This window comes from Ursus arctos, unplaced genomic scaffold (genome assembly GCF_023065955.2).
Source record: "Ursus arctos isolate Adak ecotype North America unplaced genomic scaffold, UrsArc2.0 scaffold_8, whole genome shotgun sequence".
In the NCBI taxonomy this organism is placed as follows: domain Eukaryota; kingdom Metazoa; phylum Chordata; class Mammalia; order Carnivora; family Ursidae; genus Ursus; species Ursus arctos.
The window spans coordinates 57,606,222-57,678,310 of NW_026623100.1; the positions used below are offsets into that span (position 1 = coordinate 57,606,222).

Below are 72,089 nucleotides of genomic sequence, written 5' to 3' on the forward strand. Positions count from 1 at the left end.
GGATAACCTGGATAACCCTCTTCTCACCTCTTCTCACGGATCACACGTAGTCTGCCCTTCTTCCTCTTTCCAAACCCTGACATTGCAGTGTGCCCACACTCAAGGGGTGGGGAGCTAAGTTTTACCTTCTTATGGATAAGAATAAATAGATCAGAATTTGGAATTCTCCTGCATGGGAGAGTTATGTGTTCTCCCCATTTATCTGTTTATTCAATCATTCATTTAAATAATATGGATTTATAGGTGTTCTCCTCTTTGAGTAATAATCCAATCTATTTTTTTTTACAACTAGATCAGATGTTCCTAGGGAATCAGAACTGATTCCTGCTTTGATCAGTCCCTCTGCCTGACAAAGAACAGATGCCCCAAAAACAGACACTTGTTAGTTAATAGAACTAAAATAAGAATTAAGCTCATAATATCTGTAGTGATATCCCAAAGCCCAACTGGTCTTCTGACATGAACTTATTATATTTAACTGCCTTTCTCATAAAGATGTCAGAAATGGAAAGATCAGGGCGCCTGGGTGGCACAGCGGTTAAGCGTCTGCGTTCGGCTCAGGGCGTGATCCCGGCGTTCTGGGATCAAGTCCCACATCAGGCTCCTCCACTATGAGCCTGCTTCTTCCTCTCCCACTCCCCCTGCTGTGTTCCCTCTCTCGCTGGCTGTCTCTATCTCTGTCAAATAAATAAATAAAAAATCTTAAAAAAAAAAAAAGAAATGGAAAGATCCTCTGAAATCATCCAATCCAACCCTCTCATTTACAGATGGTAAAACTTAGGACTGGAGAAGAAGTATATGGACCCATATGTGGGATGAGAACCCACTTTTCCTAACTTCCAGTATGATATCTTTAGACATAATGCATGCAGTGGCACCAACTACAGTGTCTAATGCACTCGACCCAGGTTGGTTGAATTTGTATCTGTAGGCAAAAGAGAGCCATCAAAGAAATTCTGTCTGTTCCGTTTTTGTTTTGTAAAGTGAATTTTAACTTTCCTCTAATCTTTGAGGCAGAAATGAGAGTGGGTGGGTATAAGAATGATGTTAGGGTGATTAAAGCAGACCAAGTGAGAGCCACTAAAAGCCTGAACCAGGTGGCAGTGGAAGGAGAAGAACAGATATATTGAAAGGCATTTTAGAAGGAGAATTAGTGTAATTTGTTACCAGTTAATGTGGAGGGTGAGGAAGTAAGAGATGCTTAAGGTGACTCTGAGGTCCCTGGCTTGGAAAGCTAGATAGAAGGTGACATCACTAATCAAGACATAGCAGGTTTGGAGAGGAAGATGAACTTGTTAGGTGTGAGATAGTTGTTAGACTCTTTGTAGTTCCAGGAGTCAGCATACATGTGGAGCTTAGAAAGAAATTTAAGTCTAAGGTATTGATCTAAGGGTTAATATCAGTTGACTGATGAAGTCTTTGGAGGTGGTGGTATCACCTAAGAAAAGCAGGGTAAAGACAGAGGACTGAACACCCAAGATCATGAGGGACAGAGGACACAGGAGGCAACAGGAAATAAGGAGAAACTATCACAGATCCAAATTGCAGTAGTGTAGGGAAGTGAGGTGAGGAGGGATGGTGAGCTGGTTAAATTCAGCAATGAGGTCAAATCAGATGAGGACTTAAAGAGGCTGTGGGGATGACAGTACTCACTTAGTTCACAGACGACCTTAGCTAGAGTCATTCTGGTGGAAAGGTACAGGGCTTTATATAAAAGAACCAGACACTGCAGAAATGGAGAGCTAGATCAATACACACCTTTGCAATACGACTCTTCCTGGCTCACACTCTCTTCATTTCCAAAGATCATAATTACATAAGAAAGGATTTAAGTTAAATAGGAAGACTGTCTTAATTGTTTTTATGAGACACAGGAATAGATTAATGGGGTTTTGAATCTTTCATTTGGGAGAGTTTCAAGAGTAAAGATGCAGATATTTCAAACTGGAGTTAAGTTAGTCTTATTTGAAGAATGCCTCTGAATTCCCCTTTAAGTCTTTGGCTCTTACTCCATTAAGAGTGAACATATAAGGCTACAAGGAGAGCGTTTTCATTTTTGCAGCGTACTTAGAGGATAAATTTGCCCTGTCTGAAAATATTGAATTTGCTAACTAGTAGATTTATTCAGAGGTCCCTGAATATTTCAGCGTGTAATCAATTGTACTTTTAATAAACCATAAGCCATGTTTACTGCCTTATTTATTGAATCTAATCGAAGTGACTTGATGGCTAACTAGTACAGTGCTTTTGACAGGTTTCAGAGACTGGGTCTGCTTACTGGAGAAAATAATACAGCAAGATGATAGGATGATCCTATTCCTGAAAAATGCAACAAAGCAGAGCAAAGTAAAAGATTTCTTGTTTGTTTTGTTTGGGGGCAGAGTTTTCTGGAAGATAGAAGGCCAACACTGTGAAAACCTTCCTGTGGCTCTTCCCGTCTTTCAAGCAGGTGCAAGCGACACAAGATTCCTATTGAAGAATAGCCTTCACAGCTCCTCACAGCCTCACTGCTGTGTCTGCCCAGAGGTGTAAATAGATTCAAAGGTCATCTGCTTCCTAATATCCCATTTCTCTCCTTTTGGAGTGGTTTCAGTTAGAGTTTGAAGCATTGAGATGAGGCAGCTCCCCAGTCAATCTGCGAGAATCAAAAGAACCCTTACACCCCCTACAGAGTGCCTTTTGCAATCTTCTGGGTCTTAACACTCCAAATGATTTGATTATGTTTGGTTATAATTGCAATATTGATTGAAGTAAGAGGTGGCCAGGAAGGGTCGAACTATGCTTTATGTCTCCTTGTAGTCACATAGATCAGAGTCTGTTACTTTCACATTACCTGCAGGAAGAAATCGCCAGCATCTTTCAAAAAACAAAATGCACTGCAAAAAAATTTCATAGGCCTAAAGAGAGCTTTGAAAAAACTAGTTGGCACAGTAATAATTTTATTTTCATGAAGCAGTTTCCTTTAGTGAATAAATTGCACTGTGTTTACACACAGAATGAAGATCACTGAAAATCTCTTTATTTGGTTTTGACAAGTTCACTGAAAAATTGACAAGAGAAACATTTATTTTAGACAGCACTGGCCAATCCAATAAAGATCCTGCTGAACTAAATTTTTAGGTTTTATTTCAAATACAAATAGACCCACAGACTGGGGAGGGACAGTTGTTTTCAGTACTTTTTTATATTTACACATCAAACATCCATAGAGGAATTGCTTTCTAAAATATATAAGCCTAGGGTTAAAGAAGATTCTAACATAAAGGATTAAGTAGGCCATTTTGAGGGTTCCTCATTTTGCACTTGGAGTCCATCAATAGCAGGGGAAATCTACACCCTAGTGAACACTTAGCACAGTTCTACTCCCATGTTGTACACACTTAATACAATGTTCCAGAAAGAAGTTCAAGGAAAAGAAGCCACATAATATAGAATGTGATGATTAAGTGACCCACGGATTTTCCATTTCTAGGGATTTCACAATATGTAAACACCTCCAAGATCACTCACTATCTCTGGAGAGGAAGCAGAAGACATGCATTGCCCTGAACCTTGAGGTTTCCTGCCAAAGTGTCCATGACTGATTACCTCTGATCCAGTCAGGGCTTCAAAGACTGCTGTTAAGATGTAATTATGCTCTTGAATAGGGAACGGAGAGACAGAAAAATTAAAGAGAGAAAAAAAGAAAAGAAAAGAGTACTTTGCTGGGAAATCCATACTTCCTGGGGGAAATAGGAAAATAAAATGAGTTTTATGTCATTTTATTTTGAAAATGCATTTTATTTATATTTACTAACTTCCATAATAATACAATAATTTTGACAGGACAGTTACATTGTATAGAAGCAAATGTGATTTGACTGAAACAGCATTGTATTCGCTTTGAACAAAGCAAACAATTGACGAAAGATGGAAGAAAGAGAAAACCCTTTTTTTTTGTTACCTCACATAAATCATAGCACATTGGAAATAGAAAATGCCTGTAGTGAGAGAGTAATGAATTAATAAATGAATAAAATATCCCCATTGAACTGCAAGATCTTTTATGAATACAAGTATTTCAAGGACGGGAATTTTGTCTAAGCTCTTACTTTCTACAGTGCCTAGCTTTGGTGTGTAGTCAGTCAATACTTTTTGAAAGAATGAACTGCATTCCACAGTCTTAATGACAGTTTACTTGTTTAGAGGGAATTTTTCAAAACAAATTCCTTTCACAGGCCCAAAAGGAGATTGGGAAGCAGATTACAGTGTGCAATGGAACTGAGGTCAAACAAGGAGAGAAGGGCAAGATCAGGGCATGCCCACGAGGCTACATGTTCTTGAAGCCTTATTTATTTGGTGAGCTGGCTCAGGTCTAAGAACCTCCTGTCTGTGAAACCAGATAACTCTCAGGGATGTGATGCCAGGACACCAGTAATTCCAGTACATAAATGGTCCTTTGGCCCCATTTCATCCTGAAAAACCCTCTCCAAGCCCTGAGCTTTCTGATGATAAAGACCCATTTTGGGATCCCGCCTAATCCAACAACCTGGAAAACAACCGAACTTCAGCACCGGCTTGGGAAAAATACGATTTCAGGGTGAAGGGAAATTTTTCCAGTATTGTCCCCAAACCCATATGCAATTAAAAAACAAAAAACAAAAACCGCCCTTCTCTGGAATTTAAATTTTCTTCTACAGGACTTGGTGGAATTGAGATCTCTGGTGAAAACAAACTTGGACGGCTGGAGTGAAGGCTGTGTTGTTTCCTTGCAGCCACATGCACACATGTTGCTTATGAGATCGTTTGCAGGTTTTGTAAGGGGGCTGTAGAGGAACGTGGTGAGCTTTGCATTACTAGAAAAGTGATAGAAGCACGTGGAGGGCTCAGAAAATCTGAAGCCCTCAAAGTTTTGCCCAGATTTCACCATAAGCACTGAGGGTGATAACAAGACAAATGATGAGGTGGCATTTATGCCTAGGAGAGGCAGCTAACTTCCATGCTACACCATACTAATGTGTTCTAGATTTCTTAAAATCTTGACTGATCTAATTAAGAAACACAAGTTTGCTTTAGTCTCCAGGTAGGTGCTTATAAAAGAGAGAAAAGGCTCTCCATGTCTGTCTTCTAGCTACAACCTTCCTTTCCCCTTTCCTTCCCTCCTTCTCTCCCTGACTCATTTCCTGCTTTCATCCATCCATTCCTAAATATTTTCCAAGAAACTACGGTGAAGATGTCACATAATATGAGGTTTATAGGACATCATTCCACTTTCATGAAAATAAAGATACAAATAAATATTCAAGATATGTCTGAATATGTTATATGTGAAAGATATGTTATATCTTTCATTCCCAGTATGCTTGTTAGAAGGGGCGGTGGAGGGGCGCCCAGGTGGCTCAGTTCAGGTCATGATCCCAGGGTCCTGGGACTGAGCCCTGCATCGGGCTCCCTGCTCAGTGGGGAGTCTGCTTCTTCCTGCTTCTCTCCGTGCTCTCTCTCTCAAATAAATAAATAAAAATCTTAAAAAAAAAAAAATAGAAGGGATGGTGGAGGGTGTGTCAGCAGCTGGCAACAGGGCTCTAACCTAAGGGATAGGTACATAGACAGTATGAACAACGGAATAGCTAGACATTTGTGTGCAAGAGCAGATTCAGATATAACCAGATACCCCTACATTGAAAATAGATCATAACCAGTCTAGAAAACACAGTTATGAATCCAATCTAAATCACATTTCATATATGTCCTTTACCAATAAATAAGGTGAACATTTATTGCTTTCCCAAACAGTTAATTGAATATTTTAGAAGAATTTCTAATTGCAAAGTCATTGTCTTGCCATTCCTTAGTGCTTAGCCCTCTAATTTGAGATCTACTGGAGGGCAACATTTGCAAATTAGAAACATAATTGAAATCTACTGCTGAATAAATTGGTGTTTACCGCTACATAAAATTAGTGCAATCGTTTTAAATGGTATGGAATCTATTTTCTTTTCACTTCACCGGCTTCTTGTTTTTCTTTGATGGAATAGTATTTGGAGATGACCCTCAGAAACAAGCAAGCTTCCTCCTTTGATATAGTCCCAAATGAGCAGTAGGAGGGAAAGAATGGTGTCATTGTTGAGGACCCACAGGTTGCTGTGATCTTCTACGTGGTGGGTTCTCCCTAGTTTCCTGACTTTTTGAACCAATCTGAGTTAAGGATATTGTTGGGAAACTAACTCCATCTGAACAGACTTTTAAAACTTGAATAATTGAAAGATGTCAACAAGTGTAAAATTACATGTAGTCCTGTACAAAAACAAGGCTGAATTTTGTCAGTGTTGAATTACTAATTAAATCAAAGTTTTAAAAACAAGTGAACTCTGCTGAATACACTGTTAAGAGCATGAATAGACAAGCCATAGACTGGGAGAAAATATTTGCAAATCACATATCTAATAAATACCCAGAATATGCAGAAGTACACATTGAAAACTTTAAAGAAACATAAAACCCTCTTAAAACTAAACAACCCCCCCCCAAACAACCCAATGAAAAATGGGCAAGGATTTGAATAGGCACCTCACCAAAGATATGTAGGTGAAAAATAAACATATGAGAAGATGCCCAATATCAACTGTTATTAAGGAACTGCAAATTAAAACAACCATGAGATACCACTGTGTACCTATTAGAATAGCTAAAATCCCCAAACCTGACAATACTAGTTGCTGATGAGAATGTGGATCAGTAGGAAATCTCATTCATTGCTGGTGGAAATGCAAAATGGTACAGCCACTTTGGAAGACAGAATGGCAGTTTCTGACAAAGCTAAACATGGTCTCACCATATGTGTTCCTAGATATTTGCCCAACTGACTTGAAAAGTTATGTTCGCACAAAAACCTGTGCAATAATGTTTATAGCAGTATTATTCATAATCACCAAAAACTGGAAGCAGCTAAAATGTTCTTTAGTAGGTGAATGGATAAATTGTGGTAAATCCATACAATGGGATATTGCTTAGTGATAAAATAAATGAGCTATCAAGCAACAAAAAGACGTGGAGGTACCTTAAATGTATATTTTTAAGTGAAAAATATCCTCCAGTTTGAAAAGGCTGCATGCTCTATGATTGTGTTTTTTTTTTTTAATAATATTCTGGAAAAGGCAAAAGTATAGAGACATTAAATCACTTAGTGGTTATCAGGGGTTTGGGGGAGGGAATAGGATTGAACAGATGAAGCCCAGGGGATTCTTTTTAAAGGTAATGCAACTATCTCTATGATATTGTAATGGCAGATACATGACACTGTGCGTTTATCAAAACCCATAGAACTTTACAGCACAAAGAGTGAACCTTATTGTATGCAAATAAAAAAAATCAATTAGTAGGTTAAGGGATCCCAGTCTGGAAAGCAGATTGTTACAAAGGAATCTAACCATATCACTGGAAATGTGTGATATAAGCTCACTGAAGTGGGGAAAGGTGGAGAAATTATTGTTTAATGGGTACAGAGTCTTTGTTGGAGATGATGAAAAGGTTTTGAGTACAGAGTGGTGATGGTTATACAACGTTGTAAATGTATTTAATGTCAGTGAATTATATAATTACAAATGCTTAAAATTACAAATGCTTAAAATATTATGTATATTTTACTACAATTAAAGATGCATGAGAAGAAATTGTATACTTAAGTGATTAAAATGGTAAATTTCATTATGTATATTTTACCACAATTTAAAAAAGTTATATGAAAAAGTAAAACAATAAACAAACTAGGGACAATAAAAAGATCATTGGTTGTCAAGAGCACAGGGGATATTTTTAGGGGCAGTAGAACTATTCTGTATGATACTGTAATGGTGGACACATGACATACATTTGTCAAAGCCTATAAAACTGTACAATATACACAGCTAACTCTAATGTAAACTATGGACTCTAGTCAATAATAATATATCAATATTTGTTCATCAATTGTATCACACTAATGGAAAATGTTAACAATCGAGAAATAATAGGGAAACTGTGTGTGGGAATGTAGGGAAGAGATACATGGGAGTGTTCCACCTCTTGCTCACTTTTTCTGTAAGGCTAAAAAACAATTTATTAATTTTAAAATATGATGGTGACCTAAGTAACTATGGGAATGAGTGGAGATTTTAAGACTAAAGTAAAAGGAACTATACATAAGCACTGCAGTCTTGTTAACAAACTTGTTTCTCATACGAGAAGAGTTTAACAATTCTGAAATTACTATGCATGTATACTAGGTTTGAAAAATATGTAAATAAATGTCTGGATGGTGGGAGCTACTGATGGAGTAGAAGGTTACAGATACATAAAGGAGGAAGACTAGAAAAAATCATTTAGTACTGGATTATGAAGGGGTACGTTGATAATGAACTCACGTTAGTTTTATACAGATACATATGGCTAAATATAGAACAATTACAGATATGTGTTTATACATGGGTTAGTATAAAGACATATATTTCCAAGTTCTGTTTGCTGAGAAGGCTTGGAAGCAATGACACTCAGTAGCAATGAGCACACCCAGAGTCCATATCTGAGTCCATATCTTGGTTTTTAATACCTTTCTCCAATAATAGGAACCAGGGCTATTTGGAGAAATGGCTAACTCAAAAGCAGGAGCAGGGAATACACAAGATGAGCCTGGACCATGTTGTAGTACTAAAAAATAAGAAAGTGCCCAAGAAAAAATACGCAATGGGGTTTTTCAAATGGATGCAAGAACCAACTGAAAGAACTCCCAATGGCTGAAGTTGGAACAATTGAACAACAAAATAAATAACATAGTATTGGGTTATAATCCAAAGTACAAAACAAATATTCATGAGTCTATTCTGACATAAATATTTGATTGAATAAGTTAATTAATGAGGGGGAATATGCAAATCTCTGTGTAGAATTTCAAATAATTTATATAGATACTTCCCATCACTCTCAAGAAAGTGGACCATAACTCTGACTCTTCCCCTATCCCTTATGTGTGGGCTAAATGTAAGGATTTCCTTTCAAACATTCAGTATGGAAAAGGGGGGAAGATGAATATTTTATAGTATGGAAACCTGAGAAACACTACCTCAGCCATGTGATCAAGCTTAACATCAGCAATTGTAAGTGCCCTTTGATATGATGTGATAAAAATGGCACTTAACTTCTGTAGTCTTACTCCTTAAAATTCATAAACTCTGTCTAACCATTAGAAAAATACCAGACAGACTTAAATCAAGGGATAGTCTACAAAATAGATGATAACTACTACTCAAGGTCATCAAGAACAAGAAAAGTCTGAGAAACTGTCACAGGGTAGGGGAGACATGACAACCAAATACAATGTGGCACTCTGGATGAGACTCTGGAACAGAAAAATAATAGTAGGTAAAAACTAAATAAATCTGAAAAAAGCATGGACTTTAATTAGTAATAATGTATCAGTATTGGTTGTGACACTCATTGTGACAAATGTACCATGCTAATATAATTTTTTTTTTTTTTTAGAGAAAAGAGAGAGAGAGAGTGTGTGTGCATGGGGTTCAGGGCAGCAGGAGAAGGAGAGAGAAAACCTTAAGCAGTCTCCAAGTTCAGCACAGAGCCCGACATGGGGCTCAATCTCACAACACTGAGATCATGACCTGAGCTGAAATCAAGAGTCAGATGCTTAACTGACTGAACCACCCAGCTGCCCCAATAGTAATACAAAATCTTAACAACAGAGGAAATTAGGTGCTGGGTATATGGGAACTTTTGTACTATCTTTGCAACTTTTCTGTAAAATCAAAAACTATCCTAAAATAAAAAGCTTATTTTAAAAACAAACAAAAAAGAAGGGTGTGAGTATGAGTATAACCTGAATTTAGCCCATAAATAATGTTTCAGAAGTGACTGTGATGTTAACACCACAAAGGCAAATGAAGACAGAAAAATATCAAGAAAGAAGCATCTGCAGAACTGTGGAATGACTGTGAACACTTTGGTTTTATATCTGTGGGGACATACTACAAGTTCAGGAATTACCTTTCATATATGTGAAAATAAAGCTCCCTTTCATTTGATTTTTACCACCATTGCCCTATTTCTAGACTTTTTTACCCTATATACTCCAAAATTACCTTTCCATTCTCATCTCCCACTCATTTAAATAAACCTGTCTTCCAGGCAAACTTGTCTACTCACCACCTGCTAAATATCACAAGGTTCTTAAACTCAGAGTTGTTCCCCTCACTTGAATGCACTTTCCTCTTGAAGATCTAACCATTAATCCTCAAGTTCTAGCCATTGCAACAAGAGTTCTTTGGCTTTCCTTGATTCTCAGCTGAAAGAGATCCCATCCTCTCCTAATCCATAAAGTTGCTCTGTACTTCTCATGTCAATCATATACTACTTTGTATTATAGTATTTTTTATATAGCTTCCCTATTGGTTATTAAATACTTTGAGAGTGGGGCCCGGCTTTGTGCATCTTTGCATTTCCCATGGTTCCCTTCATATATTTATAGAAGGTTGAACTAAGGAATTTTATCAATGTTGTACATTTTCAATTAAGGGAAAAACTTGAAACCAAGATCAGTTGGATTAAATTGAAAATAAAATTTTAATTATTCATAACAGAAGTCACTTGATGGAAAGGGACTGCTACATTTTCCCTACATCTGTTATTATTGTGGTCTCTCCATTTGTGGTTGATAAAGGACTGAGTCAATGCATGTCGGGTAATGCCTCTTGTGTGTGAGCCATTATTACAATAATTAATAACAATGGCAGCTCAGTTGATAGGAACTTGGCAATGTGTATATCCTTATCTTCAGAGTTCCAAATGGTTTGGAATTTGGCTTTTTGTGAAACCATTTAATAGGAAAGTGTGTGTTTTTAGAATCTGTTCTTAGCTCAAAGACTGACCCTTATCTCTAAAATCCTTAATGAGAAAGCACCTGACAAATTGACTGGCACACTCCACTCCTCCAAGTAATTTCCCTTCCTGCCAAATGAGTCTCTTGCAGTCTCCACTTCTAACTTAGAAAGTGTTGAATGATGAACAGTCTAAAGCCAATGTCTGAAGCTTCAGAAAGCTCTCTTCAAAAGGTTATTTCACAAAGTAAAATTAACTTATTGAAAAGGTGGAAAATCAATCAATCTTTTTCTTCTTATTGTGCCAATTAACTACTTGATGAATTTTACTTGGCTAAAGTGACTGATGGGTTTAGTACTTCATAGCTGCCCCAAAAGGAACTTTCATAATGATTGTCATGGAGTTCTTTTATTTAATGAACAGTCCCATAGAGCTGCACTGCAAATAAAAATCAATCTTCACAATGTATTATCAATCTTCACAAGTATTGAGTCTATTTATAAAATTTTCTAACTAGGGTTTATTACTAATTTATTTGTTTAATAAATATTCAATAACTACCTTAAGTGGGTAGGATTTACATTGTGACCAAAATGCAAAAGAAAGTATCTGGTCTTATTTCATTGAAAATAAAATGCAAAACCTTTAAGTGAAAAGAATGAATCAAAACGGGGCTGGAAAGACTATAATCACTGACTCCACTATCCTTATCAAGAGAAATAATTACTAGTTCATTACACCAAAAAAGTATTTCTATTGTGTGAGATTGTAATATCAAAACAATGTGGAAATTTGGAAGATATTACACGACCTTTAAATCATGTGTTCAAGAATAGTAGTTATGGAAAATGCCACAAATATAAGTTTAAAGAGTTAAGAATTTAGTGGGAAATCAAGAATGGATAATGTAAGATGGCACTACTCTTTCCAAAAGCATGGCTGAAAAGAATGTGAGATCATGAGGTTAGTATCTAAATGAGATCACAGAGTAAAGGGGCCTTAAAAAAAATATGTGTAGGATCAGTCTGATTATTTAATAAGCTGAGGAATAGTGCCAGGAGGGAAGAAGAGACCAAGGATGAGGAGGAAGGAGTAACTGATCAGAGTTCAAGGTATCAAGAGCAACATACAAGTTGTCCTAGAATAAAATGATGATTCTTCAGCCTTGAGACTGGAAGGAAGAGGAAAATATGGGTGGATACATAGATACTCTTAGAAGTTAAGTGCTTGATGAGAAGGTCAAGATTCCAAAAGGGGTTGGCAAAATGAGAGGGGCAGATAACTAAGGATCAAAAAATACATTGCTGAGTAGGACTGGAGGGTCCACACATTGTAGGGGCACTAATATGGATGGTGGTTTTATGATATTCTTTTGCTGTGCTCAACAGTTTGGGTACAATAATGGTAATAGTAACTTACTGTGATAAGCACTTTACTTAGATTGGCTCATTTAGGTAGCCTCTGAAAGAAGTACAATTATTATTTCAATGGGAAAAGGAAGGCTTTTGAAACTAAGGAATTTGCCTGTATCTACATACTGCTATTTACTTGAACCTGGGCAATCTGACTTAGAGACTGAGCTTCTGCAGGGCTGTTTAGGTTTGGAAGTACATTGTTTTAAATCAGAGACTTGGAATATTAAAGACCAAACACAACAGGGAGTTTCAATAATGCAAGGGGACTAAACTGTTCACGGCCATAATCATGCAATCCAGGCTGAATAAGGAGGTAAGGCCAGGAAGGAAGACCACTGGAAGTGGAGGACCAAGGAACTTATGGTCTCTGAGTCTGGGGAGAAGCTGCAAAGGAGATGGAAGCATGACAGCTCTAGAGGAAGAAAAGATTATGGACAGAGAACAGGATGCTGGAGGTTTCTGAGGTAGTACATTTCTGAGTGATGATACCGTTCAAGTTTTGGCCATCAGTATGAGTGGCTGGAAGGGCAGGTGTAGAGAGAAAAATGAAGGACTCAGGAGGATATGAAGGGTTAAAGAAATTATGGTGGATTCCAATTTATACAGAACTGTGTTAAGAGATATTTATTTCTAAATGATAGTTTTCACTGAGCAGACCTTTACGTCCCTGCTGTAAGACAGAGTTCCAGGATTTCAGGATGTAGCAGTGGGCAAAATAGAAGTTGTTTCCCTCATGAAGTTTACATTCAGACATCCATATATCAGGTAGTAATAAGTGCCTGAGAAAAAAATTACGCAGGTAAGGAGAATAGATTCTGTCAGGGCAAGGGGTATAACTCCTATACAGGGTGATTAGAAACCAGTGAGGGGCCACTATGGCCAAAAGGATTGAGTAATCATTTTTAGAGACGGGGAAGATTGTGTGGGAAGTGTACAGTTTTCTTAGGTCTGAGAATTAGGAGCTATATTTTTGACCAACTACTTTTGAGATGTTCATTGGACAGCCAAGAGAACTATTGAATATTAAATAAAGATTGGATATCAGATTCTGGATCTCATAGAGACATTCAGAAATCTGCATTAGAGATATAAATTTGGGAGTTGTACAGATGGTACATAAAGCCATGAAAATGAAGGTGATCATTAAGGAAGAGAGGGTAGATAGAGACATGAAATACTGAGATGACTACATGCAGGAACATTACTAAAAGATTGGGATATGCAAAGAATCCAGCAGAGACCGAGAAAAAAGAGACCAGAAGGAAAAGGAGGAAAACCAAAATTATGGTATCATGGAAACCATGTGAAAAATGTGTTTCAAGATGGAAGGATGATCACTTGAATCAAATATTGTTCAGGAGGAAGAAGAAGGAGAAGGAGAAGGAGAAGGAGAAGGAGAAGGAGAAGGTGAAGAAGAAGAAGAAGAAGAAGAAGAAGAAGAAGAAGAAGAAGAAGAAGAAGAAGAAGAGGAAGAAGAAGGAGAAGAAGAAGAAGGAGAAGAAGAAGAAGACGACGACGACGACGACTGGGAATTGACCACTAGATGGGGAGGCAATTAGTGGCTGTGACAGAGCTGCCTGGTTGGTGACGGTTTAATAGAGGAGGGAGGGAAGGAATAGAATGAAAAGCAACAGAATTCCCTAGCTTTTCTATAGAGTGGAGCAGAGAAATATAGTGACGGTTGGAGAAAGATGTAGGATCAAAGAATTTTTTTAATGTTTTAGGTGGAAAAAGCTGCAGCGTTTGTAGGTTGCTGAAAGCTGCAGCATTGCTGAGGCAGAAGTGTGAGGCTTTGAGACCTCGGCACAGGTGGAGGGTTGCTCCTGGGAGCACAAACAATCCATCCGTGGCTGCAACTCTAAGGCTGTTAAGAGGCTGGGATGCTAGCTAGCTGACTGGTGGCAGAGATACTATTTATTCGGGATCTGTGTACACGGAATACTGCTAAACATAGTGTAAATTCCAGTGAGTAATGGTTAATGACATCGAACATGGAGGCTATCCAGGGAATTACCTTTTTGCTACCAAGGAGAACATGACTGAATAGCTGAATGAGCAATGTTAATAAACTGTGACAATTAAAAATCTGCATGATAACCTATGAAATGGATATTTAGTGTGACTTTCCCTTTCAGAAGTGAGATTCTTTATTGAAAACTACAGTCTGTGTAATGGGAGTTATTACATACTCCCAATCCCATCTAACTGAAGGAAAAAAACCCCTGCTTTTCACCCCATATTGGTGTTCTAATAATATTTCACGGCTGTTTAAAACTTCTCCCTTATAGTTTACCTCTGTAAATAGGACCTATTTTTGCAAACGGAGGGAAACTATATTCTTTCACCTTTTTATTTTCGGAAAATAAGGTATGTTAGAGTGGAAAGAAATCTGAAATGGGAATCAAGACACTATGTTTCTCGCCCTGGTTCTGCCACTAACTCACTGGGAATTGGTTTCTTTTCTGGAAAATAAAGTAGTTGATCTGGAGGATCCATAAAGTCCCCTTTTGAATCCAAGTAATGAAATCATAATAACAATCTAAATAATTCAGAAATTCACAGCTAATGCCCTTTATTTTTATATGCCCATAATATTCTATGTCAAGATAAGTCACATTTATATTGTTGAGAGGTTAACAATCAACCATGCGTTAATATCTTACAGGGTTATTGTGAAGATTAAAAGTGAAAATGTGAAAGAAATTCACAAACTGTAAAGTGAAATACTGTCAGTCATTAATAACGTGTAGACTCTGAAATGTTACATCCAGCTACAGCTTTTACTATGTGGCTTTTGGGACATCGAATAAAGTCAGTACGCAAGGAATGTAAATGGGGAAGAAGGAGGTTTTACTTGAAGAAGGTGTACAATTGCTTTTTTAAGTTTTTGTTGTTGAAAAATGGCCTTTCACTATTACAGGAATAAAAAGACTTTAAACCTAGGGAAAGGCATTGAGATAAGCACAAGGGATGGATGTATTTGCATTAATTTACCATCAAACAATATGTCTGCATCAGAATAGCATGGAAAGAAATATTGTCAGGTTTTATAAAATGCAGGGCTTTATTTTAAAAACAAAGCAAAACTAAGTAAATTGAAAATTTTAATTAATTAATGTGATAATTTTAATTTTCAAGGTTAAATCAACAATCTAAAAATTCTAATCTACTGTCATAATTATATACTTACTGCCTTCCAAAGTTATTCCTTTTTGCATAATTATCATTTTTTCTGCTTGTACACATTCCTTTTCTCATTCATAGGAAGAAATTTATTAATAAGCATATATCTGGCACTCCGCATTTTTGTTATAACAAGAATTGCACCTTCCTGCTGGATAAAGTGTTGGAATGGATATGCTATAACACCAATAATAACAATGACAATCCATTTTCGGTTTGCATAGCATTTAATGTTTTTTCAGGGCAGCTTCACAATGATCTCACTTTATTCCAGCAGTGCCCCTTATTAGCCATATGAGCAGGCAAGTCACTCAACCTCCCTGCGCCACGTCTCCTTATCTGTAAGATGGAGATCATAGTAATACTTTTCTCAATGAGTTGTGTAAAGATTCAATGAGTTAATTTACGTAAAACATTTAGTAATTATGTTGTCATAGTAAACATATTTCCATTTGTTATAATTACTGTTCTTCTTATTACTCCTCTCAGTGGTTTGGAGATTATAAATATATCAGGTCCTAGTGCCATTTTGCAACAGTCCCAGTGATTCATCAGGTGTCATAAACTCAAATGTCTAAAGGTATCTGACAGTAACATAAAGGTGTCTGACATAAATTAATACATCATGCTAGGGGCAATTATGGCACACTGAATAGCTTACACCCCTAAAACCAGCAGATCCTACTCAGTCCCAGGCAATGTTGCCACGCAGGGATACAGCCCTAGTATTGTTATACTGCCTAACTTCTTAAGAAGTAGAAATTAGATTTTTATTTAATTCCCTGACTTAAAAAAAGATTGGTGAATTATTTAATTTTTGGTAAAACACAGATGGATCAAATATGCACAGGTTTGTGGATGGGCTTGGACCATGGTCAGCAGCTCCCTTATGGGCTCTCATTTCCACAGTGTGCATTGATATAATCTTGATATAGTCCTAATGGACTATAAAAATTAGGGAATCGTGGTTAATTGGAGGATCAAAGCACCATTAAAAACAGATATGTGAGCTTCTCAATGGGTGTTAAAAATGAATGGACTGGAAAATCTAACATAATAGATGAAGGTCAAAGAGGGACTGTGTATACCACGGATATGATCCCTACAGGGTACCTGGATCTACAAGGATGCAGACTGTACATTACCTGGTCTTTGGGGAGAAAGGGTGAAGAGCAGGATAGTAAGCAGGAAGATAGGAAGTGCAGCAGGGCTGGTGGGTGAGGGTGGAGAAAACTCCTAACAAAATGAAAAAAAACACACAGGTCTTCTAGACACCAATGTCCATGTTTTTCCATGGTGTCAAGCTGCTTCTAAATTAAATAAACAATTGTACAGCTCTTTCCAATCTACAGAACATTAGCTGAGCCCTGCTTGGGGATTCCAATATAGTATTTATTGGCACTTGAAATTCAGGTGATGATAACATGCTCTGCCTGTGTTTAGGGCAGTAGATGTTGGAAGGTACCATTTTAGAGCGAGATAAACGTGGTTCTCTGACCCTACTGACAGGAAAAAAGCTTGTTAGTAATGCAGACAAGTAACTTACTTTTGATGTGATTCAATTTTATAGAACCTACCATTCTTTATGACTTCTTAAAAAACATTTTAAATCACTTAAGTCCCAGTTCTTTGATGATTCCTTTATCACAGAGGGAGACTCTTAGATAATTGAAAAGGGATGAGTCATAATGAGTTTTCACTGATGCATGTTGCCTCTCATCACTAATTTCACTGATACCCTATAGGGAACATAAAGAGCCTCTCATCTCACTGATTGGTGGCATGAAAAGGCCTACGTCTGACACATAGAGCTTGACTCTGTCCTTTCTGAACTGGATGAGCTTGCCTAGGGACAGAAAGGAGAAGGCCTTTGTTCTTTGACCCTCCTTCCCACAAAAGCTCTAATCCAGTCAATTTTATTCCTGGTGGACTGGAGAGTACCCAGATGCCATGCTCCATTATTATCCTTCCAGACATTTGTTCCACATTTGCACCTGCTCTCAGTTGCTATTCCCATGGGACAGTTAGAAGACTTAGATAAACATGGTGTAATTTCACATTTACTGCAAAAAGCAGTCTCTTTGTTCTTGAAATATTAGCTATTCCATCATCGGTTCACCTGATATTTAATCATAAGACAGTGTTACATTTCAGTCCCATAGGCAATTGAAAACTGAGTGTTTAAAAATATTGCAAACAACAAAGAGATCTTTTTTCCCCTCAGTTTTGCATCCTCAAAGTCCACAGCTCCTGATGACTATAAAGTACTCAATAAATGTTTACTGAACCAAATCAAAATCTTAAGGAATTGTCATTCCAGGAATGTTTGTATAGATGAATTTGGGGTCTGATTAGGGCACTACTGAATTAATATAATACTCTATTGATATAGAATAGAGCTGGTGACTATAACCATCTGGAAACACAACCAGAATTCTACAAATAATTGAACTAAGGCTTCTAAACAACAAGAAGGGAAAGAAACTGTCACAAAGCCTATGTACATTACAGGAAATGTACAGGAGAGCTTGGTCTTTAGTTTCTTTCTTCATCTTCAATTCTCTGTCAAGAGAAGAGATTTGTTCTATTATGAAATAAGTGGTACTAGTGAGAGAGTAGCGACAGTAGCACTATGCTGAGCCATGTTGGAACCCGAGATGAAAGGAAAAATCGGTATATTGATCTTGACTTTCTAAATACTTTGATAACTTTTGCTCGTCATGAATTCTATTCATTAATTTCAAGTTTTAAAAAGATTTTTTAATTAAAATATTTATCTGGGGGTGCCCAGGTGGCTCAGTCATTTAAATGCCTGACTCTTGATTTTGCTTAGGTCATGATTTTGGGGTCATGGGATTGAGCCCCAGCTTGGGCTCTATGCTGGGTGTGGAGCCTGCTTGGGATTCTCTCTATCCCTCTCTATCTGTCCCCCAACCCCTCCCCAACCTCCTTCTCTCTTTAAAAAAAAATCTGGATTACTGAGCTTTTTGAATCCCTCTCAAATTTTGCACTCTAGGTGAGTGCCTCACTTGCCTTACCCTAGTTCCAGTCCAGGATGTAACAACAGAAATGGTATTTTCTGGCTAGTATTAAAAAAACACAAAAAAACCCCAAAACTAAAAAAAAACAAACAACTTCACATCTTAATACGATGCTGAGTCATTAAGGAACAAATATAAAAAAATCCAATCTCTTATTTTTAGTAAGGGAGGAAAATGTGATATTTTAGAAAGATTTCTATCAAATAGAAACAAAATAATAAAAAGCCTATTAGTTAGAAATGCTTTCAGCAGTAAGTAATGGCATATTCAACTTACAGAAGTTTAACATTATAAATCTTTTTTTTTTTTTTTTTCCACATAACAAGTGGTTTGGAGGCGGGCAAATGGGGAATTCCTTTTCTTAGTTTTCCAATGCTTGTTGCCTTGTGGTTGTATAATATCACCAATTCTAGCAATCTCATGCTTTTCAATGAATGCACTAAGAAGGGGAAAAAACATCACTACAACTATAAATCCCCTTTTATCGGGGTGTTCATGCCTTCCCAGAGGCCACACCAACATATCCTGGTTCTTGCTCCCTTTCAGAATGATGAGTCACCCTATCTCCTTCCTGTGGACACTGGGAAAGCTGGACTATCACATGGATCTACTCACATTCCTGCCCTCAACAAAAGGATCTTAAGCCAGAAGGAAACAGATACTGATTTCCCAGCTAAGAATGCCTATGATAGCTTCTATAGAATTTGCGTAAATGATGCTTTAATTACCTGGTGGTAAACATGAGCTGTTGTATTTATAAACTCATCTTCAAGAATGACGTTCTTGAAATTGTTTTCTTAAGAGACGTTGTGGTTTTTATTACTTTTTACTTAGAAGTAAGCTCCCAAGGTCAACTCCCTAACATTCCTATTGATAAATCTTAAAATGTAAATAACAACAAATATGTCTGTGTACAGATCTGCCAGGAAAAATAGGTGGATTGGATGTGTTAGAAACTGTGTTTAAATATTGATTTCTATGAGTTTGATTTTATTTTCTTAGATCTAGTTGTGCCTTAGGCAATAAGCTCTCATTATCCATCAGCATTTGGGGTTAAAATACCATTGACCTTCCTTTTCAACTAAACTGAAACATATATTAGGCTGGCCTCTTTGGACCATTATATGATAGTGTTTTTAAGGAAACTATTTGCAACCAGAAAACAACAGAGGTACAGTATATTTAGCTACTCATTGTAAGTTGTACTTTTACAATTTGTTACTTAATTCATATAAGTTTTTTACCTTTTAAATTGTAAATACCTCCAAATGCTTTTTAAACAATTATATGGTGTTCAGCCGCTTAATTATGTGGATGAACTTCCCAAAGTTCATCAAATAGTATAGTATTTCTTTTTACTTTTCTAGTATAGTATTTCTTTTCACTTTTCTAGTATGAGTTACAGAGGTGTGATCACCAAAAGTTCAGCACTGGCTAGCTGGGCTTTGGGAAGGTCTGACAGGTTTAGGGAGTGAAGGGTTCAAGTTCAGGGAGCAAACGCAATTGCTATAGACTTGACGAGGTGAAGTTCAGAGATCTTCCTGACAAAAAGTATGACATACTAAAATAGTCACAAGTCATGGTAAATAACAAAATGGATTTTTGTTTCCTTTGTTGGTTTCTTTATTTTATTTTAGAATCACTTTCGTACCCTGTGAGAACATTATGATTGAGTGATCTGTGTTGTAAAAAGCTTGTGCTGGGGTCTCAAAAGACCTGGGTTAGCCAAATGATTCTGCTAGTATTTGCGTATAATGACCTTGGGTTAGTCACTCCATCCTTGGGGACTTGGTTTACTTATTCACAAAACTGATGCTTTTTTTTTTTTTTTAAGAATAATTCCTTTCTTCTGGGGCGCCTGGGTGGCACAGCGGTTAAAGCGTCTGCCTTCGGCTCAGGGCGTGATCCTGGAGTTCCGGGATCGAGCCCCACATCAGGCTCCTCTGCTATGAGCCTGCTTCTTCCTCTCCCACTCCCCCTGCTTGTGTTCCCTCTCTCACTGGCTGTCTCTATCTCTGTCGAATAAATAAATAAAATCTTTAAAAAAAAAAAAAAGAAAAAGAATAATTCCTTTCTTCAAATCTAGACTTTTAGAGAAACCTCATATATTTGGACAGATGAAAGCAGAGTTACTCTGCTTGAAGTTAGGTGATGGATCATCCTTGAACCCTGCCCACTGAGTCTTTCTCTTAGATCCTGTCTTAGTCTTTAAGATTTGGCCACAAAATCGTTAGGCTTCAGGGAGTGCCCTTAAACACTCCTGAGGGAGAGGAAAGAAAGAAAGCTGTGAATAAGATCTTAAGGGATAAATCCGAACTCATTTTTGTTTTTACTTTCCTGCCTTTGCTTCTTTTTAATTTTGGGGTTTCCCTTAGAAGTCCTAGGAAACTGCTTTCATGCCCTACCTTATAATTGCTTTAATTAATCTGTGAATATATAATTATCTTTATTCTAATTATTTTGTACCTGCATGTGACATCCACTTACTTTCACTGACATGTGTTACAACATCCGCATCAGCAATTTTCTTATTTTAATGTTTAACCTTCTTATTGTGCAGAGAACAAACACATACAGTCAGTGATTCTGTCACAAAGCAGCCATCCATGGAAGCACCAGAGTCCAGGAAATGGAACATGACCAAAATTCCAGAAATGAAACTTCCCTCACTGAATGCCCCCATCATTATCCACTCCCTTTGCTCTTCTGTCCCAGTGATGGTGATGGGGCCACACTCTTCCCATTTCTGACATTTTGCCCGTCCTTGTTGGTGCCCCTCTTACTGCGAGCACCTCTTTTCAATTAAGCTGCTTGCGTGTGTTCTGTTTCCTGTCAGGAATCTGAATGACACAAAACCCCTGTAGAATTTTAATAGAAGTGGTATTAGCAGTCTCAGTGGAAAGCTTCTCAACATGTCATGATTAAATACGATGCTTGCTGAAGGTGGTTTTTAGTAGACATGATTAATCAGATTTAGGATGTTCCTTTCTATACCTAATTTGCTATATACAAATGGATAGTGAATTTTGTCAAACTGTTTTTTCTGAAACTATTGAGACAATCATGTGATTTCTCATCTTGATTCTGCTGATGTTTGAATTACATTAATTGCATTTTTAATGTTGAGTTCCTAAAATAAAGCAGTTTGTTCTGGTATGTTATTTCCTTTTCAAAATATTACTAAATTTGGTTTATATAGATCTTGTTTAGGATTTTTCCTATTTTGAGTGAGATTTATCTGTAAGTTTCACTTCACTTCATGTATGTAGCTGAAGCTCTAAATTATTACTCTATGGAAACTTACTTGTATTACACAGGTTTTGATGGATAGTATATTTGGGAATATCATTCAGTTCAAAATATTTTATTATTATTTTAATGGTGATAGTTTTTATTGACCCATGGGTTATTTGGAACTGTATTTATTAATTTCAAAATATAATAATTTTCTAGTTATCTTTTTGTTATTAATTTCTAGCTAAATGTCATTGTTGTTAGAGGCCATAGATTAGATTATTTTAATTTTTTGATATTTGTTGATAATTCTTTATTACCCAGAATGATTAATTTTTGTAAATGTTCTGTGTATTTTTAAAAAAATGTTTGTTCTGTAGCTGTTGGGTAAATCGTTCTCCATATATTGAATAGGTAAAATTGATCAACTGTGTTATGCAAATATTCTACATCCTTACTGAATTTTTGTCTGCTCCATTCTATGAATTACTGAGAGAGATGTTTTAAAAATCTTCCCAATATGATTGTGGAATTGTGCATTTCTTCTTTTACCCCTGTGAAGATTTTGCTTTACAGATTTAAAGCTACTTTATTCGGTGCCAAAAAATTTAGTGTTTTTGTATGTTCCTGGTAAATTAAATGTTTTATCTGTATCATGTGTACTTCCTTCCCCCTAGTAATGCTTTTTTACTTAAAACTGATTTTGATATTAATGTAATGACCCCAGGCTATTGTTGGCTAGTGTTTTCATGACCTTTTTCCCTTTTTTTTTTTGCTTCGTAAATTTACTATATCCTTGCTGCTTTGTGAACAATATATAAGGTTACTTTAAAATGCGACCTGAAAACCTATGTCTTTGAATTGAAACATTTAGTTCATTTGCTTTAATGTAATTACTGATGTATTTTGGTTGAATTTGCAATCTCAGTACTCTATGTTCCTTTTCTCTCCTTTATTATTATTTTTTCTTCTTTGTGCTCAAAGGATGTACATTATTTTACCATCTTCTCAGTGGTTACCTGGAGATTAGAGCATTCATTCTTAATTAGTCAATGGCTAATATTAATTGGCACTTTTACCTAGACAATGCAGCGCTCTTCCAATCTATATGCTATTGTTGTTCTGTATTTTATTTCATTGTATATTTTAATTCCAAGGCATTATAAGTATTGATTTATTCAGTCAATATTAATTTATATTTTCCTGGAAACTTGTTATTTCAATGCTTCTTTTTCCTTTCTCCATCTCTCATCTTCCATCTGGGATCATTATCTTTCTGCCTATAAAATACCTTTAGTATATATTTTAGTGTGGATCTGATGGCAATAAATTCTCTGATCTCTCATTCTTGTCTGAAAGTCTATTTATGGTTACCTTATTATTTGAACAGTGTTTTCACTTGGAACAGACTTTTCATTACCTGAGGTATTTCCTTAGCATTTTGAAGGTGTTCTCTGTCTTCTGAATTGTATAGTTCTTGTTGACGGGTCAGTCAGTGGTTACTTTAATTGTTGCTCCTTAAAAATAGTCTCTCTTACTCTCTCTCTCTCTCTCAAGCTGTTTTAACAGTTTGTTTTCTTGATGTTCAGTAATTTTCAAGTATGGGTACTTTTATTTTGTTTTGTTATTTTATTCTATTTATCTTCCTTGAAGCTCTCCAAGTTTTCTTGATTCTTTGGCTTGATGGTTTTCATTTGTTTTGGAAAAAATTCAGCTACTATCTCTTCACTATTTCTTCTGTCCCATTCTGTCTTTTCTGTCTCTCCAAATATATGTCTATTAGACCCGAAGACCATATAGTACGGTCTATTTATTTCTCTTATTTTTTAAGCACTCTGTTTTCTGGTTTTCCTTGGAAGAATTTTTTTCCCCCGATTTATCTTCTAGTTTACCAACGATCTCTTCAGCTATGTCTAATCTGCCATAAAACCTATCTATCCATTTCTTATTTTTGGTTATTTTTCAGTTCTAGAACTTATATTTGGTGCTCTTTCAATAGTTGTTAATGTTATGTCAACATTTTTAAATCTAGTCTTTTATTTCTTGAACACAGTAGGTGTAGTTTTTTTAAAGTGTGTATGATGATTTGAGGATACTGAACCCTTCCTTTCGAGTCGTCTTCTGTTGTCTATCGTTTCTGTTGTTTTTGTTTGTGTTGTCTTGTCTCCTCACCCTCATATGCTCTGTTGTTTATGATTCTATGCCAGACATTGTATTTCCAAAATTGTTTGTAGAAAAAAATGTGTGACCTAAGATGATGTTACCTCCTTCTAGAGAAGGATGTATGGTTTGCTTCTGCCAGCGACCTGAGGGTACCACCGATTTAGAAACACTGTAATCCAACTTTATAGATTAAAATGATTTCAAACTGAGCTATAATCCCTGTGAAGATCTAAGTACTTCCTCCTTCCAGTTCACTCTTAGTTGTTACCCTTTTGTGATTCCAACCCAAAGGGAGGAGGAGTACGGGGGCCTCCATTAGTGGGTTATAGCTTCTGATCTCCATCCCTTTAGCCACAGAAGGTGGCCCAAAGCACTTCTTGTCTTCTTAGCCATCTTTTCTGAAACCAGTAAATGTTTCTAAAGAAAAGAAGTTTAAAAAGCTGGGCTCCCCTTCTTGAAATCAGCTCACCATGTCAAGCCCTCATAGTTCACTATCTCATTAGCTCTCTGATGTCTATGTTTTTCAATTATTCCAAGAGGGAATGTTGGTTTAAATTACCTAGTCTGCTATTACCAGATGTTGCTGTCTCAATGAATATGTATATATACTTTTTCCCCCAGATAATTTGTTTTATGGGTTATTCCTGGAGTGTCATAGTCCTCTTATTATTACTCCTAGGAAGATGTGAAATACTAGGCATACACTGTTACCAAGAATTATATTGAAAAGTTTTATTCACATAGAAAAACTAAGCTGTGGGACATAAATTCTACAGGCTACCTTAGATACTTGAGAGATCCTGGAAATCTGAGATTTTATGTAAACTCTACTTACCTTACCTTGAAATGATCATGAAAGCCCTCCTAAACTGGTATGTCAAACTGTGAGGTGCAACTTGTTTCTGTTTCTGGGCTGCCCATCTTCCTAAATTTCCAAATATCCCTTTATGCACCAACTTCTGCTCCCTTTGGAAGTCAAACTGAATACATTTTCAGACCACAACTATTTTAGGGCTAGTTCCTATATAGCATAAGTCTCAGCATAGGACTATCCACTGAAATCTATCCCAGCTAACTTTCTTGCTTCTCTTTCTACTATCACTGGCTCTAATCCCCCACTGGCTTGTAGAATTTTCAATCCATCTTTTTTTCCCCCATTCCAAAAATCCATAGGTAACACAGTAGTCAGTGCTTGCTCACCCTAGTTTTGACTGAATCACCAATATTCTATTTAATCTTTTTTTTAAGATTTTATTTATTTATTTGAGAGAGATATATAGAGAGAGCAAGAGTTGGGGTCGAGGGGCAGAGGGAGAGGGACAAGCAGACTTCCTACTGTGCAGGGAGCCCATTGTGGGGCTCGATCCCAGGACCCCAGGGTCATGACCTGAGCTGAAGGCAGAGGCTTAACTGACTGAGCTACCCAGGCACCCCCTTATTCTATTTAATCTTACCAAGATTGTTCCTTGTTCCTCTTTCCTCTGTGAATTTTACTTTACTCGAGAAAGATGTTTCTGGTTCCCAGTATCATATTTTTCTTTATTTCTTGGCCAGTTTTCTGAGATGCTTACTTCCGAAATTTTTTCAACACCCACTTTTTACAAAATCAAGCAAACCAAAACAAAACAAACAAACAAAACTAATATAAAATGCAACCAATTCTCCTGTATTTCCTTTCTTGTCCATATGGTTTTAGTAATCAATGCCAAAGCATGGCTTGTATAATTTCACTTGGGAGATTCCATTGATGCTTTTAACATAAATTATCACTATTTGCAAATGATTAACATTTATAGTTCCAGCTTAGACCTCTCCTCTGAACTCAAGACCTGTATAGTCAATTACTCCTTGACATATCCTAACATATTTGAAGGTACTTTAAACTCTGTGTATCTGAAACCAAAATAATGATTTTTTCCCAAACCTGACTCTTTTCTAGTCATTCATATTTAAATAAATATCACTACTGTCCATTTCCTTTTTAAAATATGTATTTGAAGTTTTTAAAATTAATAGACTTAATTTCATAGAACAGTTTTTGGTTTAAAGAAAAACTGAGTAGAAAGTATAGAAAGTTCTCATATTCTTCCTCTCTTCCTGCCCTCAGTTTATCCTATTGTTAATTTTTGCATTGATGTGGTGTATTTGTTAAAAGTGATGAACTAATATTGATATTATTAATGAAATTACATTGGTTACATTAAGGTTCACACTTTGTATTGTACAATTCCATGGGTTTTGCCAAATGTAGAAGTCCACAATTACAGTATTATATAGGATACTTTCACTGCTCTGAAAATCCCCTGTGCTCCACCTATTCATTCCCCCCACTATACATCTCCCTCCCCCTCTCCTGCAACCACTGATCTGGTCTTTTTACTGTTTCCATAGTTTGATCTTTTCCAGAATGTCATATATTTGGAATCATACAGCATGCTAGCTTCTTTCACTTAGCAAAACGCAGTTAAGTTTCCTCCATCTCTTTTTTCTAGCTTGAGAGATCATTTATTTTTATTGTTAAATAATATTCCAGTATATGGATGTACCACAATTTGTTTAGTCATTCACTTATTGAAGGACATCTTGATTGCTTCCAATTTTTGGCAATTACGAAAATGTTATTATTAATGTGCAGGTTTTTGTGTGGCCATAGTTTTTCAACTCAGTTGTATAATTACCTATGAGCATAATTACTGGATCATATGTTAGACTATGTTTAGCTTTGTAAGAAACTGACAGACTGAATTCCAAAGTGGCTATATCATTTTGCATTCCCACCAACAATGAATGAAAGATCCTGTTGCTCCATATTCTTTCCAGCATTTGATGTTGTCAGTGTTTTAGATTTTAGCCATTCTAACAGGGATGGAGTGGTATCTCATAGTTGACATCATCTGGTTTTACAAGGCAGAATCCTTAGCCGTCTTTGACACTTTTCTTTTCCTTAGCTTCTATCACCAGTTTTCTGAAGATTTTCTTTTTACATATCTTTCCATTTTATCTACTCTCCATCTTCATAGCTGCTACCCTAGTCCAATCTGTCATTACATCTAAATCACCTCAAGGCTCTTTTGTTTCCTAAATGATGCAACCGTAGCAATCTTTTCAAAAAACAAATCTAATCATGTAACATCATCCCCAAAACTTTCTGGAAACTTCCCAATAGACTTCATTGTGCTTAAGATAAAACCAATTTTTTTGTCATGACCTACAACGTTCTGTATGGCTGTCCTCTACTTACTTCTTCAGTCTCACCTGGAACCATTACCCTACACTCTCTGCACTAGCCCCACTAGTCCTATTGAGAACCTTGAAAGCACTGTCTATGACATTCTATTCTGCTAATTATGATCTTCATCCCTGCCACACTCCATTTTCCCCAACTCCCTTTGCCTAGTTTATTCTTACTCATCCTTCCACTCTCAGGACAATTGTCACATCTTAGGGAAAGTTCCCCTGAGCTTACCAAAGAGGTGAGTTCTCCTTTTATCCTTGCACAGTACCATATATCTTATGTGAAAGTTGGAATACTACACTTGCTTTTATGATTATTCAACTGATGTCTGTCTCTCACACTAGATTCTTAAATTTGAGGCAGGGTTTGCACGTTTGCTTGCTTATTTATTTAGTTATTCATTTATTTTAAATCAGTACATCGGCAGCAGCTAACACTGTGTGGCACCAAGCAGATGCCCATAACAATGTGTTAAATAAATGCTTTGTCCTAGCTGATAATGAGATTTATTAGTCAGATAGTGAAATTTAGGGGCCTGTGAGCTATAGAGTCAGAGAAATCTAACTTGCGATTGGATATAAGGCAAAGGAAGAAGAGGGAAGGAAAAGAAAACTATCATTTTGATGCACAACACTTTCTTTTTCTTCTCACACTTAAGGAACATTTGTAGGGGGGTATTAGGGCAAATTTTGGGTATCTGAAAAATGATGGCAGTGTTTTTTTTTTTTATTTAATATCTTCATTAAAAAAATCAAACTGCTGCTCTTATTTCTGCTATACATCCAGGAGTTCTTCTTTTCAGTTTTTCTATTTGGATGAAATACTCAATCTGTGGTTTTTAATCAGCCTGTCCATGTGCAATGCTCCCTTAATCATGATGCCTCTCTACTTGTATTATCCCCAAGATAAAGAACGCAAGTATATGAATGCTATGGCCCAACAGGTTACAAGGACATAATAGAAAACAGCCTGTTGTCAACCTTTCAAGTCCATTCCCAGATGTCTCTTCCACACAGCAAGGTTATTTGCATGTGCTGAGAATTGGCTAAAACCTCTGACCACATTGTGCCTTTAGAGTATTTCTCACTCTAAATAAAGGATCTGCCACTTCCTCTGAGATCTGCAAAGTAGCCCCCTGCAGTCTCTGCACCTTGAGGAAGTTCGTGAATTATTAATTAAGGCAATGAGAAAGAAGTGTGCTTGGGAGGCTTCTCTTTTTTCTGGAGTCATCATAATGTCTTGGTATGTGCATCCTTAAACTCTGATAGAAGTAGAGTCACAGTGAAGTCTTCTGTTCAGGCTGGCTTACCCTGAGGCTGCACACTCACATTCAAAGCTTATTTCCCCCTAATAGAAATGGGTGGGGATAAGCTAGAGTGCAGAGAACGACAGGCAACTTTGAAGAGACACTGTTTATTTCAGCGGAGGCCGGCATTCATTCATTTAGCTCTCCATTTGTCCATTCGGTTCAAAATTTCTAAAATAATTTTGGGTGCCAGATATGTGCAAAGCATGGAACTAGCCATGTGGACATACAGATGATTTATTTAGCTTACAAATTATAAAGGACCCTCATGTGCAGTGGGCTATAAACTGTAAGAAAGAAGCATCAATGATGAACATGCACTAGGGTCAGGTAACACAGTGCTCCACACTTCGGCCGCCATCCTACTTATTTCTTATTTTCTGTTTTTCACTTGGTTGGTGATTTTCCAAATTTACTGAGAGGAGCTCCAGAGAGGGAAGTCTGGGCCTGTGGGAAGGGGGGTATCACGAGGCAACAACTCAGCGGGCAGGCCTCCCATCTTTCACTCCCCAACCTCTGACTGAGGTGCTTTCATTTCACATATTGTTTGTCTGATCCCACTGGAAGGAGGAAAATTATGATTCTAGGATTAAGCATCTTTTCTAGTTAGACTGCTCACCGGATTGTCTGCATCCCTCAGTAGTACACACGTTGCAACTACTTGCATGCGTTTGCTTGTTTCTCTTTCTTCCAACTTGGAAAGCTCTTTCCATTTTCTCTGTTTACCATATATCTGCCCCTGGGAGATCCCCCTTCCAAGGCTCAGTTCCATGGAAGCTTTCTTAATAACTCTCACCTGAGTCTATAATTGTTTTCTTTTAATCATTAAAACATTGAGCATAATGCTAGGATCCCATTGTGTCCTTAGTGGATATGTGTTGGCTGAATGAGCATGTAAAAGGACAAAATAGAAAAGAAACCACGATGTTATCCGAAGGACAACCTCTGTGAGTTCAGCTAGAGGACGCATACCGACTTTCATTTTTTAATCTGACTTTTGGAAAGTTTGTACAATTTCATTTTTTACTTAGAAGAATAGGAAGAATGGGAGAGGGAGTATAGGAAAAGCTAAATAGGTTTCTTCAATGGAAAGTAATTCTAATATCTAAGAGCTCTGCCATACTCAGGACTCCTGAGTATTCGTTTAGCTTTAAAGAAAGACCTTAATTACCTACCCTGGCCAGTCTGGCAAATGTTATAACTCTTCTTAGAATTTTACAATTTCTAAGGAAATGTTGCCTTTTGTTATAATCTAGTTTCTTCTGTTTCAACAACTCAGTCAATGTTTACTGTGTATGTACTTACTCTGAGGAGTAGGAGGGAAATGAAATTGAATTGGCCACGGTTTTGCATCTGGAAATTCACAATTTAGTGGAGAGACCATGGCAAACAGAAGAAACACTGCAGCCTACCATAAGAATTAGAGTGGAAGTACAAAGTGCAATAATAAATAGAGGAGGGAGAGATTCGTTTTGTCTGAAGGGAATCCATAGCAGACCTTATAGAGGAAGCATTGCCTGAAGACTGCGCAGAAATTCAATAGAGGGAAATGAGGTCAGAGTATTGCAGGCTCCAGGGACATCATGAGAAAGGCAGAGTCAGGAAACTGTAGGAAATGTTTGTGATGCGGTGAATCACATGTGTGACCACAGCACCAGTTATAATGGGAGTGGCATATGAGAGGTAACATGGAAAATCTGCTACAGCCAGTTGGTACAGGATATTTGATTTTGTTTTATGTGCAGTTGAGGGCCATTAAATGTTTTCAGAGGGGGAATGATTGATATGATCAGGCTTGGATTTGGAGCTAACTTTGGTGACAAGATAGGACAGAGCACTCAGGAAACCACTGGAATGCTCTTGACAAGCCTCATGATGACCGGACCCAGGACAATGGCAAGGAGACCAGATTGAAGGACTGAGGGTGAGAGATACCTCAGGAACCAACTGACAGGATTTGATAGCACTCAGATGGGATAGAGAAGAAAATACTTTAATACAAAGATAAAGTTCTTGAAGATGTCTCCAAAGTTCTGAACTTGACATACTGGGAGATGGTGATTCTATTCACTGAGATATAGAATATAACAGAGGAAATGTGGGATAGAGAGGAATAACTAGTGGAAGATGTATTTAGTAGTACAAATACTAAATTTCAAACACCTATAACTTATCTATGAAATGATGCCCCACAAGTGATTAAAGATGCATGGTCTGAATCAGGGATAGGGAGCATATTTGGGAATCATTACTACAGTGGTTATTAAGTTGTGGAGAGGGAAAGGCAAAGAGAGAGTCTAGAACCATTACAGATAACTATAGAGAGTCTGGTTGATGAAAAGAGTCTGGCTGACTAAGCCCAATCATGAAACTAGGAGAATACCCTACCAAGGAGGTCAAGAGAGAGTTATGAATAGCAGAAAGAATGAGTAGATGAAGAATATGGTGGCTTGAATTTGCAAACCAGGCACATATTAATGATCTAGAAAAATAATTTCCTTAGAGAAAATAGAGGGTGGAACTCAGATTGTATAAAGTTGAGGAGTTAATAAAAGGGGAAAAATGGGTTAGGAGCTTGAGGACGAAGAGGAAAGGGGTTGGAATATGTTTTGAACGTGTTTACAGGGGAGAAATGGGTTAGGAGCTTGAGGAGGAAGAGGAAAGGGGCCTGTTCTTGGAATATGTTTTGAATGTGTTTATAGGTGAAGGAGAAGGAATGAAAGAATCATCACAGAGAACAAACTACACATAAAATTAATAATAATCATGCTGTAGAAATAACTAGATATAAGCAAATGAAAGAAGACCTGTGGCAAAAAACAGACCCAAAGATGAGAACGGTGGAAAACAGGTTGATTTAACATCAGTGGGCATCAGAGAGTTCTGCCGGAAAAGGATATCAGGCTCCTAAGTAGTTTTGATCACAGCAGTTTGGGTCACATATGGTGTGCACACACTTGGAGGGAAACCAAACAGCAACAGGGTTATCTTCAAGGCAGGACTGAGGAGAGGCTAAATAAAGGAGCGGGGGGCCCAGCCACTCCCCATACTATGATGACATGATAATGACAGGAAGTGTGGCCTGATATGGCTCCAGCAGGAGCCTGGAGAGAGTAAAGCAAGAAAACAAAGGAGGGAGATGTTTGAAGTTTAGCAAAAGCACATGACTCCAAACTGGTATTCTGAGATTATCCAGGTATTGCAGGCTTGTCATCTCACTCTGATTTTGGTCGAAATCAATATTAAATTAGAAATCATGTCATTGTGAAACCAGGTTGCTCACTGTTTTACTACTCAGTATTACTGCCTGGAGTAAGACTTGGACCACAGCATGGGGACGTGTGCTCTCCCTAGCAGCCTGGAGAGGGGATCTGTCTCACAAAAGCCAAAAAAGCCTACTGCTTAGGTCACGGTCCCTGCTCTGACTCAGAGTCCCGGAGGATTGGGGCTTCTCCATCTGAAGAGCTGGGGAAAGGTAATCAGAAGGGGGGAATGGAAGTTAAGAGAGGCTGAGGCTACTTAGGGTAAGGAAGGAGATTTGGTCACAAACATGAGTAAAGACAAAGTCATTGGATTTGGAATGAGGCAGAACAAATGGAGAGAAGAGGCAGAAAGGGATGACTTAGAAAATGTTTGAGGCTGAAAGGAAGGGAGGTAAGAGATCCACTGGCCTTAAATTTCTCTCGAACTGTTGATGTGGGTAAAAGTTTAAGAACTTGGGAAGAACTAAAAAGGTTTTCAACTGCTCCTGTGGGGCATTCAATTAAGTGTTTATGGATGGATTCCTGGGATTCATGAGCAACAGCTCACGGAAAATGCTAGTAAGGAGCTGAAGAAGTGGATGGCAGCCAGGCAAGGGCCAAGAAATGGAAAAGGTAAAGGTCTGGAGGGTGAAGGATGGGCTCAGTTCTGGTCAGAGTGGGACAGCAATGAAAAGATGGAAGAGCTGCATTCCACAGTTGAAGTCAACATTAGAAATATATGTTGTGTTCCTTCAGCTGGGTTAAGAGCTCCTTCAATTGTCTCAGTGACTCCTGCCATCAAGAGGAAGTGCAGAAAGGTAGAAAGAGAAATTCAAACCCCCAAAACAGTTGTCCAATAAAAACATAATGTGAATCTTATATGCACTTTTAAAAATTTCTAATAGTCACAGTAAAAGAAAAAATTAAAGAAACGGGTTTTAATAATATATTTTATTTAGCCCAATATATATAAAACATTATCAGTTTAGCTCATAATCAGTATAAAAATTATTAATGAGATAATCTGAATTCTTTTTTTTCCTACTAAGTCTTGTATTATTCACTTTTATTACATCTCAACTTGGATGCTAAATTTTTATCAGAAATACTTGACCTGTACTTAGATTTCAATATAATTGACTACTGAGAAAGTAGATTCACATATCCCAGTTGTTTCAAACATAATTACATTTGGTAAAGTTTTAAAGTTTAAATTTATATTAATTAAAATGAAATAAAAAATTCAGTCTTTAAATCACATAGCCGTATTCAAGTGCTCAGTAGCCACATGTGGCTCTTGTATTGGATAGAGCAGTCCCAGCATATTTGGTAACTGCTAATATTATTAAGCAGTTATTGATCATCATTGGGGTTTATGTACTATTTTTATTGAGATTAAGAGGTGAGAACTGGACACTGCCCTTTAGGAAATAAAACCATGAAGGCATGAGAAAGTGGGCATCTGATTTTTGTAATTTGGGGAAGTGCCAGGAGACCTATATAGACTGACACTGTTATAACCAGCCAGGAAGAAAGTTCCTTTGTTTTCTCCCACATACATATGATTTATAAAGCTCACCTGTCTTCTAAAAGTATATTCCTACCTTAAGCATGAAATGCAAATGATGATAACTATATTATCAAATTATTCACTGTTTTCCAAGTCCTTTTGCTAGACTGGGCCTTTGATAAGAGGCTTCTTAAAATTATCTTCCATTTTCATTATTTTAAAAGGTATTTGGCTCTGTTCTTGCACCAATTAGTAAGCTTGGATAAAAGGAACTGGTGGAAAGAAGAGCGATCTGCATCTTGTTGTTAGTGTGATTTATGCTGCCTGCTCTGTATCACCTGTATATAGCTCATAATCAATTTGCACATAAAGTTGATTGAGCTCTATGGGAATATTTAGATGAAAGAAACTCTGTAAATGCCAGGTATTTATTATATTCATTATGGTCATATAATGTGGTAATAACAGAAATGTTACAATTGATTTAATGGAGCTCTGTTATTTGAAGCACGTCTTTAGAATTATTACTGTGAACTTATTTCTTGAATTTTTATATTATTTCATGCATGTTTTCTTATCTATGAGCTTCCTCATATAGTGACCAGATGCCAAGTAGATCTAGTTTTTTTCAGAGTTATATCACGGTGCCCTACACATACAGATTACAAAGAACAACTGCACATGTTGTCTGATGGAAAGACTGGGTAAGGGGTCCTATTTTAGAGACAAAAAAAGTGAGGCCTAAAGATACATAGTTTAAGATTCCACAGTTAGTAAATGGCTGTGGGAAGACCAGTACTCACAAGCCACCCCCCCGAAGTGTTCCTGTTTTACTGTTTTCCCGTTTTATTGAGGAATAGCTGACATACATCACTATGTAAGTTGAAGGTATACAGCATGGTGGTTCCATTTACATGTATTGTGAAATGAGTACCATAATAGGTTGAACCGGCATTCATCTTCTCATATAGATACAATAAAGAGGAAAGAAAAAAAACCTCCTTGTGATGAGAACTCAGGATTTAATCTCTTAACAAGTGTCCTGTGGCCACACTGAGATACCACCTTACGCCAGTTAGAATGGCAAAAATAGACAAGGCAAGAAACAACAATTGTTGGAGAGGATGTGGAGAAAGGGGATCCCTCCTACATTGTTGGTGGGAATGCAAGTTGGTACAGCCACTCTGGAAAACAGTGTGGAGGTCCCTTAAAAAGTTAAAAATTGAGCTACCCTATGACCCAGCCATTGCACTACTGGGTATTTACCCCAAAGATACAGACGTAGTGAAAAGAAGGGCCATATGTACCCCAATGTTCATAGTAGCAATGTCCACAATAGCTAAATTGTGGAAGGAGCCGAGATGCCCTTCAACAGATGACTGGATTAAGAAGTTGTGGTCCATATATACGATGGAATATTACTCAGCTATCAGAAAGAGCGAGTTCTCAACATTTGCTACAATATGGACAGCACTGGAGGAGATAATGCTAAGTGAAATAAGTCAAGCAGAGAAAGACAACTATCATATGATTTCTCTCATCTATGGAGCATAAGAACTAGGATGATCGGTAGGGGAAGAAAGGGATAAAGAAAGGGGGGGTAATCAGAAGGGGGAATGAAACATGAGAGACTATGGACTATGAGAAACAAACTGAGGACTTCAGAGGGGAGGGGGTTGGGGGAATGGGATAGACCGGTGATGGGTAGTAAGGAGGGCACGTATTGCATGGTGCACTGGGTGTTATACACAACTAATGAATCATCGAGCCTTACATCGGAAACCGGGGATGTACTGTATGGTGACTAACATAATATAATAAAAAATCATTAAAAAAAAAAACAAAAACAAGTGTCCTGTGGCACAGGACAGACAGCAGTGCTGGCTGTAGTCCTTGCGTTGTACATCACATCCCTAGTGCTTATTTATCTTACAACTGGAAGTTTAGTACTTACCCCTTTTTATCACAAATTCACAATTTCTAAGTTACATGTTAATGAGTAATGTTCCAGAAAAGTAGTATAAAAGAATGGCTAACACACAGGCGTGGAACTGCAATGGCCCCTAGTTCAAATCCCACTCTGCCATGCACTAGCTAAATACTGGTACTGCCAAAGCCCTGGTTCCCTCACTTATAAAAGGGGGAATCACAAAAATTAAATGAGGTTTTTTTTTAACATTGAAAGTATTGCTCAATCTTGATTGTAGTTGAAGAATATGGATATTTACAATGATGTATTAAATAAATACCTGGAGATATTAACATTAGGTATAAGTACCACTGTGACCTCAATGACTGCACCATATGAGCACTTTTATCTCTACCAACCACATCCCAAGCCCCTCTACCTCTTACCCCCCACCTCCCAACCCCATTAGCCTCTGTTCAAAGCACTACTAAGTGCTTTCCTTTTCACAGAGCATTTCCCAACACTGGTCTTTCTGCCGAGAATGTAGTCTAATTGGCCCTTTGCTGGGTCTGTTTTTCCTTCCCTCCCCCCTTCCTTCTGTCCTTTCCTTCCATCCCATCTAAGGTTAAATGAGGCCGCACAGAGGCCTCTTCTGACTGCCCCAACTAAGGAGATGCCCTTCATCCCCAGTTTCCTTTGATTACTAGTCTCCACTTCTTCATAGTCAATATTGCACTTTTCTTATTTACTGAATTTTCTTATTTACTGAATTTTCTTATTTACTGAACGCTATTTGCTTATCCACATAAGATTTGCCCAGCAATATGCTAAGAACTGTATATAGTGTGCATTTGTGTTGAAAATATGTATATCCAATTTAGGATTTTGCTTTATTTTTTTTTTTAAAGATTTTATTTATTTATTTGACAGAGATAGACAGCCAGCAAGAGAGGGAACACAAGCAGGGTGAGTGGGAGAGGAAGAAGCAGGCTCATAGCGGAGAAGCCTGATGTGGGGCTCGACCCCGGAACGCCGGGATCACGCCCTGAGCCGAAGGCAGACGCTTTAACCGCTGTGCCACCCAGGCGCCCCAGGATTTTGCTTTAATAACCTAGGACTTTACTGTGGGTGTTTTTCTGGTCATTAAAAATATACTTATAACATAACTTTTAATATTTGTATATTATTTGGTCACATGGATCACTTCTTCAACCACTTCTGTTTTACTATGTATCTTCCTTTCACTTTTTGAAAATTGTTTTACGAAACATTACTATGAATATGTTTGTACATACGTCTCCATTCATACCTTTGATTATTTCTTTAGGATACACTATGGGAAGGTTTACAGGATCAAAGAGAATATATCTTTTTAAAGACCAGGTATATAGTGCAAAATTTCTTTCTGCAGAAATTATAACAATTTATATTCTTGTGACAGTGTTTGCAAATACCTCTCTTACATACTATGAAGAACAATGAGCTTTATTCTTTATAAATAATGTAATTTTATAGGTAACAATGTGCATTCCTTATTATACCTTGCCTTTATTTGATTCATCAGGAGTAATCATATTTTTATGTTTATTAGATATTTGTATTTCTTCTAGCAGTGGGCTTTTGTTCACTTTCTCATTTTGGTTTTATGTTTTTTCTTATTAATATGTAAAGTCAATTTTACATTAAGAATATTAACCAGTTGCTTACAACCTTATTGCAAATGTTTTTCCAATTTATTGCTTGATTCTTAAATTTGTTTATATTTTTGTTGGATATGCTTTTAGAATTTTTGCACACTCAAGTCAACCAAACTTTTTATGGTCTTCTCACTTTCTTTGTATTTGGCAGGTTCTTACAAATGAACTAAATCAGTTAAATACCTATCATTTTTCTTGGACATATTTTACTTTCTTTTTCACTTGTGATTCAATTTTTTAGGCCTTCTAGGGATGCCTGGGTGGCTCTGTCAGTTAGGCAGCTGTCTCTGGCTCAAGTGATGATCCCAGCAGGGAGTCTGTTTCTCCCTCTGGCTTCCACTCCTCCTGCTTATGCTCTCTCTTTCTCTCTCTGATAGATAGATAGATAGATAAATAAATAAATAAATAAATAAATAAATAAATAAATAAATAAATAAAATCTTTAAATTTTTTAGGCCTTCTAAAATATATCCTGAGGTATGGTATCACATGATGTATTCTAATTTGCCTTTTTTTTTTTTTTTAAAGAAAATAACTGCATTTTCCAAATAACTGATTTCCTCCTCACTGGTTTATGATGTTTTACCACATATTGTGTTCTCATGTATACAAGATGGCCAGCTAGAAGCCTACACTGGTGCCCTTTTCCCTGTAATTACTGCAGGTTTAAATCATATTTTAATATCTAGTAAGACAATTTTCCCCTCCCTACTGTCCTTTCTCAAAGAATTTTCACCTGTTATTATTTTTTTATACTTTCAGATAAAGAGCTATCTTGTCAACTCTGGTTAGCTGAATAATGGCCCTCAAAGATATCCAGGTCTCAATCCTTGTAATCTGTGAATGTTATCTTATGGGGGGGGTGGGGGGGGAGGGGTGAGAGAAGGTCCTTGCAGATGTAATTAAATTAAGGATCTTGAGATGGGGAAATTTTCCTGGATTATCTAGGTCGGCCTTAGATGTAATCACCAGAGTTTAAATGGGAAGCAGAGGGATATTCGAGTAATATCCATCATGTGATGGTGGAACAGAGAAGAGATTTGAAGATGCTTTGCTGCTGCCTTTGAAGATGAAGCAAGGGGCCCGGAGCCAAGGAATGCAAGGAATGCACCTCTAGAAGCTGGAAAAAGCAATTCTCCCCTAGAGCCTCTCAAGGAGCATGGTCTTGCCAACATCTTGATTTCAGCCCAGTGAAACTGATTTTGACTTCGACCTCTACAACTGTGTAAGAATCAGTGTGTGTTGATTTAAACCATCAAGTTTGGGTAATTTATTACAGCAACCATAGAGAACTGATATATCAATTTAATAAATAATGCTCGAGATGTTTTTGAATTTTTGTTCATGTCATCCATTAATATTTGAAGAGCTGACAAATTTCAATATTCAGAAATTCCCTTCCAAGAAAATATATCTTTTTTTTTTTTTTAAAGTAGGCTCCCAAGTGGGGAGCCCATTTGAACTCATGACCGTGAGATCCAAGACCTGAGCTGAGATCAAGAGTCAGATACTTAACTGACTGAGCCACCCAGGTGTCTTGAAAATATATCTTTTATTTTCAAATAAAATTTTGTAGCCTCTTGAGAAATTTCTTGCCTTAATATTTCCAATGAAAGACATTTTCATTTTTCAGAGAATCAGTAGCATGTTTTTCATAAAGTGATTTTCTTGTAGATAAACACAGAGGGAATATGAGCATCATTATGATTGGCAGGAGTTGGGCATTTAATAGGTCAACTTCTGTAATGTTATATAAGGAGCAACAATTTGGTTTTTTTAAAAGAGGTTAGCTTAAAGAGATAAACTTACAATTTCCTCCAAGTTATCTTATTCTTTTGAAAGGCTGTTCTGTGACCAGATTTTGTTCATTATATGATTACAGATGATGAATAAATGGAAATATAAAGCTGCATTATCTCTCTAAAGTGCAATTTCTACAACACTGCATTAGAGTATACCCAAAATAGTTCTTAAAGACTGAAATCATGTTTTTCACAAAGACATCATAACTCTGAAAATTCTGGCATTTTTTTTTCACACTCTTCTTTGATAAGCTTTTGGTATTTTACTGCCCTTATTTTGATAATCAAATAAATATTTGAATGCAGACATTAAAATTTGTTTTTTCGTGTTTCAGAAATATTTACGGGCAGAAATTCTGACATGTTGGAATTTTATTACTCACAGGTTTTTAATATGATTACTGAAACATTTTGGTCAGTTAACTTTTTCTAGTAGGTGGTTCTCTGGTGCCAGTAGCTGAACATCAGAATCGTACAGGAAATTTTAAAAAATTCAGATGCCTTGGTCTTCCTCAGAATGTCCAGAAGGGAGTAAAAGCATTTGTCTTTTTAAAGAGCTCTAGACATGATTCAGGTATGCCCAAAGTGAATGTCCTCACTTTGGGTTATATAGTAAACCCTTGGGACTTAAGAGATTTTTTCAGAATTCTCAAGCACACCCAAAAGCCAGTTGTTATCTCACTGAGGTCACTGTGTGAATGGGTCCCATTCTCTTTGAGCTAAGAAGAGAATCTCTTCCCCCCTTCCTACACCCAGCCCCAGAGTTTTCTTCTCTATATAGTAAATCTTATTAAGAGTCAGAAAGGGCAACTTAAAATATTTAATCAATTTTATTTTGGGGGAAATTTGTAGGATAGTGCAACATTTGTGAATCAAGGATCAAAAGTCCTCCAGTATATCTTTTTCAAATGCCAAGAGTATACTGGTTCTAGTTTATACTAATATTGTGAATTTAAGTTTGATGGGAAAATGGACACTATTCTACAAACATAGTAAAGGAAGAAAGGATGTCATCCTTTCTTGCCGACTCCCTAATTCTAAATCTTCAAGGAACTGTTTGAACCCAGCTTTCTCTTCACAGACTTCTAAATACTCAATTTTACTCAATGGTAACCTTTCTTGTTTCTAACTGTGAGACATTTACAATCATTTTGGTGCATGAATATTATATTTTCTATTGTGCTTCAATTATTGCATTAATTTTTTTTTTCTCAACAGGTATGAGGGTTGGCATCTTTGGTACCCTCTGCAGTGCTAAGAATATCGTCAAGTATGTTTTAAGTCTATGAAACTCACATATTAAATAAAATGAAATAAAAACATTTTTCTTAACAAAGATACTGATTTTGTAAGTGTCAACTAGCCAAACTCTCACCTATCTTTTTTCTTAATAGGTTGAAAATTTAAGGAGACCTAACAATATGACCACTTTCTTGATATACATAGTCCTCACAATATGATTGCCAGTTGGTTGGTTTGAATAATCATCTTTTTTAAAAGAATGCATTTCAAAAGCTACTATACTTATCTGTCAACAGCAAAACCAAGCTTTTTAGCTATGGTAGTGTGCTTCTGGTGTGTATATTTATACTCTTATGTCTGTGTTTGGTGTACATGCCTGTGGGGAGGTGAGGGGAGAAATTTTCTTTACTGTAATTATCAAAGCAATAATTAACTGGGAAATATGCAACAGGTATGTGATTCAAGATAATTCAGATCCATTATTACCCAAGACAATTAAAATCTCTTAACTTTGCTTAATGCAATAGTAATGCATCACCTGTGTGAATGCTTTCTCGGCAACACTGGCTGAATATTTATCACAAATAATGTGTTTGTTAAAGAAATGGCATTATAAGTGCTTTCTTCCACCTTTATGAAAGTGGAATTAAAATGTCTTTACAGAGTACAGCATCCTTCTCATTAAACTTCACAGAAGGGCTCAGTGAAAATAGGATTTCAACACAAGTTTCTTTCCCCTTATCTTTCTTTCCAGCTGTTCTGATTCTCCTAAAAATCAACTTCTGTTGGTGGTTTCTGTTAATAGGTAATAAGACCAGTGATTTAAATCACTGATTACTCTCTTTTGGCTTTCAAACTGTTCTAGCATGCTTCTAGTTAGAATAATGATTGCAGTGATAAGTCGATGTGAGAGGATGGTAATTTTATACATTAATGCTCACTGAGCTTCTTAGATTTACATTAGCTCTTGCAATAATAAAAAAGTTCTAATAGTAGAAGAAATACTTATGAATATCTGAAATATAGATGTGCCCTCTAGCAAAATTAGAGATCTACACAAGCCTTGTTGAGATTCATTTTGCTGCAACAAAACATGTATTTCCAGTACTGGTAATTGGCGAACTTAAATTACTCTGGTGTTTTTGTATTCAATTCTCAAAATGTCATATTTTGATCAGTTCTACTAGCTGTGTCTTTAGAGACCTTCAAAGGAAATTCACTTATATTTATAAGACAAATTTAAAATAATTGGAAGTTCCTCCTCTTCATCTTTCCTCCGACAGCTGCACAAGTGCACACAGACATGCTTATATTTACTACTTCTGTCCGTAGAGTCTCAGTGACCCTGTGACTTGCTCTGACAAGTCTGGTAACAACTCTGACATAGAAGAAGATGTATATTTTTTAATTGGGAGTAGCTACGATTTTAAATTCTTTAGTGAACCATTACTTAGCATAAAGTCACTTTGGAATCAATTAAATATGAACCTTTGTCACATCAGTATTCATTGAAAAGCACTTAGGTGATTAAAGACCCTTGGCCTCTAAATATTTGACTACTTACCAGCACCAGCCATTTAAAAAGCCTTATTAGCTCTTTATATTTCCAGGGATGGCAGTGTGAAAAAGTAAAACAAAATGAGAGGAAACATAATTCCCTCCAAATGAATGTACCTTCAGCATCGCCATGGCTTGAACTATTCTACGGTGCTACTACTATCTCTCTAGCTCCCTATGCCTCTCTCTAATTTCTGAGGTTTCCTGAGCTCTCTGCTTCTGTAGTGCAGTATTTTTTCCATAATAATGCAAGATAAAAAAAAATGAATGAACTTATAAATTTTCATTATCCAAGTGAGATTGTGTTAAAACATACGTATATCTTACATTTAGTAAATGTAGCAAATTTCAGCATGTTTAATATTTCAAGAAATGCCTTTAATTTTAAACAAACTTTTGGAGCAAATGTAAACAAAGTATATACAAAGGACATCAGTTTAAATAATTATTATGCTAATCATATTAATAACCACTTATTAAAGGAATTCTATGAGAAGTTGTGTGGTTTACATGTGCTCATTTAATCTTCTCAACAGAAATACTATGAAGTGGGTATTCTCATCCCTATGTATGTATGGGAAACCTGAGGCTTGGGGAAGTCATTTAAGTAATCTGGATAATCTACTGAAGGTTATACAGCGCACAAGTGGTCTGGTTGGGATTAGAATCCAGGTCTGCCTAATTTTGAAGCTCTGTTTTTAGCCCAGTAAGCCCAAATGACTTCTAATAAAGGTTCCCTAAGCATCTACAAAAAGATTTCTTTACGAACTATTCAAGGTATGAGAAAATAACTATTTTTTGTTGAGGCAGTCATTGAATAAACTTAAAACTTTTATAAGGAATACCCTTTGCTCAAATTGTTTATAACTCATAATTTTACCTGTTCAAATGGAATACTCCAGTCATTAAATATCTAATACTTCAGTGAAACCCAGTCCTTTACTATGTAAAGATTGTAACATGTAGTTTGTATACTCAAAAATACATATGATCTTGCAATGTCTGATTAAATTTTGCAAAATATTTACCTGTGCTTTATTTGGATAATCAATATTACTTAAAAATATTCTACATCATAAATGTCGTAATTTAAAAGGAAAAATACTCTTTAATAAATTGAAACAAGTGGTTATAAAAAGGAGATACTTTTTTCTCTAACAGCATAATAATAATGACCCCTGAAGGTCATTAGTGAGTGGCTAATGGCACAAAGGGAACATGAAACAATTATTATCAGACCAGAAAACTGATTTATAATAAAAAGGGGTAATATACATTGGCAAAAATAAAGATGTGTTTTCATGTACTTGAAACCTGAAAAGAATGAATGCTATTTGTTTAAGTTTATGATTCCACATTTTCCCTTTATTCAGTGTCTATTTTTTAATCCTATAAAGATTATTTTAATCTCCAAAATTTATATGTTTATTAATCTGACTCAGGCTTGAGAATTAAGAGTTGGGGTTTTTCTGCTCTTTGTGAAGTCCCCCTATTGTTTCCATCTTAAAAATTACTGCTAATATCACACAACATTGCCTGGAATGTTAAGTATCAATAGACATTGTGAGCTATGATTGAATATTTACTCAAAATACTGTTCTGTAACTTTGTCAGTCTGCAACATCATGAAGCTCAGTGTTTTACTTGTTGTATTATTAATGTATTGCACATTACTTCCTCCCCCCTCCCTTTTTTCCTTTCAATGTACACTTTTCTTCTATTTCATACCTTGGAAGTCAGGCACACATGTTAAACTTTCATGTGGTTTAATCCCCTGGGTACCAAATGTATTTTTATTTGGGTACTCACATGACATCTGATCATCTTGTGGAGTCCAGGTGGAGAAAAGAAATATCTTTGTGTGAGATGAGACACTAGGAGAAAGAGAAAGGATGAGAATATTTTAGGTTGGTCAGAGGTTGCTAAGGTAAGGTAAGGAAAATTCTACTCAAATACCTCTATCTTCTCACTGGAGCACATGGAGATATTATGACTTACAGTGAAGAGCTGGGAAAGCAAGCTTAAAAGATCATAACATCTTAGAGCAGCCTATGGGGAATGTGAATGGGGGGGGGGGCGTGATTAGGCACAAGGTAAGCAATAATGAGCAACTGTCAAGTTCCCAGACCCATGTAGCCAGTGCAGATTTGCTATATAGCCAGGATGTAATTTTAGGATGAATATTGATGAAGCCACCTCTGGGCTGCCAATGCTTAAATATACCCAGATATTAACTGAGGAGTGGAGCTAAAAAAGCTCCATTCTCTCACACTACTTCACTAAATTAAATATATACAGTTAGGCTACTTTCCCCCAAGATACAGAAAAAGGTTTGTTAATTTTGAATTTTAAAATAATGACAAATAAACCATGACATATTAATGCAATTAAACAGTGCACATATTAAAAGGAACAAGATAGGACTGTATGTGCTTGCACAAGAGGATTTCGCAGAGATAGTAAATCAAATGTAACACCGTATGCATAATATGATCTCCTTGTTGTAAATAAGCTGTGGTTAAAACATACCCCTGAAATGTTACCAGTTTGTAGGCATCAGATAGAAGTCTGCAGGGTGCAACTTTGGAAACTGAACATGGCTTTATAACAGCATGTTCCTTTGTTTCTGCAGCTGAATGCCTAACTTTTGTTGAAGGATATATAAGGTGGGAGGCTGCTCACCTCAACTATATCCTATGTCTGGATGGAGCCCTTTGACGAAGTATGTGGGTGGAGCCTGGAGATTTAGGTCTGGCTAGAGCAGGTCAGAGCCTTACAGGAAAAATTCGTACTTTGCCAGAAAATGGAGGAGTCCCCAGATTCTCACTATTCGTGAAACATTGTGGGATGGGAGAGAGGGAGGTTTTATTGATTGTTCCGGGCATCAGAACTGTGTTCTGTGCTTGGTCTTTGTTTTTGTTTTGTGCTTTTAAGATTTTATTTATTTATTTGAGAGAGAGAGCGCATGAGCTAGAGAGGCAGAGGAAGAGGGAGAGAGAATCCCAAACAGAGTTTCTATTTTTTTAAAAAGATTTATTTACTTATTTTGGAGAGAGAAAGAGAAAGAGAGAACACACATGTGTGCAAGAGTGTAGGGGAAGGGAAGACTGGAGAGGGAGAGAGAATCTCAAGCAGACTCCATGCTGAGCTTGGAGACTGATGGCATGGGGCTCGATCCCATGACCCTGAGATCATGACCTGAGCCGAAACCAAGAGTTGGACGCTTAGGGGCGCCTGGGTGGCACAGCGGTTAAGCGTCTGCCTTCAGCTCAGGGCGTGATCCCGGCGTTATGGGATTGAGCCCCACATCAGGCTCCTCTGCTATGAGCCCGCTTCTTCCTCTCCCACTCCCCCTGCTTGTGTTCCCTCTCTCGCTGGCTGTCTCTATCTCTGTCGAATAAATAAATAAAAAATCTTAAAAAAAAAAAAAGAGTTGGACGCTTAACCAACTGAGCCACCCAGGCACCCCTTGGTGCTTGGTCTTTGAAACTTCAGTGCTCACTTGAGTTGCTGGAAGTAGTCCAGAGGTGATCCATTCCTTTAACTGTCACATAGACTAGGTCCTAAGAGGTACATCCCCTCAATTAGAAGTGTTCAATAGCCAGCACAGGGTCTTGTGAAAGGAGGCCCACAACCTTACATTGCTTCCAGGATGGTCATTTAGGTCAAAAATAAAACTTCCAATATCATCTGAGTAGCAACTGAACCCTTCAACATCTTGTGGACCACGGTAGATGACAGGTTCAGAAATACACATGCAGACTTCTATTTTCAGATACGGTGGGTAATTCACTCTTTCACTGAACTCAAAGACAACAGATAATATATATTTTAAAAATCTGCTTTAAGGTACTAAAAACAAACATACAAACTAACGATGAATTACCAAACCAGTATCCTAAGGAGGGCAGAGTCATATGAAAGAAAGACTGGCATTCAGAGATGTTTCATGCTATGGGGGAAGGTTCTGATTATTGAGAAGGAGACTGACTAGCCCTTTTGAAAGGGACTGATGTAGAGATGGCGGAAAACATACAGGAAACCCAGCTGAATTTGGATTTAAGATAAACAATGAATATTTTTTTTAGTATAAGTATGTCCCATGCAATGTTTAGTATAAGGTGAGTGAAAAAAAAAAGCTAATATCCACAGGAGGCCAGCACATCTGCGTGTTCAACAATAAAATGTTGATATGCTTTATTGCTATGTAAGGTTTTAATTTGTGGTAGACTAATACTTTGATAACAATAATTTGTTATGACAACTGCTACTTTTGTTCTTTCCTAGTGTGAAAGTAAAGACACATTTGCAAAGGTTGGCTGAATTTGGCAGGAAGAGGAGGAAGAACTGGGATAAAATGGAGTAAGTGGGTTGCTTTTTTCTGCCTTCCAACAGCCCCTTCCCCATGCCATATACACAATGGGAGGAAGGAGAGAAGAAAACAAGATTTTCCCTTGTTGTTTGAGAACTAAAGATCTAAGATTAGGAAAATCTGTATAATTCTTCAGGTGGGAAGTTAGTTAGAGTACTCCAGACCATAAAGTACAAAGAGCAGAAGAAATGGCTTTATGGTACGTAGAGATAGCAGAAGTGGGAGACAGAAAAGCATTTCTTCTGACTTCCAAAAGGAATGGGCAGAGCCAAATTGTCCCAGTGGGATGTAGAAGTAGTCTGCTACTTCTACAGGGGCAGGGCCAGGAGACCTGCAAATATTTGAAGAAGTGTAAGGTGAGGGGAAAGTCACAACCACATAGCAATGGTGAAGAGAGGACATCCTAGGTCATAGATAGCATATGTGGTGGAAATCTCCAAGAAGCCCTACTCCAGGAAATACCAGCTGGGCTGAAAGCTTGAGGAAGCTCTAGGAAGTGTGGGCACAGATGGGAGGGGTGTATCTGTAGAGTCCTAACAATGGCCCAAGTATAAAAATGATCTCTTTTTTCTTATTGAAATGGTTAATTTTCTGCATCAACTTGACTGAGCTACAAGATGCCCAAATAGCTGGTAAAAACATTATTTCTGAGTGTGTCTGTGAAGATGTTTCTGGAAGAGATTACTATTTCAGTTGGTGAACTAAGTAAAGCAGATGGTCCTCCCCAGTGTGGGTGGCCATCATCCAGTCTGTTAAGGGCCCGACTAGAACAAAAAGATGAAGGAAAGGCAAATTTGCTCTCACTGCTTGAGCTGAGACATCCATCTTCTCTTGCCCTCCTGCTTCTCGGATTTTGGACTCAGCCTGGGACGTAGACCTTCAGACTTGGACTGAAAGTTTCTCAGGTTTTCTAGCTTGTAGATGTCAGATCATGGGACTTCTCCACCTCCGTAACTGCCTGAGCCAATTCCTATAATAAATATCCTCTTATATATCTCTCTGTATATTCTATTGGTTCTGTTTCTCTGGAGAACTCTGACTAATACACTTACTAACCCCATTTGGCAGCAGGCCATAAGAATATAGACAAGTGAGAGAACAGGTAGATGTAGAGAAAATCCTGGAAATGAATATGAATCCAGGAGGTACCTGATTCATAAACCTGAAGCCATCAAGAAATCACTGTATTGGATTGCAAGAAATCCTGAAATTGATCTGAATTACTCATTAAGTAAACTGGGATTTCAGAACAAGGTATGAACTCATTGTAAAAATGAAGAGAATTTGCTTAGGATTTTGACTATAAATTTCATACTTATCTTATTAATATCTACACAGAAAGAGAACCTGAAGAAAAATCATACCAAATCATTCATGGTGATTTGGGGCTGGGATGGGGTGGAATAGAATGGGATGTGAGACTATAGCAATTTTCCCATAGTGCATTGTGTATTTCTCAAATGTCTGAATATTTTTTTTAAAGATTTTATTTATTTATTTGACAGAGGTAGAGACAGCCAGCGAGAGAGGGAACACAAGCAGGGGGAGTGGGAGAGGAAGAAGCAGGCTCATAGCAGAGGAGCCTGATGTGGGGCCCGATCCCATAATGCCGGGATCCCGCACTGAGCCGAAGGCAGACGCTTAACCGCTGTGCCACCCAGGCGCCCCTCAAATGTCTGAATATTTTACAAAAAGAATAATTTCTTTTGTAGCAAGACTTACCAAAACAATGAAGGTTAACATGAGCAGGGGGAAATGCCTTGAGCATATATCACTTTGACTTCCCTTCCATTGGAGCACTGAATTACTAAGACCCTAAAACTGGAAAAGATGGAAGAGATACCAAATGTGACATCTGAAGCTTCAGATTCACTGATGACAAGATGCAAGGTCAGAGCACCACTGTTGCCAATGCCAAGATGACTGAAGACCCAGTCATTTCAGTGTGGCTTTGCATCTGTGATAAACCCATAGTGAAAATCTCTGCCTTGTAGCTCAGTTACGTGAAGCACTTGAGCTAACACAGAGAGAAGAACCGACCTATCTTCTTACGCTATGTAGTCCCCAGAAGAAATACTTTGCCTGCTGATACTAGTTGTCTGAGAAAAATGTGTAGGTAGGGTAGATTACTCCTTTTCCATATAGCTGGGAGGTGTGGTTCTCTATACTGGCAGAGCCTCCTGCCTAAGCCCTAGTGGAGAAGACTTGATTTAGCCCTGTCACCTCCCATCTTCTGGTAGAGAAAATCTCGTATCTTTACTGCCTGACCACCTACCACTGCTGAAGAGCTAGGGTGAAAGCTCATGCTGAAGAGACTCTCACTTTCTTACAGGAATATGCAAACAAAGCTCAGGAAGGAGACAAAGCTGAAAAATGGAAACAGGTGGCTCTGGACTGGGGAGACAGCACCATTAAAAGTAAAAAACAGAATCAATACTGCTGAAAACTCAGTTTGTGATCAGAAGGTTAAATGGAGGAACTATATTTCAACATAAAGGAGAAATACTAAGAAATGTAAATCATGACTGAAAATATAAGAGATATGGACAACAGTCCTAGGAGAAGAAATATGCAAATAATCAGCATTTCAAGAGAAAAAGGAGCAGATGGAAGTGGAATCAATAATCAAAGCAATAATCTTCAACTCCCTGATCTGAAGATCAAAAGGTTTACCAAATGTCAGGCAGACATGATGAACACACACACACACACACACACACACACACACACACTTAGACATATCTTTGTGAAATTTCTGGTCTCTGTGGAAAGAGAAAAAAATACACATTTTTCAGACAGATACAACAACTGAATATAATGGAAAAGGAATGTTTGACTTTGACTTCTTATATGCCACACTAGATGCTAGTGGAATAATGTTTATAAACTTTTGAGAGAGAAAGCACTATTGCATAAAAATCCTTCTCTCAGAAAAGTTATTCATATGATGACAAAAGAGGGACATTTTTTGGATATGTAGGAACTCAAAGTATTCTACTCATATTCTTATTCAAAATTACTCAAGGATGTACTCCAGCATAAATGGTAATAAATTTGAATAGAGAGCTAAAGCAAATGGAAAATAAAGAATACAAGAAATAGCAGTGAGCAATGAATCTAGTAAAATATGTGAATGAGAATAAAGTGATTGCAAATTGTAATATCACTTTTGAATAAATATATTGAGAAAAGGCATACTCTAAAGGAAAAAGTGAAAAATACTATGGAATTACATTTCTGAAATAGTTCAGAAAATCTAGGATTTGGAAATGGTATGAATGAATGAGAGGGTAACATATTCTTAAGGTCCCATCATTGTGGGGAATGGTAAAAGTACTATTAATTTCAATACAATCTCAGGGAAATATGGGTTTTAATATGACTGTTTAAAATACATGCTAATTAACTAGCAAATAGAGAAACATTACTATTTCTAAATTATTGTTAGGGGCAACTGGAATGCAAAACAAAATAAACAGAGCACACACAAAGAATAACTTGTTCAAGCTAGTGGAAGAAGAAAAGCATAAGAAAAGGAACGAAAATAATAAAGAAATTAACATAAAATTAGATGGGAATTAGAACAAACATATCACTTTTCACAATAAATGTAAATAGGTTGAATTCTTCAAGTAAAAGCTGAAGTCCAGGTGTCTGCTTTTTATAAGAGATGTAACTGAAATTAAAAAAAACCCCAAACCCACAAAGGTTATAAGGGAGAGCAAAGATATAAATATTAAATGCAAAGAAAAAGGGGTGGTCATTACGATATCAAAAAATGAGGAATACTACAGAAAAATAAAGCATCAAATGTAGCAGAGAAACATCATCCAATAATAAGTTTTTAAAAAGCTGCAAAACTACTTGGTATATGTATCAGAAAGGGTCCAGTCAGGAGATAATAATGATACTGCAATTTGAGCAGGGAAAGTTTAATATAAAGAATTTTTAGCAAGTAACAGGAGATTAACTACTAAGAAGTAAAGTGAGCTCTAAAGAATGTAGGAAGGGCATATGTTGGGGTTAATGTAGAGTATGAAATCAGCCATAATACCTGGCTTAACAAAATGTAACACGGAGGCCGCAGAGGGCAGGGAAGTTTATGGAGAAGGGTGTAGGCCTTTGGAATGCCGAGGCCTGTGTGACCATTCTGCCTTTGGAATGCCGAGGGGAGTCGCCTTCCCCAAACCTTCCTAGCCCAAACAGTTGCCCTGTGATCTAAGAGATGTAGGCACTGTCCCTTAGGCCATCTTTAGCAGAACTCGTAGAACACGCAAATTAGCATATTGTATCTTCCCGGTAAACAGATCCTCCCAGTTTCAGTAAGATCCCTTGTCACACATCCTGTGCTTGAGGAACAGTGATAAAGGATTTGTGATTACCTTGAAGGTCCAATAAAAGCGGGAGCAAAGAAGAGCAAAGGGTCTTCCCCTCTGAGCATTGACCCCCTTGTCTTCTCTTCTCTTCCACGGAAAAGTTTGGAGTAATCCTTCATCCATTGGTACACGGATTGCTGGCCACTGCCGGCAGGCAGATAAAGGGAACAGCCACCACCCCAAGGGCTGAGACTGAGTACCTAAGGAAGGAATGAGCTTGGGAAAGCTACTTCCCTCACTTCACCCTTTACTCCAGCCTAAGATTTAGGTATCATGAGAAAGGATGTGACTAAAGCCCTTGGATGGTGAAGTTTACCATGGTACTGGTATGGCAGATTGCGGCTGCTAAGCAGGAACGCCTGTTGGAATAGCAACAAAAGTTACCAGGAGGCTGCCCATGCAGTGAAGTTGAATTGCTTAGAAGCTATGTAGGGTGATTGTGAAACTTACATGTGCAGTGTTCCTCCACCACCCTCTACTGACAAAGGCTAATATTATGCTAGGTGTCAAAGGAGAAAGGTTTATAGCATCTGGCTCCAGTTTTACAAGTAGGGCAATGAAGGATACATTTGGAATTGAGAGACAAGAACTTGATAACTGGCAGAGTATTCAAGAACAGTGGAACTTTAATACCCCTCTTCCAGAACTAGATAGATCATTGGGGAAAAAAGTAATGCTATTAAAAGGATTTCACACAGAAAATATAAAAATTACAATAAAATTATCATGTACTTGATCACAAAAATAAATCTTAAAAGTTCCAAAATGTGGCTATTTAAAAGATCTCATTATTTGGCTGCAAAACAAAAATATAAACAAAAAGAATAACATCTCAAGAATGAGATAACTAAAAGTTTAATCAAATCTTAAAACAACTGCAACTGAAATTAAGGTTTTAAAAGTAATTTCTGGATCAAGAGAAAAACAAAAGTGAAATTAGAAATAATCTAGAAGTTTATAGGAATAAGAACACTAGTTATTGAAATCTATGAGATATGGCTTAAATTTTTAAAAAATGCATAACCTGGAAGCTTATTAGCAAAAGGGAGAGAACATGCATGTTTAAGTGTTCAACTTAAGAAAAGAGAAGAGTAAAAGAAAGCAAAGTAATAAAATTTATAAAGTTAAATCTAAAAATAAACAATTGAAAACAAAATAAATAAAAAGTAGAGTGGAACACTGAAAGCAAAAGCAAGTGAAGAAATGAATGATTTGTAGCAATCTATAAAATAAAAAATTTACTCATGAAGAAACAAAGTATTTGAACAGACCAATAGCCATATGTATTTTTATGTTGTGTGTGTGTAAAAGACTACTAACAATCTACCACTAAGACATATTAAGTTTGGCTGGTTTTATAGTTAAGTTCTAGTTAGCCTTCAAGAAACAGGCATTTTCTATGTATTCAGACTTTTCCAGAGCATGAAAAAAAGCTTCAAAAATTCATTGTATAAAGTGAACATAACCCTTCAAACAAAAATTTGAAAAGGTAATACAAAATTTAATCTAGGTCACTTGTGAATATAAATGGAAATATCCCAACTGTGATCTTGGCAAATGGAAATCACAGGAGTGTGTTTTTTTTTTTTTTTTTTAAGGATTTTATTTATTTATCTGACAGAGAGAGAGACAGCCAGTGAGAGAGGAAATACAAGCAGGAGGAGTGGGAGAGGAAGAAGCAGGCTCCCAGCAGAGGAGCCTGATGTGGGGCTTGATCCCAGGACTCTGGGATCATGCCCTGAGTGGAAGGCAGATGCTTAACAACTGAGCCACCCAGGCGCCCCTCACGGGAGTGTTTTAAAAGAAAAATAATATACTGTGGCCAAATAGTTCATTACGAGGATGCAAGAATATTTCAAAGCTAAGATCTAGCTATATGACTTGTAATATTAAATTACAGGGGGACAAAAACCTTCTCACTATCAATAGATTCTTGGAAATAATTTAAGTAAAACAACTGATTTAAAGTAAATAAATAAATTGGGAATAAAAGTGGTAAAAATTTTTTTCCAGAAAAAAGAAGAAAAATCCTAATAAATGATAAAATAGTAAAGTCATTGATTTTAAAATCAAATAAAAGAGAGGACTGGCTCTAATAAATCATTCCTTTCAGTTTTACTTTGTATTTCTGGTTCATGCAGCACAACAAGAGAGTAAGTTGTATCAACACTTGAAAACCAGAAATAAAATTATCATGATTTTCATGATTTGTGTGTATACCTAGGTAATTCCACAAGTCAGAAAAAAATCATTGTAAATAGTAAGGGGATATAGTAAGTTACCTGAAAATATGATAAATATACAGTTTAATGATTTTCCTTTATAGTAACAAAAACCTGTTAGAATGGAAATAAAAAATATTCTAATCTCAATAGGAATAAGCTAACAAGAATGTTAAAAAATTGTTTAAAGAAAAACATTCACTGAATGACAAATGAAATGAAAAGTGATGATGTTCCCAGTGGGGAAGGTTTACTAACAAACATAAATCCTTCCCACATTCGTATATGCACTTCACATGGTTCCAGTAATAGTCCCAGTGGTTATCTCTTGTGTTCCATTCACAGTTCCTTTGTATATCATTAGCTTTGCGGCAGAAAATAGATGGCACATTCAAATTTCAAAGGGAGTAATTGAGGGAAGTTTAATAAAGGGTTGATTTACAAAGGTTTTGGTAGGGTGAAGTGGAACCTGCAGGAGATGGTGAAGCCCTATATTCACGTTATGATCATGAGGGCTTAACCAATGAGAAAGGGGAGGGACTGGAAACCGGAGAGTTCTAACTCTAGCTGTAGGAGAGGACCACCCCACAAGAATTGTGGCCATTGGATGGAAGCTACTGAGGACTGGTAGTCCTGCTGGGAAGGAGCTGAGTGAATAAATGCCATATCTGTCCTTCAGTCTCCTGTGGGTGCCTCTTCTTGACCAAACCCAAATGGCAACAGGTAAGAGATTCAGAGTGAAGCAGTCCGCAGATGCCAGCCTCCTGCAACAGGGTAGTGAAGAGGGCAAATGAAACTGGAGAGACAAACACAAATGTCCATAACCACATGAAAGAATCAAGTATAACATTGCTAAGAAAATATTGAAAACTACATGTAATAGAAGGGGACTTGTCTCACCCCAGATTTTTAAATTTGCAATAAATGTGCAGATTAAGAAAGAAAAAGAATAACCAAGCAAAGCAACAGAGCTGAACAGAGGACCCAAAATAAGCTTCAGTATATGGGAATTAAATATACATTAGAGATTCTATTCTATTATGTATAGGAAAGAATGGCTACTCAATAAAAGTTTTTAGCTATTTGACCATTGATTTGGAAGAAAATAAAGTGATATTCAACTCTTACAATTTAAAAATAAATTTCAGATAAATGAAAAAACTAATTAGAAAAAGGAAATATAATGTATCTGAAAAAACTATAGTAGACTTTTTTTTTAACTTTGGTTTTGACTGAATTTCCTAAATTAAACAGGACACGTCATAAAAGATAAATGTAATGGATTTGAGCAGAGTAAAGTAAGGTCTGGATTGCAAGAGATAACAAAACAAACGTACATAACAGCAAGAACATATCTGCAACAAAATAATACACAGAAGATCAATTGCTATAAAATAAATAGAGCTATTCTCTAAAAGTAAGAAAAGATCCTACCATCAAATATAGAAATGGGCAAACTGTATGTACAGGCAATTCCAGAAAGTGAAATATAAATAATAAGTACATGTTATACTTAACTAATTGAACATTTATAACTTGAAAATATCATCAGAATGGAAAACATTTAAAATATTAGTAACATTCAGTGATGATGAGGGTGTGCAAAAACAAATGCTTTCCTACTGCTGGTAGGAGTGAACCTGTTACACATTATCAGAAATTATTTTTCAAGTATCTGTTAAACTTAAAATGTGAATATAGATAGTCTCATTATTCCATTTAGAAATTTAACCTATAGGAATGAAATAACCTATAAATAATATCCTTTCTTCTTTCCTTCCTCCCCTCCCCTTTCTCCCTTCCTATTAACAATATATTTTTTAAAGAAACATGAATTTAACATGGTTTAATTAAATGTCCTTTGGCAATGGAAGGTTTTACGACAGAACCTGTTAGTGTTCTCAAATATCCATAGCCTTATCTACATTTCCCAAACTTCCTTGCAATTAGCTTGGGACCACACAACTACTTCTGGCCTATGAATGTAGGCAAAAGGACTGACATGTGGAGGCAGTTGGAAGAGGTGTGACTTCTACCACTCTTCTCTTCCTCTGCTATGTGGGCCTTGGAGGGCCTGTGTCCCAGATGGCACAGTTCAATATGGAGGAGGGACTGCCCCACCCACATCAGATTTATACTATCAAGGAATAAGCATTTATTGTGTGATGTACCTGAGCTTTTATTTGTTATGATAGATGTTTGTCATTTTTGCTCTAAAGTCTTCAATTGACTGGATGAGTCCCACCCACAATATCAAGAGTAATTGCATTTACTTAAAGCTAACTGATTGTAGATGTTAACACATGTACAAAATACCTTTATAGCAACACCCTGATTAGTATTTGATTAAACAGCTGGATATTATAGTCTAGACAAGTTGACACATAAAATTAACCATCACATGGCTTTATGTGTATTGACTCAGAAAAACATCAAGCTGTTAAAGATCAAGCTGTTAAGTGGAAAGAGAAAATTGCAACAAATTGTACAGAACATGAGGCAGATACTTTGTGTTGGCTATGCAAGGTCTATTCTAACTTATTTTTTTTTTTAATTTTTATTTTTTTAGCAACCCTCTGTGCACTTGTGAGATTGGAAAAGCAGAAACTGTTTTTTCCCAAGCTTATGTGAATCTTGGGTTCCAGATGTGGCCAAGGTTCTCCTGGGCTGACATAATGAGATAAGGAAAGGCAAGGTGAGACACAGCTGTATGTGGAAAGGTCAGTTCTTCTCTAATGAGTGATGCTGGGGACATTTGGCTCTTCTGGGGCAGCTATGGTATAGATTCAAGTGTCAAGTCCCAGTGTTCTGGCTGCCCAACTGTGTAGTCTCGGCAGTAGATTTTCTGCTAGAATAGTCTGTGGTGTAGATGAGCCTTTCTCCTGGCTCCTTTTAGTTTGGACTGCATATAATGCAAATCTGTCTCTGTGGCTTTGCCAGAAACTCTGGTACTTAGTGCTCTCTAATAAATTCCGTTCTGCTTAAACCAGCTATATTTGATACTGTTTCCAGTTACTGAGAACCTTAGCTAATAATGTATGATCTATTACTGTAAAAAGAAATAGACATTTCTGTTTAATTTTCGGTATAAAGATATGTAAAATTTTAGATATACCTAAGTAAACATTAAACAAATGGGAAATATAGAGATCAACATGGAGGGAAGAGGGAGGGAAATTGACTTTTATATCAGGCAGAGTCCAAACCAGTCAGGAAAATCTCAACACTCAAGGCTGAAACTACCACTATCTTCAGGACTCACTATGATTTATGACTGAATTTTCTTTTGAGTTGGGTTTTCTAATACTTATAAAAATAAAATTTATAAATTTATAATGATAAATTGTTGAGTGTATATCCATATTAAAAATACTGGGAGGTTATGTCAAATGCAACTAATCTACATGCAACTGATCTAAAAACAATTACATATATTTATTTAAGTTATTATGGACATGCTATAGGAATTCAAAGTTCATTTTGCAGTAAATGTCATAACTTTAATCAAAACGGTATGTCTGTGCTGAAATGAAAACATCCTTTTAAGTAACTGATTTTTATTGCTCTAATTTTACATTTGTTTTATTTGGTTCTCTATATCAGATCTGTTATCAATTATTTGGTTAATGTAATCTAATATCACTTATACTTACTTATATATTTTTAAAGCACTGAAAAAGTATCATAATCCCATGAGATTAAAGAAATAGTTACTGAATGGGAGGACTCTGTCCTCATTGTCTCCTGAATGCAAGCTTGCTGTGGACAATTCCTATTTTATTTGCTCAGCACTGCCTCTGCTATCCTACTGAGAAGGTCTCCAGAAGTAGAAGAGCAGCTGCTGAGTCTTGCATATCCCCAGGTTCTCCCTGGGGTTCTTTTTTCTTTTTCTTTTTTTAAAGACTTTATTTATTTGAGAGAGAGAGAGAGAGAAGACACGAGCAGAGGGAGAAGCAGGCTCCCTTCTGAACAGGGAGCCTAACATGAGGCTTGATCCCAGGACCCTGGGATTATGACCTGAGCCAAAGACATACTTAACCTACTGAGCCACCCAGGCGCCCCCTCCCTGGAGTTCTTTAGACTTTTTTTTTTTCTTTTTCTGGTGGAGGAATGTGCTCATGACCTAACACTGTGCCTGGGGATTTTTGAAGATGAAACTAGAGAAAGTAGAGGTCAGTTCTCCTCTGTGGGTGAAGCTCTGAGGTTCTTACCAAGTTCATCATCAACATGAGATAATGAAGCTGATGTGCAGAGAACAGATAAGGGATGGTGAGTGAGAATCCTGGCAGCATTTTTTGTTACCTAAACCTGATTGCTTAACATGCAACTGAAATTAGAGTTTCAATCACTTGCAACCAAAAGAGACACAAGTAATGGAATCTCCTAGGTAGCTTTATTTTTCTTGAGATGAGTTTGGCAGAAAACAAAATTACTTACCCTGCAGGGTTTAGTAACAGACTACCCAGCAGCACTAAACTGGCATGGGGTGGTTTGAAGTGCTGAGTGCTATTTAGAGGAAAATTATCCATAGAATGGTGAGAAGATGATTTATACTCAAGGGAAAGTAAACACTGAGTCCATGCTACCCAAGTCTCATTAAGCCTGAGTTGGAAATTCTCTCCACCCTGGACATTCATTCTGGGACTTCCAGTCCCTCTAGTTAGGATTGCTACTGTCCTCTTCCACTGCTGCCCTCACTAACTCTCCATGCCCTTCTCCTACCTCTTCTCATCTGGTTTGGGGGAGCAGAAACCCTCTCAAAGCAATAAAGAGTTGCACGACCATGAACAAGCAGCCTCATTCCACCCAAGCCCAAGGTCCCTAGTGTATAAAATGAAAGAGGTTGGCAAGCTCATTTCTACTATTCTTTTTTTTTTTTTTTAAAGATTTTATTTATTTATTCGACAGACAGAGAGACAGCCAGCGAGAGAGGGAACACAAGCAGGGGGAGTGGGAGAGGAAGCAGCAGGTTCACAGCAGAGGAGCCTGATGTGGGGCTCGATCCCATAACGCCAGGATCACGCCCTGAGCCGAAGGCAGACGCTTAACCGCTGTGCCACCCAGGCGCCCCTCTACTATTCTTTTTAACCTGAAAATGTGATCTGCTCCTCCTAGTTCGACAGACAGCCACATCTTCTGGTGCAGTGCCAGCTGTGTCACTGAGAGATGATGAAGGTTGAGTAAATGGATTTGCCCATAATGGCATATGGTCACTGGGGATGCTTTTAACTCTGGCAGAGTGGATACTGTCACCATCAATTATCCCTTCACTGACCTCAACTATACGGTCTACATGTTCCAGTATGATTCCACCCACAGCAAATTCCACAGCACAGTCAAGGCTGAGAATGGGAAACTTGTTATCAATGGAAAGCCCATCTCTACCTTCCAGGAATGAGATCCTCCCCATCAAACGGGGTGATGCTGATGCTGAGCATGTCCTGGACTCCACTGGGGTCTTCACCAGAAGGCTGGGGCTCACTTGAAGGGTGCGACCAAGAGGGTCAGCAACTCTCCCCCTTCTGCTGATGCCCTATGTTTGTGATGGGTGTGAACCATGAGAAGTATGATAAGTCCCTCAATATTGTCAGCAACGTCTCCTGCACAACTAACTGCTTGGCTCCTCTGGCCAAGATCATCCATGACAGCATCATGGAGGGACTCATGACCACAATTCATGCCATCACTGCCACCCAGAAGACTGTGGATGGCCCCTCTGGGAAGCTCTGATGTGATGGTCGAGGGCCTTCCTAACCATCATCCCTGCTTCTACTGGTGCTGCAAAGGCTATAGGCAAGGTCATCCCTGCGCTGAATAGGAAACTCTGGCATGGCCTTCTGTGTCCTCACCCCTAAAGTGTCAGTCATGGATCTGACCAGTCATGAAGCTGCCAAATATGATGACATCAAGAAGGTGGTGAAGCAGGCATTGGAGGGCCCCCTCAAGGGCATCCTGGGTTCCACTGAGGACCAGGTTGTCCCCTGCAACTTTAACAGTGACACCCACTCTTCCACCTTTGATGCTGGGGCTGGCATTGCTCTTAATGACCACTCTGTCAAGCTCATTTCCTGGTATGACAATGAATTTGGCTACAACTGGGTGGTGGACCTTATGGTTCACATGGCCCGCAAGGATTAAGAGCCCTCTGGACCACCAACCCCAGCAAGAGCAAGAGGAAGAGAGAAAGGCCTCAGGTGCTAGGGAGTCCTTACCCCAACTCATCCCCTAACACACTGAGAATCTCCCAACATCCACAGTTTCCATCACAGACCCCCTGAAGAAGGGGGGGGGGACTTGGGGATCCCTACCTTATCATGTACCATCAATAAAGTAGAGTGTACCCAGCCCCCCCAAAAAAGGTAAATTTCCATAAAAAATAAATTTTAATGTATGTCTTAAGATAAAACAGGAAAGGGAATTAATGGAGTCAGGGAAACCTGGACAAATTCCAGGAGCAGCAAGAAAATAAACATGGTTGCAGTGACACGTATGGGCCAGGACTTTGAGAGATGAAAGATCACAGTAGGCTTTTCTGTCCCTAAATGGTTCCAACAGGGGCAAGAGATTCATATGTTACACACAACACACATACACACAGACACACACACACACCTACGCTACATACATAAAATAGTTTCCTTATTGAGAAGGTTCCAATTAATCAACTTCTTAGAATCAGAATATCTCAATGTGATGACTTACCCAAATACATAAACTCTCAGTTATTCAGGTAAATTTACATTTTGTGGCAATATTTGACCAGTTTGGAAAATAGCAGAAAAATAAATTTTTTTTTAGAAAATAACAGAAAAAAATAGAGCCTCTCTCTCATCCATAAATAACTATTGTGACACAAAACTAGGTAGACCGTGAAGAAATTCTGAGAAGGAAGTTTATAAAAGGAAATAAAGATCTACGAAATATCTGTAAAGAGCAATAAAAGGGGTTTGTGTGAAACAGAGTGAAAATATTATAAATTGAAAGGTACTTTGACTTGTTTTTAGCCCTACATTATAATTATTTGAGAATAATAGTCTTATATTTATCTTTTGACTCACACATTTCCTACCTGATCAAAATACACCAAATTTATCATACTTTGAATTTTTTTCTCATTGGTTACAAAAGTACAGAATCTGCAGCGTATTTTCATGTCAGCATTGGAGAGTAGCAATCTTGGTAGGTGAAGGAAATCCTGATGAATCCAGGAGAGATGAAGCACAAAATTAAAAGGTAATGTATAGGAGACACTGTTGGTTGTCTACACAACTGCCACTTACCCTGCCCTTTCCTATTAACATATTCTGATTTGTTCAGGAATTCAGGTGGATGGCAATGTGCTCAGAGTAGGTAGATTCCTTCTTGGGCTCCATGGGCTGAATCATGGGTAGACTAACCAAGGAAAAGTAGTCCTTTCCCCACGATTGATTAAAGGGTGAGAATGGGCCAAGTAACCCACTTCTGACTTGTGACTTAGAAGACAGTGTTTGCTGGGGAATTCTGGGAAAGATTTTTCTTTCTGATAAAAACAGACACATGTAGGAAGAGATACCCTCCCCATTTCTTTTCTGCCCTTGGGTCTTGTCAAATGAAGAGATGATGTTTGGGCCCCCTGGCAGCCATCCTATGATAATAAAGAGAAAGGCAAAAAAATCTCTGAGAATATAACCCAGAACCTTGACATTGGAGACCTCATGATTTAACTAACCTTGGAAACATGTAACTCTGCTCTTCTTGTTATTTGAAATAGTTAACCCATCTCATCTCAGGTTTTTTGTTATCTGTAGGCAAAACGATATTATCTGACATAAAAGTGATCTAATACTGTTAATGTGTGTTCACTATGGAATCAAACAGTTCTGAATTTGAATCAAGGCTTTCTCAATTAATACCTGTATGACCTTTACAGATCATTTTTAACTCTTCTGAGCCTCAGTTTTCTCCTATCTAAAATGGGATAATAATGGAGTCCAACTCACTGGGTGGTTTAGAGGATTAAATGGCATACTGCACTTAGAGTAGACAATAAAATGCTGGCTACATGGTAGATACACAGCAGAAGTTAACTACTTTTTATTAAGAGTTTAATTTGGTTATTATTAAGAGGTTTGTGACTATAACACATGCAGCTCTGGAGCAGCTCTATCAAAGCAAGTGAGAGAAAAGTAAGCACTCTCTTCCATCTTGCTTTCCCCTGATCAGCACTATTCCACTCACAAAATGGCCTTTAATTCCCTCCTTAATTGCTACAGAAGATTCAAGAGCAAAGGAGGACTCAGAGACAGCTGTGCATTGAAGGAACTAGAGGCTAGCTTTGTAGGAAATTGTGCATATTGAGATTTTATTAAAATGGAAATTGGGGTGCCTGGGTGGCTCAGTCAGTTGGTTAAGTGTCTGCCTTAGGCTCAGGTCATGTTCCCAGGGTCCTGGGATTGAGTCTCGTATCAGGCTCCCTGCTCAGCGGGGAGCCTGCTTCTCCCTCTGCCTGTTACTCCCCCTGCTTGTGCTCTCTCTCTGTCAAATAAATAAATAAATAAATAAATAAATAAATAAATAAATAAAATCTTTTTAAAAAATGGAGATTGTAGGTGGTTCTGGAATTGAGCGAGATATGAGGGCATCTGGAAGTAAGCAGGAGGTTAAGTCTTTGAGAGAGGACAGAAAAAAACTGAGAAGAGCATCTCAGGAACTGACTTAAACTAAGGAGATCAAAGTAGTATCTGGCAGTTGGGGAAAGACAGAAGAGGGCACTGGCACAGTATTTAACTGCCCACATTGCAGAGTTCTGGTAGCTGCTTCTCTCTTCCTTGCTTTCATTTTTGCATTCAGTCCAGGGTAAATAAGAGGGAGTGAAATGTACAAGGAAGAGGATTTACAAAAAGGTCTTTCTTTCATCTCTATGCCCCTGAAACTTATTATTTTTTTTTTTTTATTTTCATCAACTCTTGAAATAATGTTAACTCCAATGGAGCTTTTTGGTTTGAAAAACTTACATGGCTAGGGGCGCCTGGGTGGCTCAGTGCTTAAGTGTCTGCCTTTGGCTCAGGGAGTGATCCCGGTGTTCTGGGACTGAGCCCCACATCAGGCTCCTCCACTGGAAGCCTGCTTCTTCCTCTCCCACTCCCCCTGCTTATGTTCCCTCTCTCGCTGGCTGTCTCTATCTCTGTTAAATAAATAAATAAAATCTTAAAAAAAAAAGAAAGAAAAAGAAAAGCTTACATGGCTAAACCTACTGCAAGGAAGCCAGAAGAGTTAGAAAGTACAAGCTGGAGGTCTTCTGCTTCAAAGTGGGACTTGGTGACTCTGAAAGCCATGTGACAACAGGGGACCACCACAAGCATCTGCCTCTCCTCTGCCCTGCAGGTTGTGAGGAGCTAAGGGGAACTAGCAGTGTGGTTGAACAATCTATAGCAATCTGATATGGAGTCTTATAAGTTTAGTACTTCACTACAAAATCTAGCTTCAGAGTTTCCCAGACCTTAAAATTCCGTAAGAATCACCTGGAGTGGTTGCTAACAGGATAGATTTTAGGGAGGGTCTGGTTCAGAATGTTTGTACGGGGTTCACGAATCTGCAATTTTCCATAAGCATCCAGGCCTGCCTTCAAAATGTCTTTCTCTTCCTTTCTCCCTTCCAACTCCCAAGATATGCAGTAATAGTAGATGCTACTTTTGAATAACTACTGTGAACCTCTCTTTAAAAATTAAACTTTACCGGGCAATGTTCTGAAATTAGGACTTTGCCTTGGAATATTGGGCTACTATCAGAAGGAACATGACTCTCCTGGGAAAAGACAACACTGCTGAGATATCCAAGGACCAACTAATACTGCCTCCTCAACTCTCAACCCCTTCCTCATTCAAGGGCGGAGCCCTTTTTAAGGTCAACAGAAACTACGCCTGAGAACAAAACAGGTGTGGAAGATGTGAACTAAGGACCTCAGAAAAGTCACATTCAGGCACATTTAATAGATTAATTAGTGAACGAAATTTTATAATAATTTGTTTAGAGATGGAGCAAAACTTCAGTGACATGGTGAAGGAACAGATCCATGCTTTTCCCCAGCTGTAGACTTGAGGTTGGAGGCAATGTGCAGGGAGGCTTCTGGCTGATTGGTACTTGGTAGTGTGTTCCTAAAAGAGGAGGAAGGAGGGGAGGAGAGGAGGAGGAAAAGCTTCCACTCTAAATTACTGTCACCACACATGCTTGCATAGAAAGCGTTCTACAAATTTCATCAGACATGTGATAAAATGAGTTAAATGTGTATCAGAAGAGATATTTTTAATCCTTTTTTTTGACATGAACTCATTTTACTGGAGTTATGAATTCTCTCTCCAAAAAGAATGCAAGTAAGCATACATGTGAAAAATTTCCATACTATTTCAAGGATTCGTGGCCCTCCTGCAATTCGTCTGAAGACTCCCAAGTGAAGGATCTCTTCTCTAGAATAAATATTGCAGACTCTAGAGATGGAAGTCAGGGATAGACTAACCCAATAAAAATGAGATTTTGGCTGAGAAAAGCATTGACTTCACTACAGTCTCTCTCTAGAATTAACTATTTGGTTCAAATTCTGGCTTTACCTTATCTCTCCCCTCAACCCCCCAGCTAAGGCACAAGAGGCAGCCCACCATCCTCCCTGTGGCACAGGTCCACATTTCTAAAACACAGATGTGGTTACTGTGAGGAATGAAAGAGTGAATGTGTGTAAAGTCCTTACCTGACACATAAATGTTTCCTGATATTATTATTTTATTCCTTAATGAATGAGGCCAACATGGGCCACTTATCCAGCCAGTCTTGCTCAAAACCTTAGAGTTATCATTTAAATTCTTACTCTTCCATACATACTATATTTTGTCAAGTAGAATAAAGGCTGCAAGAGGATTGATTTTAGCATTTTAGACTCCATGTTCCATATAGAATGGATGCTTAATAAAAACATGTAGAAAAAAATGAATGAGTGGAGCAAATTTTACTAGGCCTCTCTAAATGTCCTTCTCTTTCTTCCTTGCTTTACACCCTCATTGCCATGGCTCTCATTCAGAACCTGTCCTTCCTTATCAGCACTCTCAAAATAGCCATGGCCTCCCAAAGCATTTCTGAGACTGCCTACCACTAGAATCACCTGGGGGTATTTTAACTACAGATTCCTAGCCCCTATAAGATGGACAGAATCAGCAGCTCTGAAGTGATAGCATTGAGGTAAGTGGAATATTTTAAAAAGTTTCTCACGCGATTCTTTTTTTTTTTTTTTAAAGATTTTATTTATTTATTCGACAGAGACAGAGACAGCCAGCGAGAGAGGGAACACAAGCAGGGGGAGTGGGAGAGGAAGAAGCAGGCTCCCAGCAGAGGAGCCTGATGTGGGGCTTGATCCCAGAATGCCGGCATCACACCCTGAGCCGAAGGCAGACGCTTAACCACTGTGCTACCGAGGCGCCCCTCTCACGTGATTCTTAAATAACGCTAGTTTTTGAAACTACTGGTTCCACATTAAAAAGTAAAAATTACTTCTTCCTTTCATGAAAGGCCCTTTAACCTTTCATTCACTTGTCTGTCATTTCCCTAGCACTGCCCACCACTCCCCATACACATCCTGTAGTCCAACTGTACAAAACACCGATCATATTTCCTAGTGCTCATTCTGGATATGCTTGCTGTACTTCTGAGCTCTGCAAGAAGTCCATTTTTTGTTTGTTTTTGTTAAAGTCAGATGTTAAAAAATATTTTATTTCCCAGATTCTTACCTCCCCTCCTTAGAATCTCCAACAAAGTCCCAGTTTATTTGGTTCACGTGTAGAACAAAGATGAAGCAAATGAACCACTAAAAAAAAATCTGAGATATAATTTATGCACTACAAAATTCATTCTATTGAAAGATAAAATTCACTGATTTTTAGGATATTCACAAATTTTTGCAACCATTATCATTACCTAATTTTTATCACCCCCAAAAGAAACTTCTTACTCATTACAAATCATTCCCCATTCTTCATCACTACCCTCAAAGCCTCTGGCAACCACTAATCTACTTTTCATTGTTATGGATTCTGGACATTTCATATGAATGGAATCATATATTATGTGACCTTTTTGTGTCTGGCTTCTCTCACTTGGCATCATGTTTTCATGCATCATCCACATTGTAGAATTACCAACGTTTTGTTCTCTTCAATGAGCAAGTAATATCAATTACATGAGTATACTACATTTTGTGTATTCATTCATCTATTGATGGACATTTGGGTTGTTTTCACCTTTCAGCCATATGAATAATATAAACATCGTGTACAAGTTTTTGTGTGGATATGTTTTTGATTCTCTTGGGTATATACTTACGAGTGGAACTGCTGGGCCATATGGTCAATCTATGCTTAACTTTCTAAGGAATCGTCAAACTGTTTGCCAAGGCAGCTGTAGTATTTTACATTCCCACCAATGTATGCAGGGTCCAATTTCTCCACATCCTATGAAAACCTGTTATTTTCTAACTTTCTAAAAATTTTATTATAACCATCTGAGCAGATGTGAAGTGGTACTTCATTATGGTTTTTATTTGTATTTCTCTAATGATTATTGATATTGAACATCTTTTCATGTGCTTATTGGCCACTTGTAAATCTTTGGAAGATGTGTATTCAAATCCTTTGCTAATTTTTACTTTTGAATTTTTTTCCTTTCCTTCCTTTGCTGTCTTTTTATTATTGAATTTTAAGAGTTATTTTTATATTCTGAAAACATATCCCTAATCAGATATATGATTTGAACATATTCTCTTGAATTCTGTGAATTATCTTTTTACTTTTTCAACAATGTCTTCTGAAGTACAGAAGATTTTAATTTTGATGAAGCCCAATTTATTTTTCTTCTGTTGCTTGTGCTTTTGGTGTCATACTAAGAAACTACTGCAATTCAAGGCCATGAAGATTTTGTATGCTTTCTTTAGCTTTAGTGCCTAATATTTACTCTTTGATCCATTTTGAGTTAATTTTTGTACATGTGTGAAGTAAGAGTTATTCATTCTTTTGCATGTGGCAGTGTACCAGTGCTGTTTATTGAAAAGACTAATTTTTCCCCATTGAATTGTGTAGGCATTCTTGTTGAAAATCAATTGGTCATAAATGTCAGGATTTATCTGGACACTCAATTCTATTTCACTGATCTATGTGTAGCTTTATACCAGTACTACACTGTCTTCATTATGACAGTTTTGTAGTTAAGTTTTGAGACCTTGTAGTATGAGTTCTCTTTGTTCTTTTCCAAAATTTTTTTTGCCTATTAAGAGTCATTTGCATTTCCATATAGATTTTTAGTATAACCTTTTCAGTTTCTGCAAAAAAAAAAAAAAAGCAACTGGGAGTTTGATAAGGACTGCAATGAATCTATAGACAAATTTGAGGAGTATTGCCATTTTAATATGTCTTTTCATGAACATGGGGTATTTTCCCATTTATTTAGGTCTTCTTTAATCCATGTCAATAACATTTTTTAGTTTTGCATATTTTCTGTTAAATTTATTCTTAAATATTTTATTTTGATACTACTGTAAATGGAATTATTTTCTGAATTTCATTTGTGAATTGTTTGTTGCTAATGTATAGAAATACAATTAATTTTTGGGTTTGACTTATACTGCAACATTACTGAACTCATTTGGATTCCTTAGGATTTTCTATATATAAGATCATGCCATCTGTGAAACATGAGCTTTAATTTACAGGGGATTTGGTTAACATGGGATTTTGTATCATTTATTGCTTTATCTTGATCAAACTGGTTAACTTTCATGAAAACGAATTAGTAATTCTGAAATCATAGTTGCTGTGAAGAATACATGTGCTGACACTATTCAAATAACCTTTAGTTCAATGATTTAATATGTGAATCATGAGAACTGGCCCTTTGTAGCTAAGAGTGGATGAATCTTTTTGTAAATTGTTTCATCAATCCCATTCAGTTTTGGGGTACTTTTGTTAGACATGGAGCTGATAAAGAGTATATTAAGAGATGTCAATTCTTTTAGGGTGACTGCAACAACAGGAGATGAAGCTTCAAAGATAGACTGAAATTCTCTTGAAATACTTTGCTAGATATGATGAATGTTATTCTATGGGAACAAAAAAACTACTAAAGGACTTTTGTTGGGGAATCAATGTAGAGCATGTACTGAAAGAATGAGAAACTAGGAGTAGGGGGCAAAGGTAGGAGGCTACTATAAAACATCAGTAAAGAAATGGTGAGAACCTTAACTAAGGCAATACCTGGAAAGATGAGTATGTTTTAGTATGTGTAGCATGTTTTGGTTGGAAGACAAGGATCATAACTTTTAGGATTCTTCTGGATTATAAACCATTAATGGAAAGAGGGATTACAAGAGAAGAATGTTTGGGGAAATGTCTTCTTTTTCGGAAATGTTTAAGGTAACTGCAGAGTACCCAGGCAGATAAGCTAATGGAGTGATAGAGAATCAATTTAGATTCTAGCAGAGAGTTGAGGATTCAATATGCAAAGTTTTAAAATTTGCTTTCTATGCCAACTTTTGGTCTTCCCGTCTATCCCTTCTTAGTATAATTCTATGGTTTATAATTATCATAACTTCCTTGTAATTAACCTCAGCGTCAGTTCTTCTCTTTCCCTTCCTCCCTCTCTTTAGCTGTCCTGCAAAACAAAACACCTACCCTAGTAAAATATGACCTCAGTAAAACCTAAACTCTTTGCATTCTTCACATCTATACCTTAGACTTTCCTCTCCCCATAACTTTTCTTCTCTTCTGTCAATCTGAAATGATGGTTCTCCAAGACACCTATGGTCTTGGTAATTCTACTTGCTTTCTTCTTTATTGGATCTGTTTTTTGGCTCATACATATTCTTCTTTCTTGATTTAAAGTAGCATAAAAAGTAAATTTTTAAATCTTTGCTTGTGAGAAAAATGACTCACCACCATGCTATTCTGACTTGGTTTAGAATCGTAAACTTAACATCAGTGTCCTTCAGAATTTTGAAGACTTGAAGACATTTTAGAATCTGGGATTACAGCTGAAAAACCTGATGTCATTCCGATACCTACTTCACTTTTATGACCATTGGTTCTGCACTGAAAAGCTATTGAAGGTCACTTGAAGATCTTGGGATTGTCTCTTTATTTCTTGTCTTCTGAAATTTCACAATGATATGTGTACCTTTTAAATTTTATTCTCTTGGGCATTTGATGGGTCTTTTCAAACTGGAAACCCATTTCCAACAGCTTTGGGAAATTATCCTGTATTACGGATATGACAATCTTTCTTTCCATTTTCACATTTGTCTTTTCCTAAAATTCCTATAATATGGAAGAAAGACTTGAATGATCTTCTAATTCTTTTTTTTCTCACATTGCCTTTTTATTATAATGTCCAAAAGATTATTTTGACTTTATCTTCCATTTATTTGATTTTTTCCATATCATTAATTTGTATTTTTGGCTATTTTTCATTTTAAATGTTCTTTTATGTTTAAAAAAATTAATAGCACCTTGTTCTTTTTAATGGATGTAATATTTTTCTAATCTTTCTACTTATGTTAATTAGATTTTAAAAAGTGATTATTTTTCTCTGTTATCTGTAATTTCCAATTTCTTTTTCTGTTTCTTTTATCTCTGACATTCATATTTAGTCTGACCCCAATTTTATTTGGCCTGTATGATATTTATAAAACACCAGATTTCACATTTTAAAAAATCAGTGATTTTGGCTTCTTAAAAAAAAAAACAAAACAAAAACTGAAGAATCTGGCCACACTAAGGCCATGTTTTTCCTGGTGAGTAGAGACTGTTCATTTTAAATAGAACATACATTCTACTGGTTTCCTGTTTTATTCATTTATCTGTCAGGCCCTATAGGCATTTAGGTAAACCATTTTGTCCATGCTTCTCTGTCACTTACATGTCTCCAGTCCACTCAGAAATCCCCTGACTTATACTTCTGGACACATGGCTTATCTTTGAAGATACAATATTTGTTCTGTTTTTCTTTCATAAAATCCTTTCCTATCACCAAATCCTTTTGTAATGTAGTTGTTCTTTTAGCAAGACAGAGAGAACAAGTTTTATGACCACTAAAATCCAACAAAGACAGGTTATTATTTGATATGCTCCAAAGACACTCATTAGCAGGGATAATTAATTTCATAAGTCTACTCTTGTACAAATTAAGAAAATTTAAAGCTTTAAATTTCTCATGTATCATTTTGTGAGGTTTGAGTCAATTAACATTTTCAAAAGATAGGGTTCTCTTTTTATATGTGGATATTGTGACTTAATTAAATGTTGACAACTTGGCATTTATTTATAATATGGTAAATAATTTTTTTCTTTATTTTTTTAAATAAAAGAATTGGTGCAATTCAGTAAATGTCCATCATAGTTAAATAAAACAATATGCCATATCTTATGGGAAGACCACTTGGCTGAAAGTCACAGGAGTCATACTTCAGTTCATTAACTCATTATTCAACCACAAATATTTGCTGAGCACCTACTATGTGTTAAGCATTCTTCAAGGTGCTGTAAGCAATCAGTCAACCAAATAGGTCAAGTTTCTGTTTTCAGGGAACTTATATCATACTGGGGAGAAAATAGGTAGTAAACTATATAAACAAATATGTTAATTTCACAGCTTTGGGAAAATTATTTATATTTCTGAGACTCAGTCTATTTGTAAAATTAGAATGTTGACCTCTAATAATTCCCATATCTGTAAGTTAATTTTCTACTTTACATTTTAATTTGTTTTTATTTATCTAGCAAAGAGTCTTAACTGAGTCTGGATGTTGCATAAGGGTAACATAAAAGTGGAAAAAAATAATCTCTTTTTGTGGTTTGAGAAGGTATCTTTAGGAACAGAAGAGTCTCACATTGTTAAATTGTCTGAGACTGTGTGATGGAAATAGCTTTGTATTTCTCTAGAAATATTCTGTGTTTAGAAAATGTACAAAAGAAATATTTTATGTTCATTTGTGACATAACCTGTGGTATTCACTTAACCACCCAATACATATATTTTAGCATTTATTACATGCTGGGCATCAGCAAGAAGGTATAATAAAAGACAAATCTTCTGTCCTCATGAAATATACGTTTTTAGATAGGAAGATTTTTCCATAACCATAAACAAGTAAATAACACTTCAGGTAGTGATAAGTACTATAAAGACAGATAATGCAGGGTAAGAGATTAGAGAATGACAGAAGAAGAGAGGGTTCTATTTGATAAAGGGTACCAGGGAAGACCACTTTTAGGAGCTAATTGCAAGAATGCCAAATACAATATGGGATGACCAATAAAACTTAAATTGTAGATAAATGACAAATAACGTTTTTAGTATAAGTAGGTCCCATGCAATATTTCTGACATAACTGAGTATAAAATTGATTGTTTATTTGAAATTCAAATTTAACTGGGTATCTTGCATTTTTATTTCCTAATGTGGCAACCTTATATTTGAGCCAAGATCTGAATAGTGAGAAAACTGTGTACATACTGGAACTGGAGAAATATATTTCAAGATTTATAAAATAGCAAGTGTAATATCTTGTGGTAGGGATGAATATGACTGTTCAAGAAACAGTAGGAGAGCCAACATGGCTGGGTTGGATTGAGAGAGGAGGAATGGCTATCTGTGTTGGAGACAGAGGCAGAAGTCATATCATAGAGGTTCATTAAGCCATTGCAAGTGATTTGTATTTCACTTGATGGAAAGTCATTAGAAAGTTGTGGATGTGGAACAATGTGATCTAATTTAAGTTTAAAGAAACCACTTTGGCTGCTATATGAACAGACCAGGTAAGAATAAGAGATGAAGTGGGAAGGCTTGTGGGGAAGCAGGTGAAAGAGACCATGCCAGAGATGTTGGTTTGGAACATAGTGTTAGCAGTGGGAATGGTGTGCAGAGGTCTAAATCGGGTTCTATTTTAAAGGAAGAACTGCAGGACTTGCTTGTGAGTTGTAGGGTATGTGAGAAAGAGGAATCAGGGTTGCTTTTCTCATCTTTGCCTGAGCAACAGGATAACTGATCCAAAGCAAGTTTCATGACAACTATAGGGAAGCAAATTAAATTTGGGTAAGCAGTTGTTTTTTGAAACACACATAAACACACACACACATACGCCTTGTACATTCCTTGCCAGGGTTATCAATTCAAGTTACTGCTCTACTGCACCATCACCATCATCATCATCATCATCATCATCATCATCATCATCATCGCTTTTGTGTGTTTATTATACCTGGAAACATTACTAGCCTGTTATATCTATTACTCAGTTAATTGTCACAACAGTCTGAGGTAGATACTATTATTATAATCATTCTCATATTACAAAAGAGGAAAATGAAGCCCATGGAGATTAAATAGCTTGCTCCAAGTTACGCAGCTAGAAAATGGCAAAGTATGACTCTAAAGGCAACCTGACAGACCCCAAACACTTTCACAACTAAGCTTTGCAAAAACAAAGAAAGGAAAAAAATGGTGGTTTGAATCATTCTGAATATAAAAAAATAATATTCATTTAACTTTTACACTTCTATTTAAAAATTCAAAAATTTTAAAAAATTTAATGAGAAAATTCATGAAAAAAACTTTGTTAAGTGACAAAAAGAAGATTTGGCAAATTTAAAATAGGGTCTTTATTCTTGGATGGGAATATTGAAATTATAGTCATTTTTCCCAAATTAATTTATAATGTAATTCCTATCAAAATCACACACACAACACATGTGTATACACACATACATGCATATATACATGCATATATATATGCATATGTACATATGTATATGTATATACATGTGTGCACATATGATGTATAAAATATGTTATTAGTCTTAATTCAACAAATCATAAAACAGATAAACAACAATCTAACTCTACCAAGAATAGAAGGGCAAAGTAGAAATATATAACACAGGAAATAAAAGTATTCCGAGAAATGATAGAAATTAGAAAATTCATGACACTTCTTTTTTTCTTTCAAATCTATTCCAAATATATTTGAAAATGCTGTTGTTACATTATGTTTACCAAGATATGTGTTTACTGACGGAAACAAGGTGAGGAACTAGAAAAAATAATATATAATTTTGTGTGTGTACAAAGGTAGAAAACAAGATTGTATTTTCATACTCACTTTTATCTCTATAAAGAAACTCTGAAAAGATATACCAGCCACTCACGAAGGCTATACCCGGGTAAGGGACAGTGAAGGAAGACTTTCCACTATACTGCTTTTATATTGAATAATGTGACTGTATTACCAATTCAGATATTTAAAAAATAATATTAACATGCCATATTTTGGAAACTGAAAGGCAATTACTTCTGTGGTCAAAAGGCATGCTTTGAGCACTGACCATACAAAATTTGACTAGTTTTACTACAAAGCTGTGTTGGTTGGGAAGCATATGGTTTTGATCAAATAAATCTCTGGATGATTTTTATAAGTCTTTCATCACCTATTGATTCTGAAAAAAAAATCCTTTGACATCATAGTCTATGTTTGGTCCAATTCCATATTACTAACTTGATTTCCTTTCTCAGAGTCTCTGAAGCAATTTGCTTCCATGCCTGAGCAGGATTTCAGTTCAGAGATTAAACAGAAAAATTATTAACTAAATATGATGCATTATTTATTTTGTTCTGCTTCTTATTTTCTAAATCTAGTTTTGTGTTCAATTTATTTAAAAAAAATATAAATGTTTCTAGGCTT

At 36.9% G+C, this 72,089-nt stretch overlaps 1 pseudogene; it reads left to right on the forward strand.

Moving 5' to 3' along the window:
• Positions 1–55,479: 55,479 nt before the first annotated feature.
• LOC113268663 (glyceraldehyde-3-phosphate dehydrogenase-like) lies at positions 55,480–58,483 on the forward strand (annotated as a pseudogene).
• Positions 58,484–72,089: the final 13,606 nt, after the last annotated feature.